General features: G+C 42.8%; 1 protein-coding gene, 1 long non-coding RNA gene and 1 pseudogene across 3 annotated transcripts; all 3 read right to left on the bottom strand.

The window, feature by feature from the left end:
• Positions 1 to 27,375: 27,375 nt before the first annotated feature.
• HEATR6 (HEAT repeat containing 6) lies at positions 27,376 to 60,431 on the bottom strand. Of its 2 annotated transcripts, XM_058560417.1 has the most exons (20): positions 60,222 to 60,431; positions 57,913 to 58,020; positions 55,613 to 55,753; positions 55,017 to 55,132; positions 54,049 to 54,163; positions 52,495 to 52,596; positions 51,421 to 51,558; positions 49,163 to 49,464; positions 48,186 to 48,363; positions 42,398 to 42,604; positions 41,883 to 41,982; positions 39,440 to 39,795; positions 38,504 to 38,626; positions 38,051 to 38,137; positions 35,162 to 35,296; positions 34,271 to 34,393; positions 33,423 to 33,547; positions 32,479 to 32,575; positions 31,229 to 31,433; positions 27,376 to 29,522 (listed from the first exon to the last, which is right to left on the bottom strand). In XM_058560417.1, exons 1-20 carry the CDS (start codon positions 60,426 to 60,428, stop codon positions 28,954 to 28,956), a joined length of 3,534 nt encoding a protein of 1,177 aa, XP_058416400.1. In that variant the 5' UTR covers positions 60,429 to 60,431; the 3' UTR covers positions 27,376 to 28,953. The 2 variants fall into 2 exon arrangements, with proteins under 2 accessions (XP_058416400.1, XP_058416401.1); XM_058560418.1 differs by lacking the exon at positions 52,495 to 52,596.
• LOC131417256 (polypeptide N-acetylgalactosaminyltransferase 1-like) lies at positions 44,752 to 47,698 on the bottom strand (annotated as a pseudogene).
• Positions 60,432 to 63,816: 3,385 nt separating the features above from the next.
• LOC131416678 (uncharacterized) lies at positions 63,817 to 67,974 on the bottom strand. The gene is made up of 3 exons (XR_009222627.1): positions 67,819 to 67,974; positions 65,068 to 65,168; positions 63,817 to 64,015 (listed from the first exon to the last, which is right to left on the bottom strand). It is a non-coding gene; the product is annotated as an uncharacterized LOC131416678 (long non-coding RNA).
• Positions 67,975 to 72,089: the final 4,115 nt, after the last annotated feature.

Genomic DNA, 72,089 nt, shown 5'->3' with positions numbered 1-72,089 from the left:
GCTCAGCTTCGGCGGCCCGGGGTTTGAGGGTTCAGATCCTGGGCGTGGACAAATGCACCGGTTGTCAAGCCATGCTGTGACAGCATCCCATATGAAAAAAAAGGAGAGCAAGATGGGCACGGATGTTAGCCCAGGGCCAATCTTCCTCAGCAAAAAGAGGAGGATTGGCAATAGATGTTAGCTCAGGGCTAATCTTCCTCACACACACACACACACACACACACAAAAGTCTAGTTAAGAGGGAGCATCGGTCTGTCAACCCGCTGAAGCCTGTTGACTAAACTGTGCGGGAGTGGAGGAGAGGAAGGAATGAGTAAGGAGAGAGGAGGCAATGGGAAGATGTGGAAGGATGGATGGGAGCCCGGGGTGTGGGGAGAGGGGTGAGAAGTGGTTCCGACAGCCTGAAGCACCCAACTTGTGGGTTGCTCCCCAGTGAAGGAGGTCTTTGAGGATCTACCCTCCCATCCCAAATGCATCCCCTCTGTCATTCGCAACCTCAGCACCTCCACTCTGGGCCCCAAAAGGACAGACGTGAATCATGATATGCAGACCCTTTTGGGGCCTGACCCTCAGGCTCCAGACATCGCTTTTATATCAAGTCAAATGACCCTTTCCTGCCACATTGGGTGCACATGGCTGTAGATGTTGGCTGTGGATGCTGCCATTTTGCGAGCTTCAGCAATCTCTTGTTTCTAGACAGGACAGTCTGGAATTCTTAAGTCAAGCTTCTTTTTCAAAGAAGCCCCTGGCAATACTGCCCTGTTGGCACTGGGTTCAGAAGGCTATTCCACAAGGCCACAGTCTCACTGGGGAAAGAAGATAAGAAAAAGCGTGATGGTAAATGGAACAAAAAGTAGGAAGGAGGCCTGCATTAGAAATAGGGGTGCCGAGGAACCCCTCTGTGGGTTGCCGAAATGTGGGCTTTCTACCCAGAAGGGTTCTGGGAGCCCAGGTGAATAGTGGGCGAGTTATGCTTTATTGTCTACCAGGAGCCTGACTCTTGTCATTTTGATGAAATACCACTGCCCTTCCCCGCCAAGTGCACTCCACACAGTATCCTGTCTCCTGTTTTTGTCCATGCTGTTCCTTCGACCCAGAATGCTTTGCTCTCCTTTCTTCACATCACTCACTTTAGTCAAGACCCAGCTGAGGCATCATTTCCACCAGAAAGCCTTCCACGAAACTTCAGGATGGACCTCGGGCTCCTCCTCTTTTGTATCAAAGGTTCTTGATTTCCATTGTGACAACATCTGTGAGTTCTCAGCCCTGCCAGGCAGTTTAGCATCACCAGCGGGCCCTTGTTAAAAAATACAAATCCTAGATGGCTGAATCTCTTGGGTGAGGCTTGGGAAGCTGTGTTTTTATTAGTTTTCATGTGTGTTTCAGATGCCAGGCCAGAGTTGAGTATGCTTTTTCTAGTCTATGTCCCCTGGGCCTGGGCACAGGGCTGAGGTCATGGAGACCACATGTCACTGTACCTGAACAGCCCCCCAGGCCTGGCAGGAAGGGGTGCAGAAGTGCAAGACCCAGGCCCTTTAATTCACACCATTTCCATCCATTCACAGCTCCTGCATCGTGCCCCAGACACTGTGCTGGAGATTCAAGAGCAGAACCCAACACAGTTGCCCTCACCCTGCTTACAGTCTAACAGGGGAGACAGAGGCGAAGCAGACCACCTGCACACGTGTTATTGCCAAGTGCAACATGAGTGTGGTGGAGGAAAAACAGAACTGCTCTGAGAACCTGCGAAGGGCCTCTGGCGTAGGCTGGGAGGTCAGAGAAGGCCGAGCTGAGCCCTAAGTGAAGGGTAGTGAAGGATGGGGAGCAGTCTCTTACTGGGCTTTTCTCAGAACTGTGCTCTTCTGGAAGCCAGCTGGGAGGCATTGGGGGTATAAGCCCCTCCAGACACCAAAATGGTCTCCAAGAGAATCTTCTCCTCACACTCGCCCCACAACCCAGCCTTCACTTCTGCTTTTCTGCTATCTCCTCTTGCCCTGAGCCTATGGGAGGTGATGTATTTGTAAGCAGAAGACAGACCTATTTCTCCACACTGGAGGCTGCCTGCTAGCATATACGATGCCTTTGCTGAACTACAGAAAGATGCACCTCCCTTTGAACTGACATAATCTCGCACTGGGCACAGGCTGGATTTAAGCCACCCCCTCCAACTTTCCTCCTCCCTTATCAGGCGAGCACCCTTGTGCGGTGAACAACTCGGACAAACTTCTGTGGTGGCCCTGCTGCAGTCTTGAGCAGAACATTCTGGCTTCTTAGCTCTCTCTCATAGCTGGAAGATTCTTTTATCCTAGAAAGAGATAATTACATCTTCTATGGGCATAAATCCGTTTGGACATTTAGAGAGGAATTTATATGTATTTTCTGGAGGACTGGGTGTTTTTCTTATCTAAATTGAAAAGAGGATTCTTTTAAATATGATCCAAGAGAGTTCTTTCATATGGTAATTCACACACACTGGCTGATAAGCCCCAGACTTGGCAGAAGGTTCAAAGCAGAAATTGTGTTCAGATGAGGCACAGGGATGCTTTTTGATCTGATTTACTTTTAGCCCCTGACATTGGGATAACTTTGGCCTCTGAGTGGCAGTGGCCTCCAAACCTGGTAAAACAAGATCTTTTTTTGTGTGTGTGAGGAAGATCAGCCCTGAGCTAACATCCATGCTAATCCTCCTCTTTTTTTTTGCTGAGGAAGACCGGCTCTGAGCGAACATCTATTGCCAATCCTCTTCCTTTTTTTTTTTTTCCCCAAAGCCCCAGTAGATAGTTGTATGTTGTAGCTGCACATTCTTCTAGTTGCTGTATGTGGGATGCGGCCTCAGCATGGCCAGAGAAGCGGTGCGTGCATTAGTGCGCGCCCGGGATCCGAATCTGGGTCGCCAGCAGCAGAGCGCGCACACTTAACCACTAAGCCACGGGGCCGGCCCAACAAGATCTTTTTAAAGAAAGTCTGAACTACCTAGAATGGGTGGAGGAGTCCTTGTTACATTTGGGAGCTAGAGAAAGACGCATTTTCTGGTGGAAGATAATTCTCATCATGTGCTAGTCAAGCTGGGGGGGCCCTGGAGAGGCACCTCATGGGGAAACTGAGGAGCAGAGAAAGAAGTGGATTGGCTTAGGTCACACAGTGAGTGGCAGAGCCAGGCTGACACTTGACAGGTGCTTTCTTCTGCACCTGAACCTTGTTGATGGCCAACAGCGTCCAGCATGAGGATGGTGTGAGCTAAATGGGAAACTGCATGCATGGGGAAGCTGAGAAGGGGACGTGTAGGCCCTGAAGACATGGTGTCTCACCAAGTCTAGTGTGGCCCTCCTCTTTCAGATATCGGAAGCTGCTGTTCCTACTAAGAGGGGTTAGGGATAAGTGTCATCTGGAGGAGTAGAGTGAGAACTGGGAGTGGAAGAAAGGGAAGATGGGAGTTCATCTTACAACACTGGAGAATACACAGGTGAACCGCATGCCACGTCACTGCGTCACAGATGAGGCTGTCATCTGAACTCTCACAGATGGTTGTAATAATTGGTTTGGGGTAGGGGATGGTTGGGTGTCAAAGTGACATCCCACCTTGGGTACCATATCCTCCCATGTCTGACATTTGTGAAAACACTGTCAGTTGCGAGGATAAGATGAGCTAATGGGTGCCTGGCACCTAGTGGGTGTGCAGTAAATGGTAGCATCTCTCAACAGAGAACCTGCTAAGGAAAGGGGCGGAGGAAAGGGACCATACACCTGTCTTCTCCTTTAATCCCCTCAACAGTGCTTTCAGGAGTCTGATTCTCCCCCTCTCGCAGATGAGGAAACGGAGAGGATGAGTGTCCTGCCCCAAGTCGTATAGCTTGAAAGCAGTGAAACTCGGCTCTTCTAGTTCTGTGCCATTTCCACCGCGCCATGCTAGCTTCTCTTAAACTCAGTGTAATTTCCATCCGCTTCAGCTGACAGTTCCTTTCCTTGCCTCCAGACCCTGCCCTCGCTCCCCAGAGGACATGTAGCAGACACGTGTAGCATCTTGGAATTCGAGTGTGTTTGAGTAGAGGTGTGGCGCCTTGTGCAAAAGCTCTGAGTTTGGGAGATGAGTGTGTTGGCAGCTGAAGCATTTGGGAATGCTGGAAATGGGAGTCCCTTTCCCAAAGATGCAAGATCAGGGGACGTTGTGCGACATATCCAAGTTTGTTTGCTTTTTACTCCAAGACTGACTTGTTTTCCGTAGGCCCGACCTCCATCATCACACCAGGACCCTGTTCTGAGTCTGACTCAGAGAGTCAGCACAGGCATTTCTGGCTCAGGATGCTTCTACTCGGTTCCTGAGGAGTCTGGGACCCCCTTTCCTTCTCTTGTCTCCTGGTTACTCTGCTTCTGGTGATGAGGCAGAGACAGCTTCAAACCAAGACCTTCATCATTTCTTTTGTGAAACCATCCTACAGATTAGGCAACTGTGGGTTTTCGTCAACATTCCTTTCTTTAGTGAATTTCAACAAGATGTAACTTTAAAAAATAAAATTCAACATTTCCATTCCGTGTGAAGGGTGTAGGTGAATATGGAAAGACAAAATCACAAGGTGAGCTTTTCTAACTCTGAAGGGCACATGCAGGAATCCTGACTAGGCTGGGAGTGAGGAGACCTACATTTTGGTCCTGATTCCCTTCTGCTGCCTCTGTGATCTTGGGCAAGTTGCCTAAACTCTCTGGGCCTACACACTTGCTAAGGACTCTCTTAGTGCAATATTTTGTGGTTATAAACACAGAGAGAATCCTCTCAATAAAATAGTTTCTTGGTCGTGCTGAATTTCACACATGCACCACGGCAAATGATACTTGATGAGTTTAGAAATTTTCTCTTGTTTGGAACAGGGACAAGTGTTTAAAACAAAGACTTGAGTTCTTTCCAGCTGTGACCCCAAGTCTATGGGTTTGGTAGGTCAATCAGGCTTTAGGGCCATAAGCATTTACACTGTAAAAATATTTCCCATTTGCATAAAATAGAATCCTGGAGGTGAAGTGGTGTTTCCAAACTCCACCGAGTTGCAGCCTTGGTGGAGAGGCTGGATCATGTGGTCCAAACTCTTCAGTTTATAGGTGTAGAGGCCCAGAGTCAAGGATGGAAGTACTCCAGGACTCCTGGAGAATTTGGGATGAAACCAGAGCTAGAACCTGGCTGCCGTCATTTCCAGTCTAATGTCTGTGTCCTCTCTATGAATAAAAGCTGATTTGTAGGGCAAAGGATTATAAAGATTATACCATTTTCTTAAGAGCAACTTTAATACATGTAAATACAGGCCCAAAGATTTTTATTTATATTTTCAGTTTAACACACATCAAAACACTGTGTGTCTTCAAATACCACTATGGACATTCGATTTGCATTTCCTGAAGCCACCCTGGTGAGCAACTCTGAAATAAATTAAAAAGATGGTCAAGGCTGAATGCACACCGACGTTTCCATGTGCTCAACTCAGCAGATTCAGGTATGACCCCTACAGAGCGAGGACTCTGAACTGGCACTAACATTCTCTACGCTCACTGACCATTTCACACAATGAATTCATCTGTGTAATTGTGCTTAGCTGTCCCAAGATTAACTCCATGTTTGCATGAAGATCAAAATGCTTACTTTAAAAAGTTTGGTTTTCTTCCATTTCTGTCTTATCTGGGGAGGTATTCACACTTGGAATTTCCTGGGCTTTTCTTTTTTAAACCTCTTGTAGGGATTGAGAATGTGAGGGCAGAGCAGGGGTGGGCTTTTGCCTTACTTTTTATTGTTCTTTTTTTGGAAACAACTGGCAATCGTTCTTCACTGTTTTGATGTCCCTTTGTCAAAGGCAACCCAGCACATTGGGATTTTAACGTGGGCAATAGCATTCTTGCTTGCTCCTGTCCTTAAAGCCTACACTAGTTAGAATGTGATCTAGAATTCTGTTTTATTAAAAATTTTTCTATGTGGTTATAATGTACAAAACGGTAAAGAGAACCCATCCAAAGTGTATGAGTTGATAGAATTTTTATATATGCATATACTTCTCCTTTGCTTACATCTTCAGTTTTTATTTAATACCACTCAGTAGTGAAATATGTGTTCTGGGTTTTTCCCAGGACAGCCGCATTCGGGCGGGGAGGAGGCAGACATTCAGAGCGCTGGAAGGGTGGTGGTGTGATTCAAGTCAAAAGGATTTGCTTTCTACCGTTTCACCTCACTTGCACATTAGCCACAAGTTCTGGGAGATATATTGGAAGGCACAGTGTGCTTTCTCTCACAATTAGGATCCACAGGGAAAACTGAGACATTTGAATGGGATGGGGTGTTTCCACTTAATCATTACCACCACCGACATCAATGAAAACCAAGCAGTGCGTGTCGCTGGCATGGGCATCTACAATGCGCGGAAAGGCCGGACTCTTAGTAAGTGTTGTGATAAGGTAGGGGACGGACAGAAGACAAACTGAGAGGGGGAAGCAGTGTGGCTTCTATTTCAGCTTCAGTATACGATTGTTTTTAGTGGTTGGAGGGTCCAAACTGCCCTGGCTATTTCAAAACAACATCAGGAGAGGAGCGGTTGTGTTTTCCAGCATCCCACTGGGTGCCCAGGACATGAGGCAGCCTTGAGAACAAATATGTCCTTCCTGAAATAGGAAGCTGACTATTTACTTATGCAAGTCATGCTATAAAAGGGCTTTATAAGTGGAGTCGCAGCTCCTGAGCTTTGGACTGACCCCTAGATCTGTCTAAAAAGGCTCCTTCCAGAGGAGCCCGGCCCAAACAACATTTCAATCCAGTAGAACCTCCTCCGTGTACAAGTTGAACCAGCCCAGGCAAGCACCCTCGAGAGAGCTTCCGAATGAAGGTAGCAATATTACCATTTCAACCTCAACGGCATCACAATCTGGTTGCAAAATTCATTTTGTAAAGGTTAAAAAAAATGTTTTTAAAATAAAATTCACTTTTTTGTGTGTGTGAGGAAGATCAGCCCTGAGCTAACATCCATGCTAATCCTCCTCCTTTTTCTTTTCCTTTTCTCCCCCCCAAAGCCCCAGTAGATAGTTGTATGTCGTAGTTGCACATCCTTCTAGTTGCTGTACATGAGACACAGCCTCAACATGGCCAGAGAAGCGGTGTGTCGGTGCGCGCCCGGGATCCGAACCCGGGCTGCCAGCAGCGGAACGCTTGCACTTAACCGCTAAGCCACGGGGCCGGCCCCGTAAAATTCACTTTTAAATCCTGTGATTACTCATCTTAATCACTTTCTTGCATACCCTCAACTCTCTCTCCCCCTCCACTTCATCACTCCTTTGGCAAAACCACAACCCTGGCTAACTCTAACTCTCTGTTCACTTAGCACCTGACCCTGTGTAGCTGAAGGAGGTTTGAGAAAAACGCTCAACCATGCTGGCTGCTCTCACTTTAAATTCATGATCTCAAACCTCAAGTGGCTCCTTATTGCTATCAGGCAATCATATTACACATCCCTAATCAATATATATTGGCATTTCCCACTCAACCAATATTTGTTGAATAAATGGATTAAATAAATGAATTTTATTTAGGGTCCTATTGATGCTATGGTTATGCTTGTCCAAGTTTCAAAGTTTATTTTAAAAACATTTTTTTAAAATGAGCACTGGCTTGGACCCAGAAGACTCACATTCCGGTCCTAGCACTGCCACTGATTAGCTAGGAGATCCGAAGCGAGTCACGCTGCCTCTCTGGGACTCATGCTTTTGTATAAAATGAGGCAGCTGGACCAGGAGCACCGGCAGACAGAGAGTCTCTCTAGATGTTGGTTGAATGACTGATGTGAGGTTCCTTCCTTCTGCTGAAGTTCACGGGTCCATCATTCTTCCTCGAGCCAAGCAGGCCCACAGCTGGGTGTCAACGAGGAGAGAGAAGGCAGGTCACTGACATTTAAAGGACCCAAAGGGGAACACTTGCAAGAGAACCACTTCTCTTTATTGGTCTCTGATTTTAGTTTCCGATCCTGCAGCTAGAAAGAGGTTCCAAAGCGGACAAACCTCTCACACTAAAAGTGAACAGTGACTTTCATTCTGAGCAAACTTCGGATGGAGTGTAGTGGAAAGATGACATTGGACTGGGATCTGGGGACCTGGGTTCTAACCCAACTCTGCCGCTGATCATCAGCCCTCCCTCCTCTCGGGTGTCAGCTTCCTCATCTGGATAAGGAGTGAATTTGAGTTCACTAAACTTTTATCTGGCTTCCACCATTTCCCAGCACTGCTGGCATCTTTTTGCCCTGTTTAACTTGCCTAGCCTGTTTCCCATCAGAACCGGCACAGCATCGGCAAGTTTATGGTCTTACAATCCCTGAAACATGCTTTGCAAATAAATAATGAAGGCATTAGGAATATTGCACGAAACACCAAGGTCTTGAACAAAAGCAGGACTTTGGAATTGAAGGAGGAATGGCAAGGCGTTGACAGTAGAAACGCCTGTCCTTGAGTTTAAACCCAGCTGGGCAAGTGACCACAGACTGCAGACCACAGACCACACCCACGGGTGCTAGGAATACATGTGGCACTCTCCCCCAGTGTGTGGTATGGTCGGCAGTTTGGGTGCCACATGGACAAATCAATAGAAACAAATCAAAATCTCTAGTGAGGAAATCATTTTCAATTATCTTCCAATCTGTCCGATTCCTTTAAGGGATCTGTTGTTAGGTTAGTACGTTTTAATAACTCTCAAATCTTTGCTAATCTGCCCCTTTCTCCTTGACGACACCCTCCTCTCGGCCTCCACTTTTTATTAAACAGAGAGAAAACAGGCCTCCAGCCTAGAAGCCTTGCCAGTCTAGAATTTGATGATATTGTTTTGTTTCATTGCATTTATTTTTGTGGTTACTTTCATTAATGGCAAGTGATATTATTTTTCCATTTAGAGTGGTTAAAAATTTATCTTAAAATATATGTATTTAAGTTAAAAAAACCGAGTTGATTTCTATAAAAATATTAGTAATAGCATATGTTCTACACAGATATGACAAAACAGGGCAGATGGTTCCTGGAGTTTGGGATACACTGGTAGGCGGCATTCCCAACACGAATTGGCACCATTCAGATAGAGGAGTTTTCTCTGGACACCACAATAGTGCTTGTAATGCCATTGCGATCTACTGGGGCCTGATACCTCTGGGTAACTCAGCTTGAGGTCTTTTCTTTTTCTTTTTAAATAAATGTTTACCTTTTCCTGATTGCTATTGTATAAAACTTGGAAATACAGAAAAACATGCAAAATAAAAGGAGAAAATATAGAAAAACATACGGAATAGAATGAAAAATCACTCATTGTCTCACCCCTCAGAATAACCACTCCTAACTCATTGGTAAATTTTTCTTCTGCGTACCAACATAGCTATTATTATAATGTACATATTTTATTTTTGTAGGCTGTTTTATTTCCTTAACATTATAGCATAAGCATTTCCCACATCATTCAGAACTCTTTGTAAACTTTATTTTAAACGGCTGTGAGTTATTTAACGTAGAGAAGCCCTATAATGGATTTAACCATTCCCCAATTGTTGGATATCTCGGTTGTTTCCAGTTCTGTCCACTAAAACGTTGTGATGAATGTCTTTATGCATGTGGCTTTGTCTGCACTTTGGATGGTTTCCTTAAAGTATTTCCAGAAGTGGCATTCGTAGGTGGGAAGATTTTTAAGGCTTTTGGGCTATATATTGCCAGACTTTTTCCAAAGGATGGGACCTGAGAGTACTCAGATCTGAACCCACATGATGGGACATACTCTGGTTGTGTATGAAAGGTAGGGTTGTTTCTGGAAAGAGCTCAGACTCTGCCCCTTTGGGCACGTTACCCAACTTCACCACCTCCTGCGGGTGCAGGGACCAGTCACTCCCCAGGAATCCAAGAGCGAGTGTTGATATCTAGGCTCACGAGCGCTTGTATTTCAGCTTCAAAAGTACAGACGTCCTTGACTTCACTTTATGTGATTCTCCTTTCATGTACAAGGATCAACAAAAGTTTTCTGGAAAATTACTTGTCACAACAGCCTAAAATGCTTTTCTGTAGCTGAGGTAGGAAAGGTTTGAATAAACATCGCTGCCTTTAGTGAAGAAATGCAAAAGGTGCTCATAGTGCTGAGCGTCCACTGTGCCCGTGCTGGGAGCTGTGCCGAGAGCTGTGTGTTTAGCATCTCATTTAATCCTCCAAACAGCTTTTCCCAAAGTGTATTACACTGAACACTGGTTCCGCCGGAAGCTAAAATATGTGTTTCTTGCAAGAAGGAGTTTGTTGATTAGAAAAGGCTGTATTAATCTAAGTTAAACAACTCTTTCACAGGTTTCTCAGAGCTTGCTTAGTCTAATGTTATTTGAGAATCTGCAAGATGGGATGTGATACTTAGCATTTGCCAAACTCTCTTGACAATGAAACACTTTCCCATCTTATGGGATTGATGTTCCAAAGACCACACTTTGAGAATCACTGCAGACAACAACTTTGCAAGGTAATGTTTATAATTTACAAAGGAGAAGACTGGGGCTCAGGGAAGTTGACCAGGGTGGCACAGCTAGTAATTCGTGGACTCAGAGTTTGAACCCAGAGCTGCCTGACCTTGATCCTGTGCTCCATTCCACTATCCCGTGCTGTCCCCTGTGGGGCCTGGGATGGGACTCAGCACAGCACAACTATTACCCATGTGTTGGGTGTGAGAAACTAGAGGGTGAATGTTAAATCAGATCAGAGCGTGGAGAGAGAATCCCATACTGAGTGCCCTGATCTTGGAGACCGGGCCAATGGAAACCCATGCATGGCTAATAAACCAAGGAGGTGAGCAACCTAGAAAGCTGAGAACGAATGGTGGAAGGCAGGCGAGATGAATTCTGGGGGCCGAGTACTAACACCTCATGGATTGCTTTCTTATGGACTCAGCTGGTTTATGAGGGAGCAGGATTTGTCTATTGTGCCCAGGCTAAGGTGGAGAAAGAGAAAGGAACAATATGCGATTGAGGGCCACCCAGAAGATGCCCCCTTATTAACCAGCAGCTCCTGACTCTTATTTGCTCCGTGCATCCCACTATAAGCTATTCCCTGTGTCCTGCCTCTCCACCGCCTCGGCTTGGACTGTGCCTGCAGAGGCTCTGCTCTCTAACAGCCTCATGCCTCCTGCATGTGCACTAGGCTGGCTTCAGAGGCGTGGAAGAAATGGGCCCCGATAAGACAAGAGCATACTCTCCAAAGCACTGCCATTCCATGCATTCAACAAAGATTCCCATGCCAGGCACTGTTCTAGGCACTGGGCATATATCAGTGAACCATCCAGACACAAGTCCCCTGCCACGCAGCATAGCCATTTTCATGAGGGAGAGAGAAAGAGACAATAAACCAGATAAATAAGAAAAATGTTAGACAGTCATAAGCAATAAGGAAAAAAGGGGGACATGGACGAGGTGGGGATGGAACACTGGTGGCTCGCATTTTGGATAGGGATGGCCAGGGGAGCCTCACTGAGAAGGGGCTTTAAATGCCCACAACAGCCCTTTGAGCAGGGAAAGCACCCACATTTGTTTCACAACCAGTAGATGCCAGGAATTGCATATTTATGTATCCCATACGTATTTTTTCCTTTCCAACTTATAGATGAGTAAAGTGAGGCTCAGAGGAGCCAAGTAATTTTTCCTAAGTCACACAGCCAGAGTATGGACGAGCCAGAGTTAGAAACTGGTTCTAACATTGGAAAGCCCATGTTCTCTCTGCAATCCCACACTGCCTTCCTGAAACAGTCAGCCAGGCCAGGCAGCTTTCACCCCTCTTTATAGGAAGGGAAACACAGGCCCAGAGAGCCTCAGAGACCTGCAGAACTGCGACTGCAATTAACGTCACCTAATGCCCATGGCAGGCTCCTTTCCACCTCAATATACTGTCTGGGGGTAAGGTGTGCAGGTGCCGTTCTTTGTACTCTCCTGGGGTACGGAAAGACTCAGGGCTTGTCCAGAACTCCTGTGCACATGAAATTACAGAAGCTGACTTAACGAGCAGAAGGGACGGTGACTACATAACTCAGTACCAAATTTGCCCTGCACTGCTGTCTTAGATAACTGGGAGGAGACTGACAGCATTCTAAGCACTTGCTGGTCAAAGGACGGGCCAGAGATCAGCAACGTGGACATCACCTGGGAGCTTGTCAGATGTGCAGACCCTTGGGCCCCACCCCAGACCTACTGGATCAGAATCTGTGTTGTCACACGAGAGTGGAGGGGTCCTACCGGCATCTCGCAGGTAGAGGTCAGGGATGCTGCTAAACATCCCACATGCATAGGACGGTCTCCATCACAAGGAATTATCCTGCCCTGAATGTCAGTAGTATCAAGGCTGAGCAACTAGAACTAGAGGGAATCTTATAAAGGTAGGTGAGATCATGGCGCTGCTCTGCTCACGACTCTCCCATGGCTCCCTTCCATGGAGTCCGATGGGCAGTCCTCACGCTTTCCCTTTCTGTCTTTTTTAACAGCTTTATTGAGATATAATCCACATACCATAAAATCCATGCTTTTAAGTGTACAGTTCAATGGGTTTTAGCAATCAGTTGTGTATCCATCACCACCATCAATTTTAGAATATTTTCATTACCCCTCCCAAAATACCCATACTCCCAGTCTCCCCATCCCCCAGCCTAGGCAACCACTAATCTACTTTCTGCCTTTATAGATTGCCCATTCTGGACATTCCATGTAAGTGGAACCACATAGTATGTGGTCCTTTGTGACTGGCTTCTTTCACTTAGCATAATGTTTTCAAGGTTCATTCATGTTGTAGCACGTGTCAGTACCTCATTTCTTTTTTTATCGAATAATACTCCATTGTATGGATTGCCCATATCTTATTTATCCCGTCATCAATTGATGGATGTTTGTATTGTTTCTACTTTTTTGGTTATCATGAATAATGCTGTATGAACGTTTATGTACAAATTTTTGTGTGAACACGTTTTCATTTCTCTTGAGTGTACATCTCAGTTGCTGGGTCATGTGGTAACTCTGTGTTTAACCTTTTGAGGAACTGCCAGACTGTCTTTCCCCTTTTTCTCTAAGGTTCCACGTCCGACCAACCGCCATGGGCTGTGGTTCTTCCTCCTGAAGGGGTGCCCTCCTCCTTCTCTGGAAACTGCCTCCCCACTTCTCCCCTGGACGGCCACAGAGCCTCTCCGGTGGGTCACCCTCAGCTGCACATCAGAGTCACAGCGAGAAGGAGTTTCAACACCCCAAAGCCCAGGCCACACCACAAACTACTTACCGCAGCCTCTCTGGAGGGGGGACCCAGGCAGTGGCCTTGCTACAGGTGATCAACAGACAGCCAGGCGTGAGAACCACGGTGCCTCCTTCCTCTAATCCACGCTTCACTCAGGCACCTGGGTGCTTTTTCTAAAGCAAATCTAATCCTATTCAGATCTCTTTTTGAAACCCCTCTATGCTCCCTGTGGCCTTCACAATAAAATCTGAACTCCCCAGGATGTGTCCAGGTTTCTGGGACCTCTGTCTACCTACCGCCGGTCTTGCCTCCTCTCCCTCCCTGACTCATGGCGCACGCCCGGATGCTGAGCCACATGCACTTTCCTCAGTGTGCCGCTCACCACACCTCCGTGCCTCTTCCCACGTGCCTCTCCCATCTTTTCATCCTCCTCTGGGAGGTCTTCCCTGACTGCTCTCCCTGGGGGCTGGCTGGGACCGTCCCCCACAGCGCTGAGCAAGCCTCTCTTGGACCCTCACCACACTGACTGTAACGTTGCGTTTCCTGGCCTCTCCTCTGTGCGATCCTCAAGGCCAGGGCCAGTATATTATTCATCTTTGTATCCTCGACCTGCAGCTGCCTGACACATAGTAGGTGGCGTTTATTTGTTTGTTTTGGTGGGTGGGGGTGGGTGATGAATGAAGAAGTGAAGGAGTGAATGAATGAATGCCTACTGGTCTACATAAGGACAGGGACCAGGTTGGCAACCCTACGAAGTGCCCAACTATACTCCCGAGCCCCAGCAGTAACCCCCGGGCAGGCAGCAGGCGGCGCTCACCGCCCCTGCCAGGACTAGTGCGTTTCGCACACTTCCCTCCGTGGCCACATCCGGCTGCATTGCCCCAGTCTCAGGCCTCACGTGTTCCACTTCTCTAGCCGTGGCCCTGGTGCCAGCAGGTGTTGGCAGGAAAGCAGGGACTGCGTGGGACAGTCCTTCTGCAGAAAAAGGCAAAGTGCCCCAACCCGGAGATATATCACATAAATATCCACTTTCAAGGGGCCCGAGTGGGGTGGAACGTCCCTGGTCCCTTCTTCAGCCATAAACCTCCAGGCTCGGGCAGCTAATTGCCCTCCTCTTGAAGAAGCTATGAAGAGCAGGGCACATCAACAGTTGGCAAAGAGCGCAGACTATAAACGTTCCTCTGGGCGGGGCGGGGCGACCCTCCTCCGCCCGCTGAGCATTCCTCTCCCTCCGTCCCGGCACGGGCTGCGCTGTCTCTGGGGAACCTGCTGGAGGCAGCTGGGCTTGACTGCTTGTGCTGCAGGCGCCTCTGGCGCATCTGCCCCATAGACGAGTGGGCTCCTTTCTGCTGCTCAGCCGATGCTGACGCTGCTGTACTTCCCGTGAATACGAGGAGCACTGTAAAGGGAGTCCAGCTCTGCTGTCAGTCGTGTGACTGCGGGTGACTCACCCTCTCTCAGGTTTTGGTTTCCTTTGAGATAACGGGGTGGGGTGGGGTGGACTGGATGACCATGAAGGGTGCTTTTAGCGCTAATATCACAACTCGCCCCATCTGAGAGCAACGCTGTGTGAAGGTCTTCCCCTGGTCTGAATTACCAGGAAAACCGCAATTGGGAAGACCAAACACAGCAAAAAATAACAAACTTGAAAATAACTCCTTTTTGTATTTTGTTTTTTTGTGTATCTGGCCTCAATAAACTCATGGTGGCAGCAGCATAGAGGGAACAGCCCTGGACAAAGGAGTCTCCAAGGCCTGAATTCAATTCCTGCTCGGCCTCTGACCAGCAGCGTCATCCGGGGCAAGTCATTCTTTCCTTGCAGGCCTCAGTTTGCTTGTCTGTAAAATGGGGATATTTAATACCTTCACAATTCATTCAGCGAACACTTGCTGAGAGCCTGCTTTCCGCCTGGCCTAGTGCTAGGGGAGATAGGAAGGAGGATGAGACACGACACTAGTTCTCAGGAGCTCACAGTCCGGAGGAAGACAGCCACGCCAACAGGCAATTGTGACACAGAGGTAAGTGCTAGGAAAAGGACCATGATGAAAATAATGATAACAGCCAGCATTCACTCACGCCTTATTAGAGCTCGGCTCTCTGTGAAGGACTTGATCGTGTCATCCAATCCTGTAACAACCCTGTGAGCTGAGCACGGCAAATGTCCCCACCTCACAGGTGCTCAGGGAAGGCGGCCCAGAGGAAGGTGTGCGTGTGTGTCCACTGAGAGCTGAAGTGTGTGCAGGAGCTCGTCAGGCAAAGCCTGGAGGACTGGGAGGGAGCAGACAGCCTGAATGCATGGAGCCCACATGGCGGGAGCCCACGTCGGGGCTGGGCTGGGGAGGGGGCTGGCTGGTGACTGAGAGGTGTGGGAGCAGCCACGCAGGGTCTTGTAAGCCATGTGAAGGGTTGATGAGGCGCTGCGGCAGCAGACTGGAGAATGAGTTGAGCCAGGTGAGGAAGGAGCTAGGAGACCTACAGACCTGCTAGTGACGCAGTGGCCTCCTGGAGACTGTTGTAGTTTCAGGAAGAGGTGAGGGCCTGTGCTTAGGGACTGGAGGTTAGAGGGGACTGTTGGCCAGAGCTGGTGACTATGGGCCATGGAGGTTGAAGGCGATCAAAGCCAATGAGATCGTGTGTCCAGGTGGCCTCCTGAAAAGGTAGAGCCCTGCCGGATGGCCCACGTTCTAGCGTCGGCCCACGTGCCTCGGTCTCATTCCCAGAGTGACCACCCACCCACCCACCATCATAGCTGTCCACACGCTGTGAGTGACCAGAGGTGGAGACAGAGGCCTTCCTGGCCCGGCAAGGACTCCTCAGAAAGAAGATGGCCAGAGGCCAGGCCTGAGGGGAAGTTCCGTGGCTTTACAGAAAAAAATACTTTATGGACACTTGTTAGATGGAAAAAACCTCTTTTCTTTCTCTTACAGCTTATATTCGTTCCTGAAATATCTTCAACATATTAAGTCCCATGGAGAATTTACTAACCCCTGCCACTTTATCATATTTTGAGAGAGTAACAATAATCTAGGTATAAAAATCTATGTGCATTAAATGGACAGTTCACACATATATAACAATTAGATGAATAAATTAATCTGCGTTTGTTAATTCAATTTGGCAGATTGTTTTTAACAACCACAAAAGGTCCTGGCACTGTGCTGGACTCTGTTTGGACATTAGAGAGCTTTCAATAAGCAGATATTGGGCAACTAATACACAAGAAGTGAAGGTAGGACCGAGGGGAAGGAGGCAGAGCTTCTGCCCTCAAGAGAGGAAATGAGCCATACAAATCACCTTGGTCTTCCCAAGCCTTAGTTTTTTCAGTTGTATAATGGGATAATAATATCTACTTCATAAAATTGTTGGGAAGAGTAGAGATAATCTATGTAAAGTGGTTAAGAGGGTGCCTTCAATTGTGGCTACTTTAGTCTAATGTGGTCCTTAACCATGATGAGTGAGTAGGTATTGGTATCTATAGACCAGGAAATGGCTCAGAGAGGGAGGTGGGCAGTGCACTGGAAAGAGCATGGGTTTTGTAGGTAAAACTACCTGGGCTCAAATCCTGGCTCTGCAACTTACTAGCTGTATGATCTTGGGCAAGTTACTTAATGCCTCTGAGCCTCACTTTCTTCATCTGTAAAGTGGAAATAACACAACACATTGCAGAGGGCTGCTGAGAAGATGAAATTAGACAATACAGGTAAGGTGCCCAGTACATTGCTTCAGCACATAATAGGTGCCTAACAGTAAAGGGTAGCTGGAGAGCGTAATTCCTGGCTCAAAACCTCATGGCTATAGATTCAAAGCCAGGTCTGCCTCGCCTCCAAGTCCGGGCTCTCCCACCATTCCACCCTGTTGACAGGATGGAGGACTCGTTGAGGGGTAGATAGTAGCAGAACGGCTTCCAGGAGAGCTGCAGTCATTTACAAGTAGCTCACTTCAGTTCTCCCTGGCCCACTTCCAAGTTTTGTTTTAATTAAACACTCTTGATACCAGATATTTAATGGACAAAGGAGATGGCACTTATTTCTCAACTGCCTGCTGTCCTTTCCCTAGTCCAGCATAGGATACTGTCATGGGCCAGCGTGGCCCCTGGTGGGATGGGCTTTGCAGGGGTTGCCATGTCAATGGCCTCCTGGACCCCTCAGCTGGGAGGGGCCTGATTTTTCCTGCTCTGGGAGAGCCGGAGACACAGCATCAGGTGTCAGGATATCATCTTAACTGGGTGGATACTACACCAACTGTAGCAGCCTCTGTTGATGAGCAGGGCTAGGTCATCCATAGTCCTCCCTCCTCCTTGCCCTTCACCCACTGTCAAAGCAGGACCAACTCTTCCCAGCTCCAAGTCTGGGCCTTATCACTTATTAGCTTATTTTTCTCTTGTCATATTTAGAGGAGTTAAGACGTAGTTACTACTAGCTCAACTGTTTTATCTTACCCAGGAAAACAAGTTCAATATGTGAAAACATTGTTTTCTTGCTAGGTCTTGCTAACTAGTTACCGTTGATCCAGGATATATTTTAACCTAAGACATACTCTCTGAACCTTGAACGTTGCTTCTTTCCAGGAAAATTCAACACAATTTCTGCAGAAAAGTTCCTAATATCAAGGCGAATATTGTTTTCCTTTGTTCTCTTTCCAGCCCCCAACTTAGATAATCACGAACACAACTTGAAGATCCCACACAGAGAGCTCCAAGTGGAACTGTCCACCAGGTAGTTGAAAATATAGGACTTGCGAGTTCAGGGCTAGAAATGTAGACTTGGGAAAGGGTGGAGGAAGCTGTCTTGGCTGGCCTTCCTCCAGAAGCTGATTCTGAGAAAAGGATTTGAATGCAAATAGCTTATTTGGGAAGAGATCCCAGGAAACATTGGCAAAGGAGAGGGGAAGGAGTGAGACAGGGAAGGGAAAGCCGCCAGTAAAGGGCGCATTTTCCAGCCAGCTGCTGCTGTGGGCAATTGAGCTTAATCCCAATGAGGAACTCTTGCCTCTGAATTCAACATCCCTACCCAGCGACTTCCCTCTTCTCTCCCCAGAATATCTGTGACCAGACCCTTTGCTTAAATCCCACATTTCTCTGCCTGTTTTCCCAGCTTCTCCTCCTCCTATCCTGACTCAAAGGAACGGGTGCCCCCTTCTCTGAACAAACGCCTCCACTTCACCTCTTGATCTACTCCTTTCCACCCCCTCCAGAATCTGGCTCCACCAGTGGTCTCCTTCCACCCTCCAGCTCCCTGTCCATCAGGTCTTCCCTCTGTGCCCCCGCTCTTCACAGAACTCCTTGGGTTTCCTTTCTCCCCTTCTCCCTCCCATGCACTGAGCTCAGACGCTTTTCTCAGAGGAGACTCCTTCACGCTTCTGATACACGTCTATCCATCCTTGTTTTAGACGCAATTCTATCATAATTCACTGCTAAAAAATTCTCATCTCTAAAAAACGAGCACAATAATAGGTACGTGACAGAGTAGTGGTAAGGATTAGAGGGTAAGTAATAAACTGTCTAGCAGAGTCTGGCACCCAGTACATGGTAGCAACTAATACTGTCACCAAGCTTAATTACTAGGGTTTGCAACCCACAGATAATGAAAAACAGAAAATTACAAGAAAGAGGTCTGCTAGAGACCAGAAGTGACAGCTGACAACATGACATTGAGGAAGGAGACAGAACAATTCCCCAAAGCAGACACAAGAACACAGAGAGTAGCTGTGTGGGGTCACTGTGCAGAATTACAAGAAGTCTGTGTGCCTTAGGAGACCTGAGGCCTCCCAGTCTTTTGGCTTGTTCTTAAGGATGACAACAGTTAGCAATAAGAGTTAGTTCTTCACTCTTCAAAACGTTTTTTTTCCTCTTGAACAGAGAGTGTTTGTTTTAAATGTCAATACTGGGCTGGCCCTGTGGCTTAGCAGTTAAGTGTGCACGCTCCGCTACTGGCGGCCCGGGTTCGGATCCTGGGCGCGCACGGACGCACCGCTTCTCTGGCCATGCTGAGCCCGTGTCCCACATACAGCAACTAGAAGGATGTGCAACTATGACATACAACTATCTGCTGGGGCTTTGGGGCGGGGGGAAAGGAGGAGGATTGGCAATAGATGTTAGCTCAGAGCCGGTCTTCCTCAGCAAAAAGAGGAGGATTAGCATGAATGTTAGCTCAGGGCTGATCTTCCTCAAAAAAAAAAAAAAAGTAAATAAATAAATAAAAGAGAAAGCTGGCAACATTTAAAAAAAAATAAATGTCAATACTAAATGTTCGGTAATAATTAGCTGCATCTGAGATTCTCAAGTGAAAGGTAGTGTCAAGCCCTGTCAGGTCAAGGAATCAAGGGCAGAAGTCTTGTCTGCTGGGTCATCTGGCTACTGAACCTTCTGTTATAAAGCCCAATGGTTGAAGAAGTCTGAGACTATCATGAAGACAGAGAGCAGTGGGGTGAACAGACCAGGAAGCCCTCACACAGTCCTGCGAGAACGTAAGAATGTATTATCTGAGCAAGGAGGCATGTCAACCCAGGGAAAGGATGATTCAATGATTAAATCAGAGGTGCAGAGACAATTGGCCAACTGCTTGGAAAGGCTAAGGTTACGTCTCTGCCTCACATCACACATCCGAATAAAACTCTAACATCTACTAAAGAGTTGCACGGAAATCAACAAAAAATTGGAAAACAACGTCCAACAATAGAGAATTGGTTACATCATGGTATAGTGATACTATGGACTATTATCTAGTCATTAAAGTCAGGTTTTAGAAGAATATTTAGTGCTCATGATATATTATTCAGTAAAATAGTAGGCTACATAAAGGGATATAGGGTAAGATCACAATTTTGTAGTCTAATTCCCCACAGTATATATGGAAGAGTGCTCACATGTGCACACACACGAGCACACACACATATTTGGAGTGTGTGTGAGTCCACATGTATAGTGTATACTCATACTCACATATACACATATCATGAAAACAAGTCTGAAACGAAACGTATCAAAAGGATAATAGCGATTATTGCAAGTCATTTTTACCTACATGTAATTATTGTTTTGTTTTTTGACAAAAACTATCAACTATGACTATCAACTTCTGGAAGCTGACACCAAGCGTAGGCTGTGCTTCTCTGGAGAGCAAACCGGCTGGCCCAGAGTGGGAACCTGCTCCTGTTTTCCACAAGACAGTCCAGGGGTGGCCCAGCTTATCTTCTTTCCATTTCCAGGGGAAAAATTGAGTTCATGGTTAGTATTTTCTCAATTAAAATTTTTCCCCTATAAAATTTTCTTAAACATTTGCTACCTGCAGTTACTCTGATACATTAGAATCCAATATGAGACTGTATCAGATTTAGTCCTGATTATATATTTAACTATCTTAGGTTTAATGCATCACCATTTCAGTATGCACTGGTTCTCAAAAGAATGAAGACCACAACAGCCCGGGTCTCTGTTTTTCACAAGTTCTCCAGGTGATTCTGAAACAAGCCAGCTTGAGACCCGCTGTTGCTGTGTGTTCTACAGTAGTGGGCCTTAAGCTTTGCTGTAATTAGAATCACTTGTGCAGATTTTAAACCTCCCAATGGCAAGACTGCACCTAGGACCACTAAACTCAGAAGCTATTTTTTTTTTTGCTGAGGAAGATTCACCCTGAGCTAACATCTGTTGCCAATCTTCCTCTTTTTTTTTGCTTTAGGAAGATTAGCCCTGAGCTAACATCTGTGCTGATCTTCCTCTATTTTGTATGCGGGTTGCCGCCACAGCATGCCCAACGATGAGTGGTGTAGGTCCACGCCTGGGATCCAAACCCAGGCTGCCGAAGTGGAGCATGCCGAACTTAACTGCTAGGCCATGGGGCTGGCCCCAGAAGCTGTATTTTTAAAAGTTCCCCAGGTGATTCCAGTGTGCAGCCAGGTTTGAGAACCAGAGTTCTAATGAGAGCAACCTGACATCCAAGCGCTGCGGCTCCTAAGACAAAGACAGCTTTGGTAAAAGACCTGAGTCTTATGGATTCTGTGTTCTCTGTCTCCATCTGCTGGCCGTTCCACTACATTGCTGTAATGTACCTATACACTTGGGGAATGTGTTCAAGACGTGCTGCTTCAGGCACTTGTAAGAACGTTTGCCAAAAGAATCAACGAGAATCAAAAAGAGTTGAAATTTGTAGGTAATAAAAATAGCTACAAAATATATTCTTGTATATAGTAGAATGGTTTAAGAGTTATAAATGCTTTAGGATAATGCATCTAGGAGTTTTTCTGTGTTTAGTGAATAAAAAGCAGCCAATAAATGTTAGTTATTACCATTATATTTATATTACCATTATAGTTAGGCATAAGATAGACGCCATCTTTTGAGTACCAGTGAGTCATTCTGAATGAATGGGTTTATCCATTTAAAAAATATATTTAGTGCACACTGTCGGCTATGGGCACCCAATGGTAAACAGAGAGAGAGAGAGATTGTGTGTGTGTGAGAGACAGAGATTTTAAAAAATTATGATTATTATTTAATACAGTATTATTTTAACACAGTAAAATAGACTTTTGGGAGAGTATGTTGTTCTATGAGTTTTGTCACATGTATAGATTATGTCACCACGACCATAATCAGGGTTCCAAACAGCTTCATCAACCCCAGAAAACTCCCTCCTGCTTCCCTGTAGTTGAGTGCTTCCCCCACCCCAAATCCCTAGCAACCACTGACGTGTTTTTCTTTCCTATAGTTTGGCCTCTTCCGTAACGTCACGTAAATGGAATCATATGGTACTTAACATTTGAGAGTGGCTTCTTTCACTCAGCGTAATTTTGTTCCTTCTGCCTCCTTTAGCTTTGTTTTTCTCTTATTCTTCTAGTTTTTTAAGTTTGAAATTTAGAGTATCGATTTAAGACCTTTCTTCTTTTCTAAAATAAGCACCAAATGCTATAAATTTCCATTGAAACCCTGCTTTAGCTGCACCTACACATTTTGATATGTCGTATTTTTTCATTTTTATTCAGTAAAAAGTATTTTCTAATTTCTAATTTTCTAGTATACTTTGAGACTTCCCCTTTGACCCAGGGATTATTGAGAAGTATGTTATTAAATTTCCAAGTATTTAGAGATTTTTCAGTTATTGATTTCTGGTTTAATTCCATCATGGTCAGAGATCATACATTGTATGATTTCAATTCTTTTACATTTGTTGAGGTTTGTTTTGTGATCCAGAATATGGTCTATTTGTTCTATTGGTTACTGAGAAAGGAGTGAGTATTGAAGTCTCCAACTATAATTGCTGATTCACCATTTCTTCCTTCAGTTCTATCAGTTTTTGCTTCATGTATTTTGAAGCTCTGTGGTTAGGTACACAGCCGTTTAGAATTGTTATGTTTTCTTTGTGAATTGACTCTGCCATCATTATGCAATTTCCCTCTTTATCCCTGGTAAATTTCCTTGCTCTGAAATCTATTTTGTCTATCAATATAGGTACTCTAGCTTTCCTTTGATTAGTATTTGCATAGTATATTTTTCTTTTTTGTCCTTTTATTTATTTATATTTTATTTATTTACTTATTTTTTTGTGAGGGAGATCAGCCCTGAGCTAACATCTATGCTAATCCTCCTCTTTTTGCTGAGGAAGACTGGCTCTGAGCTAACATCTGTTGCCAATCTGCCTCCTTTTTTTCTTCCCCAAAGCCCCAGTAGATAGTCGTATGTCATAGTTGCACATCCTTCTAGTTGCTGTATGTGGGACGTGGCCTCAGCATGGCTGGAGAAGCGGTGGGTCGGTGCACGCCCGGGATCCGAACCCGGGCCGCCAGTAGCAGAGTGCGCGCACTTAACCACTAAGCCACCGGGCCAGCCCTTGTCCTTTTATTTTTTACCTATACTATTTATTTAAGATGGGTTTCTAATAAATAGTATATAGTTGGATCTTGTGTGGTTTGTTTATTACATTCTGACAATCTCTGTCTTTTAATTGGTATATTTAGACCTTTTAAATTTAATGTAATTGCCGATATGTTTGGATTTAGGTCTACTATTTTATTATTTATTTTCTATTTGTTCCCTAAGTTTTTCATTCTTGTTGTCCCTTTCCTGTCTCCTTTGGATTATTTGAATATTTTTTGGTATTCTATTTTAATTTATCTTTTGAGTTTTTTATTAAGTCTTTCTGTGCAATTTTTTACGTAGTTGCTCTAGGGATTACAAAAAACTTCCTAACTTTTCATAGTCCTTTTAGGGTTAATATTGTATCACTTCACATGAAATACAGAAATCTTTCTACCATGTAGATCCCTTTACCCTTCCTCTTCATGTTGTAATTTTCATATGTATTACATCTACAGCCACTGAAAACTCCATCAGACAATGTTATAAGTTTTGCTTTCACTGACTATACATTATAAAGAGCTTCAAATGAGAAAAATAGTCTATTTATTTACCCCAATATTTCCCATTTCTGTTGCTTTTCCTTCATTCCCAAAGTTTCACATTTCCCTCTGGTGTCAGAGTGCTGTTAACAAAACGTCATCACATGAAGAGGTCAAATAAGAAAACTCAGAGAGAGAGAGAAAGCAATGGGCATCATTTCCTTGCTGTTGGGACCACACTTTCTTGGTCAGAGAGAAGAGTTCTCTTCTCTCAAGTTTCAGGCACCTGCCTGGCTGCCACAGCCACTGCTGCAGTGGGATTGCTGGGGGGCTGGTGTGGAAGCAAGAGGAGCAACAAACAGGGATTTCCCCCACTCTCTGACCTATATGGGCTCCCTTTCCCTTTCCTAGGACAAGAACTAGAGAGCTTCTCCGCAAGCTGTTTCTGTTTGCATCTGGTATGCAGGTCCAGGTTTCCGTCTGCTTGTAGTCTGGGGTAGGAGAAACCAGAGGGGAAAATGGTGAGCTTACTGCTGGTTTGGTGGTGCTCTGAGCTCGGCTTTCCTTCCCTGGTCATCCTGTTACTCTTTTCCTTTCTGAGGTAGCTGCTCCACGCATTTAGTCCAGGCTCTCCAGCTGCGTTCAGCGGGAGGGACAGGACGGGGTAAGACTGGAATGAGAATGAGAGATGCATTTTTAACAAACAGGGGTGTGAGTTTACAAAGGCTGAAAAATGCTTCCGTAGAGCACACTCACTTAGGGAGAAATTCTCTTTTCCCCCACAGTGTGGTGGCTAAAGGCCTGATTGCTTAGTATGAATTTTTGAATTCACTTTTCCAGATGAAATTTAGAATCATTATATCATTTTAAAAAATCTTATTTTGGGCCGGCCCCGTGGCTTAGCGGTTAAGTGCGCCCGCACTCTGCTACTGGCGGATCCCGGGCGCGCACCAACGCACTGCTTCTCTGGCCATGCTGAGGCCGCCCCCACATACAGCAACTAGAAGGATGTGCAACTATGACATACAACTATCTGCTGGGGCTTTGGGGAGAAAAAAGAGGAGGATTGGCAATAGATGTTAGCTCAGAGCCGGTCTTCCTCAGCAAAAAGAGGAGGATTAGCATGGATGTTAGCTCAGGGCTGATCTTCCTCACACACACAAAAAAATCTTATTTTAATTTTGATAGGAATTTAGTTAAATTTATAGATTTGGAAAGTAGTGGTCTTTTTTATAATATTGAGTCCTTCTATCTAGAACATGGTATATCTTCTCTTTTTTTATGTCTTCTTTTATGACCTTTGAAAAATTTTTTATTTTTTCACAAAATCCTTGCATAGGCTTTGGTATATTCCTAGGTATTTTGTTTGTTTGTTACGATTGTGAATATGATCTTTTTTTGACATAAAAATTCAGATTGATTATTGCTGATATACGGAAGAGCTACTGATTTTGGCATAAATTTACTTTGTAACCAGCTACCTTATGGAATTTTCTTAGTTCTATTATTTTCTGAGTTGATTTTCTGCAAATAGTGATTTGTGAATTCAATCTCTTAGACTGATGTTCTGCAAATGATGATAATTTGGAAACATTCCTTGAAAAAATTTTTTGAAAAATTTTATTTTTGGGTTATTTAATCCCATTGGCCATCAAATCCTGTATAACGTTAGATAACAGTGGTGGTAACAGGCTTGCGTGTCTTGGTTCTGACGTTTTCAGGAAAGTCACTGTTAAGACAGATATATTGTATGATGTTAATGAAGTATTTTTTTTATTCTTTATTTTTTAAAAAGAATTTTGATCAGAAAAGGACATTGAATTTTATCAAATGCTCTTTCAACATCCATAAAAATGACCTTTTGGGTTTTCTTATTTGACCTATTAATGTGACAACATTTTGTTAATAGAACTTCTCATTTAAAAAGTGCCCGCATTCCTACAGTAAATCCTAGTTGGTCGTGGACTAGATTGCAGAGCAGTAATTCTCAAGGAAGGGCTTGTGCAAACGACGCAAGCTGTTCCTGTTTTGAATTATGTCCCCAGAGAGGTGGCACCACCACCACCTCCCTCCTGCCCCTATTCGTCCAGTGAGCGACTGTTAGCAGTGGCAGTGCTGCTGTCCTCAGGTGTGTTGGACAGAAAAGGCAAATGAATGCTCGGTATCTGAGACTTGGGCCCAACCCTGATGTAATGTCCTTGCTCACTGGAGCTGAGGATCCCTTTAGCTTAGTTTAATTTAGACCTGAGGACTCAAGGTCTGTACTAGAAGCAGACAGACGCTCCTTCCCCAAGACCCCTCTCCCGTGATCTTACGCTAGTGAGGAGACAGAGACATTCCAGCCCAGGGAGGACGCCAAAGAAAAGCGTAACAAGGGCCCCACCTATTACTCAGCACCTGCTCCGGGCCAGATGCCTTACACGTATTATGTGACCCACTCCTGAAACTCTGTGTGGTACTGTTATCCCCGTTTTACAGAAAAGAGGTCAACAAACTTGCTGCTAAGTAGTAGAGTTGTCCTTTAAAAGCCGGGTGTAATTCCAATGGTTGTGTAAACTGGATCTGTAATTTCTGAAGACTGGCCCTCAGAGATGGGTCATGAGGCAGGGGTTACTACTCCCCTGTTAAGTGTGTGCCCTCACATTTCTAGTCCTTTCTTTTGCCTGTGAGGGATCTATGGAGGTAAGATGCAGGGCTGTTTCTGGCAGGCTACAGAGGTCCTGGGGTAGTGCCTCTCCCACACTGCTGGATCCAGGTTCCAGAGGCTTCCAGGGTAACACCTCATCTAAAAGTACAGTCAGGGGAATCCAGGTGTTTGTCATCAGGAAAGCTCATGGTATGTTGACAGTATTTCTGCCTAGCGTTTTGAAAATTTAAGGACAATTTCTGACATTTATTGAGTACCAGAAGGTGTTCTAAGAACTTTCCATGTATTAATGAATTTAATTGTTGTAACATCCTTATGAGGTAGGCACTATTATCCCCATTTTACAGATGAGAAAACTAAGGCACAGGAGAGGTTAAGTAACATTCACAGACAGAGCAGCAGAGCCAGGATTTAAGCCGAGGCTCTTAACCACTGCACTGTATAATGAAGTGAAGGCTGAATGAACCAGAGTCACTAGAACTCAGCTCTTACGTTGGGAAGATGGTGAGGCTCTGCTCCTGGTCTGGACTCACGTACAGAATATCAAAATCAAGGAAACCTTTGCCCCATCTTCTATGGGAGGTTTCTGTCTGCTCTGTAATATCCTTAGGACACCCGCTTTACCATCAACTAATACTACAAAACGGGTTACAAATGCATGCCTTTCCTGAGTTCTAGAAGTGGATGGGAATTAGAGGGTTTCTTTTAGTGGTCACAGGAAAGGTTCAAAGAGGAAGATAAGTGATGTTGCATAAGGCTGTCAGTTTCATGAACAAAGCCTCAGCCATGTGTGCCTGGAAGAACCCTCCTCCAAATTTTTTTCTTTTAAATATCAAATGAAAGTTCAGAATTTGGCATTCTGAATCGGAGCCGGACTTTCTACTGTTTCTGCAGGAAAGTTCTAACTCTTTATTATTGTCTGTGTGGCTTCCTTTCACGATGGCAGCTTTACTGAGACACCAGCCCAGGTGTCCGAGAGGAGACCCTGCCCCTGCTGTACACCCAGAAGGCCACAGTGAGAAGAGACTCAGCACCCCATGAGGACAGAAGCCAGCCATACCCCAGACTCATGGAATTTCTACTGGAATTTCTAGCAGTGCTTACCCTTGGTCCTTCCCTGCATACAAACATTAGCATCTGCTTTCAGGGACCTGGAAACCTTTACAGAAGTGAAAGGTTTAAAAAGAAAAATTTTATTCACGATAAGCAATGGATAAGAATACATCATCAAATGAAACCATTTGAAGTCATTTCACAAATACTTTATCAAGGAACCCACCAGTAAAAGCCCAAAGAGCCAGTAATAAGCTATATATGTCACATTTTCAATTTTATGCAAATAACTAGTAAAGAAGCTGCTACTAAGACTGTCTTCCTTCAACAGAAGCAATGCCAAGATTCTTCATACGGTTAGTACAGGTTCAACTCAGTCCCCAGGCCTCTATAACAATTCGTGTCCCAAATCATCTCCAGAGAAAAGCAAGTTTAGAGAATGTTCTATGCGGGTGTTTTTATGACGCCTGTGGTCTAATTCTTTAGAAACTGGTACTCTACCAACGGAAAACAGAGCCTTCAGTTACCTGAGCACTATTCCCAGTCTCTGCCTAGACAGTATTTTCTGAGCAACCAACAACATATTACAGGGAAAAGAGGAACTTAAGGGCAGAGGAGAAAAACTGAGGACATATGCCTTTAAATATGTATTTTAAGCTAAATAACAATAAATAATATATCACCAAAGCCCTTTCTATATATCTTGACTCTTATTTATCCCACATCAAATATAAGTGTGGAATAATTTTAATAGATGCTTTTACTATCTCTAAATTCCTCACTGAAATCAATTCCAATAAGTTGGTGGTGGTGAAGAGAGGAATGCAAAATTTCAATGTAAATAATTCTTCAGTGAGAAATTCCTTTTATAACTGCTTGGGCATTATCAAAATATAATTTAAAAACCTCTCTTTGTAACCATCTAAATCAAATAATCCTTTTTTAAGGTACAAATTCAAAGGCAACCACCAACCATAAATTTGGCATTTGGGACTGCAATCTCCTAAAGGGCATTAGGAAACTTAGATAGAAGTTGCTGTTATGGCCAGGGGGAGATGGACACGGGCATAGGCTACAGGCCCCTGCGCGCCAGGACTCAACTCTGGGTGCTGGGCTGTGGGGAGGCGTGGGGGGCCGAGGGGGCTGCCAGGGCTGGCACTTGGGGAGCTCAGCACAGCAGCTATTTACCAACCGTTTTACTATGGTAGCAACCAATGCCGCTGTCCCAGTGCAAACTGCCTGAACATCAGCTCTGCTTACAGCTTCCTATAAATGCAACTCGATGAAAACAGCAGATTACGGGCACACTATTTTTCATTAGTTTATTATAAAAGAAAAACAATTCCCACAGACATAATACACAACATTCTAATTCCTCAATCCTTTTGCCTTTTTTTTTTAATCTACTGAGACTAAACACCCTTCACAACCCCTCCCCAGTCTGCTCAGCTCACACTACAACCCAACTCCGTGGCTCCTGGTTGCACAGAGGTTCCAACAACCCGGACCATGGTCACTGCAGTGGAACTACTCTCTAAAGTGGTTGAGCCCTTTGATAAAACTTAAATAGCTGTTAACTCATTCTAAATAAACAGTGGATGGATTGTTTCTGCTCCTAAGATTAAATCCCACATATCTGATGCTCAGACTCAGGTCTTTCTATTACCACTTGACACCTGGAAAGTATGGTGGAATATTCACCGATTTGTTAGTCCTAGGAGTGCTACTTGTGATCCAGAGTCAAAATAAATGGTCAGGATTTCTTCTAAAAAGTCCATGATGGCCCTTTTGGCTGTATCGCCAGCCAGTGCCTGGACACTGCTTATGTGCTCCAGGGCCGTTCTGACCATCTGGTCTCTTTCCTGTGGGCTGTGGGGTGCTCCAGTGTCGTCTCCCGCTGCTCCTGATTTTAGAAACTGTAGGATATAGGACTGGATCATGTCCCCATTCAGTTCAAGGGTGTCTTTGAGGGATGGCAGGTCTGAGGCACTGGCCAAGCTCAAGAGGTGAATCAGAGCCTGGCAGATTTGGGTCCGCAGGCTGGCACAGTACTTGAATTCCAAAAAGTCTGTGGTGTCTTCGCTCTTCTGTAGGGCAGTGACTAATGCGTTCCAGATCTCAGCATACTGGTCAACAGACCCATAATGCTCTCTCTTGCCTGGAATGGAAAGGGCAGTGGCAGATCTGATGCGCACTTTGAAGTTCTTGCACGATGTCACAACCGATGTCAGGGCGTTGTAGGCCTGGGAGGTCCAGGGGGCTGTTCCTAGAAAAAATCCACAGTCATTCAAACAAATGAAGGCTTAGACACAAGCAAAGGGAGACAGAGAGGGGCAGAAGGAAACACACACATTAGTGCTCAAGAGGGAAAAATCTTATGTTTTCATTTAATTCTCACAATAATCCTATCAAATCAGGGTGGTGAGGGACTCACTGCGGGATCCTAAGGAAACAGCTGAGTACTGATTCCCAAACCTCCCTTTCCCTAGACAAGCCTGCTGCATGCTCAGGGCCTCTGCTACCCTAAATAGGACTCTGGGGAATCTGAAAGAAGATTCTTCTCTGGGAGGAGGCTGTCCTGAGAGGGTAATCCTTGGTGGGAGGAGCACGGACTGAATTGCAGCCCCACCTTCCTCTCTGTTGGCTGCTTCTGAGCAATGCGTAAACTGCACAACTGTATGCCCAGCGCTGTTCATGCTGGCAAACAAATATTTCCTCACCCAGATTAGCATCTAGACCCTACTCTGGCCATAGCATGTCATGCATTTTATTGCAAAGAAAAGGAAAATACTGTCTAGGCAGTGACTGGGGAACAGAGTACTCAGATTAACTGAAAGCTCAATTTCCTGATTCTGAGATGGTGCCCAGATTTCTGTCTTCTCTCCCTTCCTATTGGCCCCAGGAAATCAGTCTGCTTTCCTTCTCGTCAGAGCTACCACTACCCACTACCCACTCCATTTTGAGGGTTCTTATACCTCAAGATGGGCAGCAGAATAGAATGCACCTTCCCTAACTCTCCCAGCCCCTACCAACTCTTTGTTGATTCCGAAGACAGGCAGGAAGACACCCACCTCAATGAGTGTCAACCCCAAAGGTCACCTTAGGCTACTTCCTCAGTGGAAAAAGCCCTGAGGCTACTTCTCCGCCAGCTCCCGGCTGACTGGTCTGTGTGGATGCTCTTGACAATAAAGGAGAGCAGAGCCAGATTCCTGCATGCTCTGCTGGTCCAGAATGATTTTTTTTTCTCCAGGAGCACATCCTTATGTTTCAAATCTTGTCACAGAGACAAATGTATAAGGCAAATGCTGGCAATTAAAGTGAATGGGATTTGGGGGCTATGATCCATATACACTTAGGCAGCTATCAGCCACTGATGACATATCAAGGTGCATGGCATGGCACACTACTCAGAGGCAGATGCCCTCCTTACACGCAGCATTCCACTTCAGTACCAAGGGCTTGTATGGGATTTCCAATTGGTACCCTCCTTCTCTCATGCCAGTTTTTTCCTTTATTTTTTTCCTGATTGTTAAAACAATATATACTCATTGTAGAAAATTTAGAAAATGAAAGCATAAAAAAAATCCTCCTATTCATCCCATCCAGAGGCAACCAGTGTTGATAATTAGGCCAATTTCCTTGCAGTCTTTTTTCTACCTATTTATTGAGATCATACTGTAGAAACATATGTCATATCCTGTTTTAGTTTGCTTAACATCAGAAGTATTTTGTCACATTATCAAAAACTTTTTGTAAACATAATTTTAAATGGCAACAAAATATCCCATTGAATATATATATATACACCATGATGTCTCTCACCATTCCCCTACACTTGGGTGTTCACTATGTTTCCATTTTGTCTAATAGTGTGATAAATAATACTGTGACAAACATCTTTAATAACAATGTAGACTGGTGTGTGCTGTCCAAAGAGGCCCTCCACCTGAGAGAAGAGGGAAACTTTCTTACCTAACGGAAGAGCAGGATTTTTAAACACATTTCCCAGCGCATAACAAGCATTCCATCGGACTTTCATGGCAGCCTCAATGAGAACAGTAGAAATTAGGGCCTGGATAGACTCCTCAATGATTTCAGCAAATCTGGGCTTCTGTATATGAGATGGCTGCAGAAAATGAAGCAAATTTCCAAGGGCCCGGACTGCATTGCTTTTCACCTAGAAGAAAATGTAAAAACATTAGAAATCTGTTTTGCCAAAGAGATGTTTCAGAAAGTATAATTTCAGCTTTAAAAAACCTGGGAAGTCCTAGACATCCTAAAGCAAGAGAGCTAATAAAAAAACGCAGCCTGTAAAGGTGCAAGTCCTCGGAGCTCTGCAAGGTCTTGTGTGGCTAAGATTCTGAGCCATCAGAGAGGTGAGGTGCTACAGAGCTCCTCGCGATGGTTTCTGTAGCGTTAGACTGGACTTCAGAGAGGTCCCTCTTCACTGTTTTAGAGAGAAGGCCCGGGGCAATAGGACACTGCTGGTTTGCAGCAAGGTGAAGAGAAGCAGGTTTCATAATTCCAGTCCAGTACTTTTCTGCTAGAGTCTCAACCTTTGCAGCATTAATAGAATCATCTGGGGAGCTTTCTTTTTTAAAAACAAATTCCTAGCCCCTATCCCCAGAAATTCTGATTGAATTAGTCTGAGGTAGGGTTTCCTAGGTTTTCAGAACCACTGTACTAAGTTAAGCACTTGGTACAGGTCAGGTACTGTGCTAAGTGCTTTAACATAAGGCCTCTCAGAATCCAATGAGGTATACGTAATGACTTCCATGTTATAGAGGAGGAAGCTGACCTTCAGAGAAGTTAAACAATGCACCAAAGGTCACCCAGCTACTAAAGGGCAAGCCAGGATTTGAACCATGTCTGCTTGACCCTAAAGCCCAGGTCCATGCTTTTTAAACTTACGAGTGTAACAGGGAATAATCAAAGCCAAGCTGCTCCTCTTTCTGACTTGTCAATTCTACCGAAGATTTTTTGAAAAAAATAACTTAATATTAGAACAAATATGGACACATCATGGAGTATTACAAATGACGCTGATATTTTTCATGAGACAGGAGATGGGAAAGGAACTGTACAAGTGTGGAGAGGGCCACTCTACACCCCCGCCCTGAGTACACTCTCCATCTCCTTTGAACAGGGACAAATTTGGTGGGATAAAACTATAATACGCTAAGTATCTAACTGACAAATACTGGGTTTTGCTGTCGGTCTACCTTGTCTTTATCCTTGGATGCTTCTATGGCTGATCGCAACATCTTCAAGAGCAGCAGACCAGAGAACTCTTCCTGGAAACTTGGGTCTGGTGTTTCCCTATTCCACCCAAAGCAGGCAAAACATGTTAAAAGGTAAAACCCATTTAAACATATATATATACAAATATATTCACTTAGTTAACTATAAAAAGTTCAGGAAAACAGCTCCACAAATCTGTTCAGATAATATCAAGAACTTACAGTCTATACCTTTTGACCTAGTAGGTCCACATCTAGGAATGTAACCAAAAGGAATATCTCAAAATGGAGATTTCATGGACAAAAATGTTCACTGCATATAAAAATCTAAAACAATATAAATGTCCAAAATAGGGGAATGGTTAAGTGATTATCATATAGTGATGACTGTGTAATAATAACTAACAATTTATAAAAGTCAGTAGAAGTCAGGAGAATGCTTATACAAGTTATATGTTAGAGTTAAGCAACAAAAAAGCAAGACACTTGTGTATGAATAACAACAGTTGCCTCTGGGGAGGGGAACTAGGGGATTAAGGTAGGAGAAAGGCTTTACATTGAATACCCCTTTGTACTGTTTGGATTTTTTTTTTTTACCTTGAATAGATTACTTAAAAAATACAAATACTATATTTAAAAGGTATTAAATGACTATACTTAAATGACTAAGGTTCTGGATTCTACTTTTATATTTCCCACATTTTTTATAATGTGGATATAATACTTACATCAGCATACAGTATTTTTTATACATATATATTAAGAACAGCTTACTGATCTTCTTATTTGAAGTAATATAGAACAAAACAAAGCATGAAGATTGACTAGACAATATAGGAGAATTACTGCTAGTTCTTGGGATCAAAGATATCCTCTTGGGACCTCAGCCTCAGAAGTGACCAGGGGAAACGAGCTGAGACACCTACATGTTGACAATCAGAGTGTCTGTCAGGTTGCCCAGGGACCAGGCTGCTTTGGCCCGGACATTCAGAGACTTGTCTTGAAGTGACATCAATATTGCATTTGCTGTGTCTGCAACAAATATGACATCCTGTAAGATAAACAAAACAGCACACAGTTACTTTAGTTCACACTGCTACCTTGGAAATCCTGAAATTTATTTTCAGATAAAAGCTATAAGCCTTTACCACAAATTTCTATCTGGAAATCAAAATTCATTCACTCAGTCAATTTACTATTCTTCTTATATGTTACAATTTGGATACTCGTTAAGATCCCAGGGGAAGGTCCCCCATGATTTTGGTATGTACCATGCACACCTGAGGAGCCTATAGAGCCTGCTCTTACAAACACCTTAGAACCCGGCCTGTGACAGTTATCTGTGAATTCTGGGCTTGGACTGATTTCCCCCTCAGGAGACGATGCTGACAATGAAGTGCATTTATAAAACACCTCCTATTCACTTACACACTCCTCAGTGAGATAAATGTGACAAGTAAGAGTGAAGGAGAAATTTATTTCCTTCTTAGTAAAAACTCTCTCAGCTTTCTAAATTCTTACTATTACATGGTAATGTCTTGTTTCATTTTTTTTCAATTATCCATTAATTTAAACATTTACTGGGCATCTAGGGTCCTAGGCAGTGTGCTAAGTAACTAAAAATAAATGAACTACAGGCATGACTATATTTTAGTAGCAATTAAGGAAACCAGATTACAGAGCAATTTAATTTCCTTTACTGTCCAATCCTACAGCTTGACAGCCACCAGGGACTCTCAGAGAGGCACACAAGAGCTCTGAGTGCCACCCTGACCTGTCTGAGACAGGGAAAAAGCACGTAGACTCCCAGGGCCCGTGAGGTCGCAGCTTTCACTAAACGATTCTTGCTGTCGTTCAGCCCAAGCAGCAGCGTGATGCACAGGATCTGCCTGTCACTCTGCAACGAGAAAGGTTGGCAAGGAAAAGGGAGAATGAAATAACTCTGAGCCACCGTCTTCGCCAAGCAACTGTGACATGTCATGTGTTTGAGTCCATACTCAGGAGGTGAACACATCCGGGACCTTGAGGCCCCGTGTAGAGGGCAGAGGTTCTCTGCTCAGATCCAGTTATTGTCTGAGGAGCACCTGGTTCAGGGCACACACAGCATCTGGGATCACATTTAACCTTCACCACTGTGTGAAGCAGGTTTATTCTCCTACTTTATTAAAGCTGCCTTCTTGATAAAAGCTAATGAGAACAGATGCAAATGCCATTGAGGACTGAAAGAGACGAGCAGTTTGAAGACCATATGTGCTGGGCACCTGCTAAGTATTCTCACAGACCTCATGTTATTACTCACAGCGTTCCCATTTTATAGATGATAAAACTCAGTTTTAGAGAAGATAATCAAAGAGCTAGAAAGTGGAAGAGCCAGGATTTAAACCTAGGTTCTTCTAACTTTTGGGTTTGAAATCTCTCTGACTTTAAAGCCTCTGCTACGCCCCCTTCTACCACCTGCCTTCTAAGCACAGGGAGGAAAAGCTCTCTGAAGACACGGAGATTGTAAGTTTTCCCACTGCTCTCACCCAACACTCAGGTAGAATAAGCACCTTTTCCTCAGAGATGATGGTGAATACTGGTTCAAAATGAAAAAGAATCAAAATCAAACTCAAGCTCTGATGCTCAGGGGCATCATTTAAGGATGAGAAAATGCCCCTAAGGTTACCGGCAGATTGCTGAAAGCTTCCGGCAAGATGGAAGACAGGGCATCACAGGCGCTCGCCTGGAGAGTTGGGTGCTCTGAATTCTGCAGGGCTCTGGGTAAAGGTCCGTTCAGCATCATAGTCCAGAACATCACCACCTGGAACAGGGGCACAGTTAAAACCACAGCCCAAGAGACAACAGTGGAACCAACTGATGCTAAGCCTACCAGAAGTGACCATGGTAATGAAACCTTTTTCCTTAAAGTAGTGGCTTTTTGTAAATGCGTTCACTGGTTCTACTTCCATAGAGGTGAAAAGAAATTTAGAAAACCACTAATTGAATCCTTCCATTTTATCGATTAGGAAACTACAGTCTGCTCCAGTTAAGCAGCAATAGCTATAATAAGGAGGAGGGGGATGAAGATGATGATAGTAACAGCAGTAGTAGCAGCAGCTAAGGTTTTTCAGAGAGCTTATCACATGCCAGGCACTGTTCTAAGTGCTTTACACATATCAACTCATTTTAGTCCTCAGCACAACTAAATGGAATATATATCATTACCACCATTTTCACACAAGGAAACTGAGGCACGAAGAGATAATGTAACTTGCTAGTGGGCAGCAGAGCTGGACTAGAATCCAGATCGACCAACACTCAGTTAGGGCTCTTTCAACCTGATTCCTCATGGACACAGGGATCAGGGTCCCAGAGCAGCCCAGAGGCTGTGTGCCAGAGTCCAAAGAGCACGGGATCCAGAGGCAGAGCTGGGGCTGAGTCCTTCAGCTGTCTCTCTGACCTCGGGTGAGTCACTGAACCTGTCTAAGCTTTGGTTCCTCTTCAGTAAAACAGGACAAAGACATCTACTTGGCAGAGTTTCTGTGATAATAAATTGTAATACTGTGCGTAAAGTTCCTAGCACAGTGACTGGTACACAATGCAGACTCTTAAATTGGGCAGTAGGCTCTGTTTTAAGCACTTTGAAGAAGCCCCTTAAGGTAGGCATCTGAAGAGTACGTTTAACACGTTCCTTGCCATGCTTTATAAAAACCCTTGGATTTCAAGTCCATTTGCAAATCTGTCTGGGGTTTTGGTGTCTTCACTTTCTGCTTCCTGGATTTAGTCCTGAGTTGTGCCATGTATCCCATGCACCAGTTCTGTCCTCCCTACAATTCCAGCTCCTGGAAACCCAGTCTGGGTCCTCCCTGCCCCAATCCAGAAGAAGGTGGACAGGTGTGGTTGCCAGCCTCCAAGATGGCCCACAATGATTCTCGCCTCCTGATGTTTAGGAGGCAGTGCCCCCCCACACTGACTAGGGCTGACCTGTGTAACTAACAGGATGTTGTGGAAACGACAGTGTGAAACTTCCGAAGCTGGGTCATAAACACCCCGCAGCTCTGTCTTGCTCTCTCTCTCGATTCACTTGCTGTGGGGCAAGCCAGCTGCCATGTCACGAGAACACTCCAGCAGCCCTCTGGAGAGGTCCTCATAGGGAGGAACTGAGTGCAACCTGCTGCCAATGGCCAGCACTAACTTGCTGGGTATGAGAGTGAGCCAGCGTGGAAGAAGAGCCTCCAATCCCCGTCAAGTGTGGTTGACTGCAACCTCATGAGCAACTTGAGCCAGAACCACCCAGCTAAGCTGCTCTCAATTCCTGACCCACAGAAAATATATGAGAATAAATGTGTAGTGTTTTAAGCTGCTAAGTGGTTAGGATAATTTATTACTCAACAACAGGTAAGTAATACAGAAAGCATATCCCTTTTTTGATGAAACAACACCCGAGTGTGAATAGCTACCAGTCTTGCCTAAAGTCACTTGATGAACAACAGCAGAAGTTTGGATTCAAACCCAGGTCTGTGATAGCAAAGCTCAACTCATCTCCCTGCGAATGGTGACATTTCAGCTTTAGTGGCAGTCTACGGAAGGGACTAGGGCTAGACATTCTTAATTCACTGCAAGGATGATGGAAATTGTGAAGGGAAAAGAATAGGGAGGATGAAGAGGGCAAAGGGAGAAAAAACATCACTAATGTTGAGTTGATTTTGCTTTTGGCACTAAGTAGAGCCTTCTTTAGTGAGGTCACATGTTCTTCTTCCAAAGAACTGGCACAGTGTGAGGGCAACAGAAACAACCTAAGATCACAGGAATTTAATAGGAATCATGTGGCAGTGAGGGAGGGAAGGGAATTAACATTCATTGAGCTACTACTATTTCTCAGTATCTTTACATTTCATTCAGTCTTACAATAGCCCTATGAGTTATGAATTTTTATTTCTCCTTACAACAAGGAAACTATGCTTATAATCACATCCATTAAGTGGTGATCCCTAGATTTTTTTTTTTTTTTGTGAGGAAGATCAGCCCTGAGCTAACATCCATGCCAACCCTCCTCTTTTGGCTGAGGAAGACTGGCCCTGCGCTAACATCCATGCCGATCCTCCTCCGCCGCCACAGCATGGCCTGACCAGCAGTGCGTGGGTGCTCGCCCCGGATCTGAACCCGGGCCGCCAGCAGCAGAGCGCGCGCACTTAACCGCTATGCCACGGGGCTGGCCCCAACGATCCCTAGATTTGATCTCATGCCTTCTGATTCCAAATCCTTGGCTGTTCCCACCATTCTAGTATGCCTCTTGGGCAGGCTGAGTAACCAAACTAGGTTTTATGCAAAAGAAATATTGGTCTTTCCATTGTTGACTGTCTGTTACACATATTCCTACCACGTACTGAACTGCAAATAAACTGAAATGCAAATAATACTTATTTACGCAAGTATCCTGTCATTCTAGATTATAAACCATAATTTTTGACACTGGAAGAAACCATATTGTCTACTCCACTTTATCACTGAGCCTCAAAATAAAAGTGACTGAAGCACTAAGAAAAGAGAAAACTATGAATTAACATTTACTTACCAAGGTGACTGGCACTCTCTGATCAGGTGCTATGTTGGAATCACGTCTATACTGTTGTATTAAGCCTGTACCCACTTCTTCCAGAAGCTGCCAAGATAAAAGAAATAGATTATCAAAGCAGAGTATCAGAACTATGGAGGAGGTAAAAAAACCACTTCCGTCTGGAGATTATCTCAAATCAAGAGGAAAAATAATTTCCAGCTAGTTTTTGTTCTTTTCTCAGTAACACCTATGTCAGAGGCATTCTTTCCAGGAGCAAAATCACCAGCTATATATTGTTAATTTATTACCAAATCAGTTCTTTGGGTTTATATGTAGATCTAAAAATAGAGAAATGTATGACTTCCCTACCTAAAACCTCTCAAAGAAACCTCAGAATTGATGGGCATGCAGCAGAGGGAAGAATATAAAGGGAAGAGAAGAAAAAAGCATGCGGCTTTTAATGAAAACTACCTTTGCTCCATGAAGCTGAATGGACGGATCTGCTTCCCCCATGCACCTGCAAATCACCTCCCCAAGCTCCATCAAGTAGAGCCGAGCCATTGAGAAGTAGCCTCTTGCCAGATGAGCCAACACCTGCAACGAGAACAGAGGATTAACCCCAAGACCTGAACGCGGGGCTGCAATATCCAGAAAGTGTTTCGGTGTTTCAGAAATCACGCACACTTAACAAGCGGCTGAAATCTGACGCTGAATGAAATGAAAAACAACCATAATCTTTCTTTCATGACTGAAATCAATTAACTATATCATATCATTTTATGGTGCTTTCTAATTTATGAAATGTGTTTCGTTAAGATTATCAATACTATCTCCTTTAAGCTTAGGAAGAATTTTTTGAGTAGATATTAATTGAATATTTCAGCTGAAGAAAATAAGGCTGAAAAAGTGAAAGGTTAAAGAGGTTAAAGGACATGTGTAATATTAACCAGACAATCAGCAGCAAACCCCAGGACCAAACCCATGTCTTAGATCGTATTTGAGTACAGAAAAAGCAAATATGTTCATCTAGGGTTGTTTGCGTCCTTTGAAGGAGCAATTATTTTGTCTGTAACCAAAGAGAAGTTTACAGAGAATTAAACTTTATTTAACTTTAAGTTGCAGAAATCAAAGATTAACTGTACAATTCTTTCAGAATTATTATGTAATCTAGTATACACACCTGTCATCTAATAAAGGAATGAACCTGACATTTTACAACCAAGCTCCCCCCTCACTGAAACAAAACAGCAGCAAACAAAGCACTCAAACCTTAAAATACAGCTCCCACTAACACCGCTGACACGTGGCTCGGTTTTACATTATTGTCATAGCCTCACTCCTCACAATCACCCTATGAAGGAAGAATGATTACTGCCATTTCAGAAATGAGGAAATGAAATCTCCTACCTGTAAGGCCTCCAGTCGCATGGGGGATGGTTCATAGGTGCTTCCTGCCGCAGAGGCAGCATCGCTACCTGAACAGGAATCCTCCTTGGGCAGTACAACAATGGAAATGCAAAGTCGAATGAGCCAGCAGGGCTCTGAAGACCCCTTAGGGGAGCTAACTGATGCTTCTTCCAGAAAGGGTCCTGAGGTGCCTTTCTTCCACCAATCAGGAGGGCTGAGATGAGGAGTCGCTGAATTGCTATTGCTGAGTCCAGAAGAACAGGGCTGTTGTAAAAGTAGCTGGACTTCAGGTAAAGGTGCATGAGTGGACACTATGGCTCCCAAGAGAGTGAGACTTGACACTCGAACATTAACGTCTGTCAAAGGAAACAATAAGAATCTATCACCATGGGAACAGCTATCGTAAGGAACATCATTATTCCTGCAGGCAATTAAGAATTATGGCATCCTTATTTAACCTGAATCTAATTAAACCTCCAGACCTAACTTCCAGTTTATAGGAAATACATGGGACACAAATACAAGTTAAACAACACGATAAAGAAACAATCTGACATATTGAGAATGTGAGACATTCTATAAGACTACCGGGTTAGACTCTTTCAAAAATCAGTATGGTGAAAGGAAAAAAAAGGGGTGGGGAGACTACTCTAGATTAAAAAAGACTAAAGAGACATAATAACTAAATGCAATGCATGAACCTTGAATGAACCCAGGTTTTTTTATTTTATTATTTATTTATTTATTTATTTTATTTTATTTATTTTTTGTGAGGAGATCAGCCCTGAGCTAACATCCGTGCCCATCTTCCTCCACTTTATATGGGACACTGCCACAGCACGGTTTGACAAGCGGTGTGTCGGTGCGTGTCCGGGATCTGAACCTGTGAAACTTGGGGCAATGAAGTGGAGCGCGCGCACTTAACTGCTGCGCTACTGGGCCAGCCCCACAGGATTTTTTAAAAAACCTATAAAAGACTTTTCGGGACATATGGGGAAATTTGAAGATGGACTAGATATTAGACAATATTATGGAATCAATGTAATTTTTTTAGGTGCAAGAATAGTATTGTGTTTTTTAGGAGATTGTCTATTCTTAGGAGATGCATGCTGAGGTATTTAGGGTGAAATATCATGTCTGTAATTTACTTTCAAATGGTTCAAGGGAAAAAGTCTATATAAATATGTATACATACACAAAAATATACACATATACACACACACATATATGCATACATACATACACAGATACATATATGTAGAAAGAGAGACAGAAAGCAAACATGACAAATGTTTACAACTGTTAAGTCTAGGCAGAGATATACAGTTGTTCACTGTACTATTCTTTCAAATTTTCTGTGGATTTGAACATTTTAATAATAAAAAGTTGCTGAAGGACAAAGCCAGACACTTGAAAGGGACCTCTGAGACATGTCCACTCCCCTCAGTTTGCAGATGGAGAAAAGCTGGTGCAGTGGAATGAGCAGGGGACTGAGCCAGATTTGGGTTGTTTTAATCTTACTTCTGCCACTAACATGACGAGAGACCTTAAGGCAAGATTTATCTTTCTGGGTCCCATTTCACACATTGGTGAAAGGAATGAACTGGACTTAGTTTACACATCATTATCTCATTTAAGCCTCATTAAAATCTTATGAGGTAGGTATAATTCTTCCAGTTAGGACGAAATTAGGGTTCAGAGAGGGCATGACTATGAGATGGCAGAAATAAGAGTGGGCTGCAGACCCTTGGACTGGCTCTGGGTTCAGTACCCTTCCCATGATGTTACAAAAACATCCAGACCTCCAACTTCTAGAATTCTGACTGAAAAACTCAACTTGTCAGAATGCGGTCTGATCCTAAAGCTTGCAAACAAAAGAAAAACAAATGTTCTAAAAGCAAGTGTTTATAGCACATATACATTATGTGTGGGAATAAGTCAGGAAATAACAAAAAATAAGACTCTGTAGTCAGTGGGGATTTGAGGTTCTGGAATTTTATCCGAACTTCAGAGGACATAATGTTAAAGAAGTTAGGTTTTATATTCCAGTTTTTCTTTCCAAAAAAGAGGACGATGTCTGTCTATCTGACTGTCCATCCATCCTCTACTTATGCCTAACGGATATGACCTATTATAAACCAGAGGGGGACTCCTTGGTCTCGGCTCAATCCCAATTCTAAAGGAATACTCTGGGTACTGCACTGAAACACTGAGGCATTAAACTTTACAATTAACTCTCCAGCTCACTTTCTTCCGATGGTGCCCAGTAGGGCTTCAGGAGTCAAAAGTGGGGTTCTAGCAGTAGTTGATGCCCCCCAAAACTTGAGAATAAGCAGAGATATCTTAGAGCTAATCTTAGAGCTATAAAAATGCTCTGAATTTTTTTTTAATGAATAATCTAGATTTGATATAAAGAAGCAATCAGTTTTAAACAACCACCAACCTTTGTGGCGGAGATAAGGCTTTATCTGGTTCCAGACTTTGGTCAGCAGGCTGAGTTTCAGACGGTTATAAGGTGAATTTGATACTAAATTCGCAAGGCACTGTGAAACACAAGAACAGCTCATCAATACGCCTGATTAAGCCATAGCACAGAGACAAAATTTTATAGCATTTAATTAAAAAAGTCTTTACACTTATTTGAAAATCAGTCCCTTACTTTCTTGTCCTTTTTTGGGCGGGGGGTGGGGGTGGGGCGGGGCGGGAATAGCACTTATATTCTCATTGGTACAACTTAATACTCAAGATAAAGGAGTATTTTTAATAAATCATTTATTTGGACATACAGAGATTGTAGGTAAGATCACACAAGTAGGTACAGACTTCCAAATACGACATCTTTAAGCAAAATTACTACTTAGTTATATTCTTAAGTTACTTTTGGGCAATGTAAAACATTATACAAAATTGAAACAGAAAAACCCCCTCTGGAACCTACAGATAACTTGGCATATTTACCTTAATTATCTGAGTAAGGGTCTGTGAGGATGACTCAGCCACCAAAGCTAACAAGAGACATCTGTGCAGCTCTCTAATGCTGGAAGCAATCATCACAGAGAAGGGAGTAAAAGCCCTTCTGTGGTCACTGGTATCTTCAGCAACAGAAAGAAATTGTTTTGAGCCTTCCAAGATGGCCGATAAAACTTGCAGAGCACAGGCACGCGTCTGAAATTTCAGGATGATTCGCATCAGTTAGTTAAAAATCAGGAGTTGGATCCCCTTCTTCCCACATATATATATATATATTTTTTGGTGAATAAGATTGGCTCTGAGCTAACATCTGTGCCAATCGTCCTCTATTTTGTATGTGGGATGCCACCACAGCATGGCTTGATGAGCAATCGTAGGTCCGCGCCCAGGATCAGAACCCATGAACCCTGGGCCACCAAAGTGGAGTGCACAAATTTAACCACTACGCCACTGGGCCAGCCCCTTTCTACATATATTTTTAATTTTCAAAGTACTTAGGATCATTTTAATTAGAAGAATAAAGGCAATGGGATTATTTATCAGGTCCTAAAAGTAACCATGAACTAGGCTACTTGCACCCCACACTTTAAAAAAAAAAATTTTAAATCACATTGCAGAGTTATGTTTTCCTACAGTAAGGAATAAGTCTAAGCTACACCATAGTACAAAAACCTGAAATTGTGAGCATGAGAATGACAAAGATTCGAGGCCTAGTTTATTCAAGCATAAGGCCAACTGAAAGAGACAACTAAACAGTCCATATACACGCATCCAGTCTGTTCCATACCAAAGTTCCTGAGGACATTCTGCTCTGTATTCCACCCTGAAGCATCTACAAGTGCTCAATGTTAATTAAATAGGATATTAGGAACTCTACGTAAATTCAACTTGGCAGGCACCATTAGTGATCCAACGTTTTACAAACATTCTTAGGTGGCGGAAATAACACTGCCTGCAGGGAGATTCTTTAATAATCAAAGAAAGAAATACCATTAAAAATAACTTCATGGATGGAAAGGAAAATACGTGCACCTTTGTCTCAAAGGACTGCTGTACTTGACAGGAAAAGTGTCACTGCATCAAGATTTTCTTTATAAGGTTAAAAGATTACTTTCAATTGATACTGTGATGATTTTGCGGTATTAAAAATCAGAAAACAAAAAAAAAAGAAAAGAAAAGAAAGCCAATTTAACCAAAATGGAATGTGGGTGACAAATGCAGGACTAGTAATATGAAATAATACTGCACCCTCTTTGGCCAGCACACTCAAAAATGCCAATTAAACACTTTCAGTCAGACTTTGAAAAAGCAGGGAATCAACATTATAATTCTAGGATCTAATCTAAACATTTACTCAATATAAGGTACATCTGAGTTTGGTGTGAAAAAGGCTTTCCAGAAAATCTTCAACTGTATTATCTCCAGGTAACCAAGGAATAAATCATTTCTGCATGCCTTTTGTAAAGTGGAATCGTAAACAGAAAACTAAAGAGTTATTGCTTTGAGAATAAATTTGTAGTATAGCAGTACGAGTCTTTGGAATTAAGCATAACCACTTAAATTAGAAAGTTGATAATATATTAGGAAATTGTGTGTCTGTGTGTATGCGTGAGAGACAGAGAGGGGGGGAGAGAGAGAGAGAGAGTATGCATGCTCGTGCACAAGTCACCTGATCCAAGAAGAACTTAGATCAGGGGCTGGCAAACTTTTACAGTAAATGGCCAGTAGTACATATTTTATATTTTAGACTTTGTAGGCAAAAGAGTCTCTGGCGCAACCACTCAGCTCTGCTGTGTAGCACAGACACTGTATAAAGGAATAAATGTCACTGTGTTCCAACAAAATTTTACTTACAGACAATGAAATCTGAATTTCATATAATTTTCACATGTATTGAAATCTTCTTCTTCTTTTGATTTTTAAAAACACCATTTAAAAGCATAAAAACTATTCTTAGCTTATGGGTCATACAAAAACAAGTAGTGGGCCAGATTTGGCCCACAGGCCATAGTTTGCCAACCCCTGATTAGATGGCTGGCTGGTCTGAACTGAAAAAGGTAGATGTTATGCTAAACCTCCATTTCTTTAGAAGGCATCAAAAATCACAATTTCAAAAGCTCACAAATGAAACAGGTAAAAATGCAAGTTGTGGAAAGAAATGAACTGATACTCAAAAATTTTCAGCTCAGTTAACTTTGGTACCCTAAGAGGGGAAAAGCACCCATGACTACCACAGATGAAAACAACAAGAATGTCATTGAAATTGGTTATTTTTCACCATTGATGTATAAAATCAATATAGAAATATGATACTATCTCAAATTATACTTTTCATACTTTTGATTTGATTTCCTTTAAACCCTGTTTAATACATCTTTATTATTATAAAAATGCTACTTATGACACTGAATCTGGTTCAAGTTCTGCTTTGCTTATTCTTATATCAATATTTAATATACTGTTTACCAGTTCTAATCAGCACTTTGAGCAGAAATTACTGATGTGCAAGCAAACCATAAGAGGTACAGCTCTCCAGAGAGCTCATTTTGTTGATTAAGTTTCTATGGTCTGAATATTTACAACGATAGATGAAAGACTTTTCAATCTTAAAAACATCAGTGTGCTCAGTTTCACCGGTGGGTAGTTTCACCTCCTTGGATGGGAAGGCCCGTTCAAAGATGAAACAGGAAAGCACTTTTCCTTTTTTGCTACTTAAGAATGTAGTAGAAATGTTTGCTGAGGTAGCTCAGTCAATCCTTATTTTTTCCTTTTTAATGCATGTTTGGTCTCAGAATATTTCTGGGAGGGTGCTGAAGAAGTCACTGCTGGGAGTGGGTATCACTGAGGTTTCGATGCAGGGCATCTGGCTGTTCTCTTCTTTGGCCAAATTTGTCCAGGTACTGATTATTCCTCACACATGTTCAGGGTTAATTTCATTTGATCACACTCCCCAAGTTGGTTGCCTTTTGGGTGGAGGCATTTGAACACTGTGTCAGGGTCTCTAGATTTGGAGACATCCAAGCAAAGGTCATCTGTTCTCGGGTGGCCATATAAGAGAAAACCTGATTACCTACCATTCCACGACAGTTAAAAATTCCAACTCTTTATTTTCTTTCCTAGTTATGCTACCTATTATATCTAGATTTTGATTTGTTTCCACATTTCACAGCTCGCCAAAAGAGAAATAAATAATCATCATGGAATTTGAAAACAAGGATAATTCTCAAGGTACCCAGAGGAAAATTTGTCCTATAGTTTGTTCCTTAGGTCAAGCCTTGTTGATTTATATACATAATCTACCTTTGGAACACCTGAGGAAATCATATAGAAGAAATTCTTAAATTAGTCATGTTATTCATAATTTGCTCCATGTCCCCTGGAAACACATAGGATATGCTTTCTGAAGCACATTTCCAACGTAACATGTCACAATTTCCCAAGTACTGCCACATCTGCCGAAACCTAAAGGAAACTTCTACGTTTTCTCCTTCACAATTAACCATTCTCACATTTCATATTTCAATTTCCTGAAAGTAATCTCTGTCTATTGTTGGTGTTCTGAATGGAAAAGTCCAATCATCTTTCCTTCTGTCCATTTGTCTGTGGAAAATTTCTCAGTATATCAGTGAATATTGTGCTTCCAGGTGAATCTACCATAGGTCATATCAGAGCTGCCATGAACTCAAAACTATGGTCATTGTGCACTTCAATGACAAGACGCACTATTGTTGTCATGTTTCATCCTAAGAGAAACTTCAGTCATCTAACTCTACACGCACAAGGAGCACCTGAGGAGATGACTGCTCAGCCTTTACACATGGCTGTGCCTTTTAATATAGCTCTGATCATTCCAGAATCCTGTTCCATTCCATTTATATAAACTTGTACTTTTAATTTTTTCACATAACTTTCTAGAAGTCTTTATAAAAAGCCTCTCTCACTGACATCATCTACCCAAACACTTTCTTCTAGTATGTGTCTTGGTGAACAATTAATTTCACTTCGGACAGTCTGCAGAGGTGTGCTCCAGGCCTCGTTGTCGACAATAATCACCACACTTATCTATACCCTTCTAAATCTACTATCTCCTAAAAATCTATTGAGTATAATCATTTTAGTTGCCATTAAATTGAACTGACAAATTTTAATAATTATTTTGATCTTTTTTAAATCCTCTTTAAGAATGACGATTGGTTTTCCATTTCTCCAGGACCTCCATGTGGCTTTTGTACTGGACCACAGGAAGTTTTGTATTTTTTTTACTCATCACATTTCTTGCATTCACTTAAGTTAAATAGCAAGAACATATCTAAAAGGTTACTCAAATCAAGGACGACCACTTTGCAATATGTAAAATTTCTCATGACACTCTAAGGCAAATGTAAACATTTAAAAAATATAAAGATATTGACATCATAAAATTATTTCAATCTACTTTCATCAGATATGACCTCATAACCTCTCTGTATTCATATCCCAAACTCACATGTCCCACATCCCCTTAGCTGGGCGGCTGCTGTCTGGGTGGTTTACCTGGCCAGCTACTTGCTCCATAGCACCATCTCCTTAGCTACTTATGGCAGCTCCTCTCAGCTGGAGGGTGTGTGTGTGTGTCTGTCTATATTTTTTTAACCTTTATAACTAGAATGGTTTCATTACAGATTTATTTGCCACCATTCATTTTCCATTTTTCTCCCAGATTCTCATTTGTTATTGATTCAGTCAATCTGAAAAATTTCTACTGGTTTAACTTCTCAGGATACTGGATATTTAAAATACCCTGCAAGGCATTTTTTTTTGTGTATAACTGTTTATTTTTCTTCACCCTGTAAAGCTTCTGAAGGGTCATTTAGAAGTTTTCTCATATAGTAATTAGCTATTCAAGAAGATGATCATAGGGAGTTCCAGTGTATTGTGGATTGCTAGCCCTCCTCCTTACTTTTAAGGGAAAATCTTAAAAATAGAAAAGGAACAATACTGTTGGCCTAATTAACACTATTCACTTTGAGAGGGTAGTTAGTTACCTGAGGATGCCCAGATACCACTCAACATGACTTTTTAATGTTCATTAATGTGAGGAGAATCTACATAGCAGATATTTTCCTTACCTGGGTAAGAGGCTAACTTCTGGAGAGGAGTTAACATATGCAACAAGAGACAAATCTTTGATCAGCCATAGCTACCTTGCTGTAGCTATCCATGACCGCCAAATTATTTTTTCTTCTTTTTAAAAAATAAGTTATTCTCATTAAACTGTGTAAATGTTTATTACACGTGATTTGAAAAATATGGAAAAGTTGAAAGAAAAAAATTGTTGGGATCATATAATTCTATATCCTATACTTTCATAAATCATATGCATTTTTCCAAGCCTTCCACATTCTGCATAACCATTATGTACCATGATATCCCACTGAGTATTCAAGCCATTTTTAAATTTTTTCCTACTATAAATACCATGGCAATCAACATTTTCATAAAAGAGAGAGAAACACAGCTGTTTCGGTGCAGCTCAAAGGGGACACCGAGGCAATAACTCAGTGTGCTCAGGCTTCAAGCAAGCCCCAGGGCAAGAAGTGACCTCAATGGGATCTTGCAACCTGTTATTCACATAAGCCCATTTCCTACCCTCCCGCCCATCTAGTGGTTGTCAAGTCAGGACTCCAGTCGGTATTAATAAGAGCTGTGTTCAGATAAGATCCAATAGGGCAGAGAAAACAACATAGGCTTGTCAAGTTTTTCTTCTTAGTATAACACAGAATTTAAATGCTCTTACCTTTGGAGAAGGATCTTTTAACGTAAGAGTCATTAAGGACACAGACTGTGGGCTTCCGAGCTCAGGTGTATCAGGAACAAAGGCTGACCAGTAGCCGTAAAGCACTTTTTTTTCTATTGATTTTATAGTAGAAAGAAAACAAGCTAATGCTCCCTGGCGAACTTTAGCTTGGTAAGACCTTTAATAGCCAAGAGAAGGAAGAAAAAAGTCTTTTAATAGTTTTTAAAAATATAAGCATGAAATACTATTTATTCCAGCCAACTCAAAGGATACATTGAGAAAGTCAACATTCTCAATAAGTCCTAAAGATGCCAACATGATATTAAAAAAATTATTTTTCAAAATACAATAAAAACATGTGAAAGCAACTTGTTTATAGAATGAGTAAAGTGACAATTAAAAAAACACAACTAGATAGAGAATAAGAGGGCAACATTTTCATGTTAGGAAAGTAGTGTTAAATATTAGACACTGCAGAGTATCCATTCATCCAACAAATAGGTACTGAGTATCCTCACGCATGTGGCAGGCATTGTGCTGAGGTCAGCAGACATAAACTAATGCCCTGCCCTTGACAAGCCTCTTAATGGCAGAGATGGCCAGTTAAAGAGATAACTATAGCACATTATGATCAACACTAAGGCAGACATAGGTCAAAGGGTCACATAGGAGGGGTACCTAAGCCAGAATGGGGCAGTCAGACAAGGCTTCTCAGAGGATATGACTGCTGAGCTCATACTGAAGATGAGTATGGTTAACAAGGCAAAAAAAGTAAAAGAAAGAATGTTCCAGGCACAAGAACCACATCCACAAAGATAGATTAAGAGAACAAGGCAAAATGCAGAGTATTGCAAAGTTCCACATAAATGAGAATCTTCAAAGTTAAATCAGATGCAGCAGAAGGGTTTTTAAGCAAAGTTACAAACTTACATGCAACTTAGAATATAAGGCATAAAAATATAACAAAATACTACTACCTCATTTTACTCTGCATGCCTCCTTCAGCATCAGAATAGTCTGACTCACTACTGCTGACCCTTTTCCAACCGAAAGAACTGAAGGGTGAGGAGACTCGGTCCTTTCCTGCAGCTCCACTTCCGTCTAACGGCAAACTCTGGACACCCGGGGAGTGGGGACGCCGAGTGTTCCCTTCACGCAGGTTCACTCTGCCCGGGCCAGTGACTGGGGCTGCTTCTCTTTCCCCACTGGATTCTTCCTCTTCCTCCTCTTCTCCTTGCTGGGTTTTCTTTGGTTTTACTTTTGATTTTTTCTTTTTATTCTGATGTTAGGAGCAAATGAAAACATATGTATGATAGCTATTTCAAAATATTTTTTAACTGAATCATTGGTACTTTCTCATTTGACAACTACTAAATATGTCCCCAACATGTAGTCTGAAGAGAGAAGAAAAGAGAAGAGAAAAAAGTGGCACTCACTACCCTATGCGTCAGGTACTGTGCTAAGTGCTTACGCATAACCTATAGGACTATATGAAGTGAGGTATGAAATATATGAGACAGAACAAAGCTTGTGGACTGGTTTAAATTCTACCTCTGTCACTTGGGAAAATCATTTAGCCTCTCTGAGCCTGACCTTCCTCATCTGTAAGTATAAGGTTAATCCCACCTACCTTGCGGTTGTTGTGGAAGCATTCAGCCTTCTCAACTGGAGCTCCGCAAGAGAATTAAGGTCTACAGAAAATGACTTGAGTGACTATTTTCTCAGTTCTCTCAAATAAGGTACATAGTACCACTCTACATGCCCAGGAGAAACTTTAATCCATTACATACATGCATGTTTTAGGGCACTGGGGCTTTGTAGATGTACATATAAAGTAAAAGCCAGTTTCTTTCTTTTCTCCTGCTTCCTTCTTTCTGACATCCAAATATCTTTGGAATCTGTGCCCTTCTCTGCACTCTCAAAGTCTCTGACTTTGGGGAAGGAAGGTCCTCATCACTTCTACTTTAGATAATTAATGTGGCTCCAGACTCATACCTTTTTACTTGCTACCACAGTGATTTTTCTAAAATGCAAAGCTGATCACACCACTCTCCTATATAAAATTCTTCAACGAATCTCCACCACCTGTATGACAAAAACCCAAACTCCTTTGCATTCTCTATAAGACCCTTATGATTTGGCCTCTGCTACATATTTGCCCCACCCTTCCCCTCAGCACACCTGACACTCTAGCCCTGCTGGGTAACAATGGGCTACACGCACTCTCATTCTGTGTTGATGCACCTGCTGCTCCCTCGGAATACAACACAGTCATTCCTTCTCTGTACTACTACTCATTCTCGAGTCTCAGTTTAGCCACCACGCCTTTTAAAAAGCCTCCTTACTCCTCTATTTGGATTGGATGCCCTGAATGTGTCCCCAGAGTGCCCTGTAAATATTTTGATGAAAGAACCCATAATATTGCATTGTAGTTTATTTATCCATCTTCACCTTCTCCCCCAAACTGCTAAAAACAGTTAAGTCTATATCCTTAGGCTCAGCACAATGTCTGAGATACAGCGGATGTTTGGTAAACGCTGAATAAGTAAACGAGAGAAAGAATTCCTAATCAGGAGCATTTTATCAGGTATTATATTTCTAGATGTAATATCTTTGGCCATATATCTGTATATTCTAGGTTCTCCAACAGAAACATGAAGGAGATGGTAGCTATCTGGAACGGCTGGGAAATGTGGGAATGTAAGGCGTGCGAAGACAGTGGGCTGACTGGTAGGTGGGTTCCTAAGGATCTAGAGAGGGGTTGGCAAATTGCAGTCTGAAGGCCAAATTCAGTCCAGCGTCCAGCCTGTATCTGTAAATAAAGTTTTCCTGGAACACAGCCCACATCCATTCATTAACATAGGGTCTATGGCTGCTTTTTGACAGAGTTGGCAGTTACAACAGAGACCTAAAATATTTATCAGCTAGCCTTTCAAAAAAAAGTTTGTTGACCTGTGGTCTTGAGCATATGAGAGATGAGGATGCTTGGCTTTGGGTGTAAAGTGAATGCCTACTTTTATAGCTGTTACACTGCCTAGACCTTTTAGAAGTATAAGATGCTCTAACTGGCATTTTCAGCAATGTGGTGATTTTAAATTTACTATGCTAAAACCTCTAAAGTGAATCAAATCCAAGGTGAGTCTTTGGCACAGTAGTGACGCAAATCATAGAAAACACAAATAGCAAGCAATTAAAAACAGTCTACAACTTAAAATCTAAAGAAATATAAATGTACCAGAGTTGGTCGAGAAGCGCTGGATTCTGATTGCGGTGGTTTGACAGGTGGTCGCCCATCATACTGAGGAAGTGGAGTGGGGTATAACACCGTGGGCATCTCTATGTTTAGTCCAGGCAGTCCATGAAACATGGATTTCTATTGATGGTGATTAAGGAGACGCAGACACACAAAATATAAACCAAAAAACAATTATTCATCATGTTCTGGATCACACAAATAGATTAATGTTTAGAAGATTATTAAGAAAATAAAAACGGGACAGAAAACAGATAGCTTGAAGATTTAGGGCTTAAAGAAGAGTTTAATCTCACCCAGCCTCCAGCTGGATCTGGTTTGGCCAGATCAGGTTAGGTTTGATTTTAGTTTGTTTACTTATTATTTTTACTTATTAATTTTTAAAATTTATCCAATCATTTTTATCCAATTATTTTATCTACCGTTTTTTATAAACCTATCATTTTTATTTAGCTTATCTATATCCACATCTAGCTATCTGTCTATCTATTTGGGAGCAGGAGCGATGGCATAGGGAAAGCATTAAAATTTTAGTCATGATAAAGCTAGGTTATTATACACAGCTTTGACCAGCACAAGCTTCTTACCATTTCCTGGCTGAACTGAAGACAGCTGGGTTCCCAGAGAGGCTGACCTAACCTTCCCACTGACTGGCAGGCTCAGAAACCTAAGGATGGCAGCTTACTGACACACGTCTTGATTGGCCAGCCTACTACACGGGGGAGAGAGCCAAGGAGAAGCCCTGGTTCTTCCTTCAAGTACAAACAGGTTCAAGATAATGTAAAATCAGATAATCTACAGATCATACCTCATCACTTAGTCACTTCCTAGATAAAATTTCAGAATTTTGATACATTTACTAAATCAAGATTTATTGTTTTCAGTTCTTAATTTTAAGAATGCTTGAATATGAACCTTTTATTCTTCTCTCTTAAAATATAATACCTTAAAGCTAGCCTTGGAGTGATGACATAAAGCGGTCCTTATGCCTGGCGTTTCAAACAGGGAAGACACTAGCTATACTGAGGTCTTCGGGCGAAACATGCAGCGCCTGACCTTGAGCACAGCTAGGAGAGCTCCAAGTTCATCGGTCTGTGTCAGTTTCATCTTCCCACCATTCAGAAGAGACTGTGTACCTTTTAACGCATTTTGTAATAACTAGGGGAAAAGAGGAGACCAAGTTAAAAGGTAAATGAAATTTGGTTGTCCAGGGATCAACTTTCTAGCACCACTTAGGACAGGGGAGAAAGTCTTTAGATGATGAAAAAACCTTTAGACAGGGAAAAACAAAAAGCAGAGATGAAGATCCAGAGAAGAGATCTGATGAACAACTAATTATTTTATAGAAGAAAAGAGTGCTCTCATTGAATAAGAGTGGTCTTATTGTACGCGTTTATAAACCAGCACGTAGAAATGGTGAGCAAGAAAAAAAGGAGAGACACCTAGTGGGAAAAATGTGATACAAATGAAAAAGCGGCAGCAGAGATCTGAAGCGGGGAATCTCTGCAATGTGGCAACCTCGGCAGCTCTTAAGGCAAAGGAATGTATGTGGGAGCAGGTTTCTGAAAGGCAATTCTGATCAAGATTGATTTTTTGACTCAGTCATCTCATTTCTAGGATTCTTTCCTTAAGAAACACTCCCCATATAGAGAGGATGTGAACTGTAGCCTTGTTTGAAATTGTGGAAACATTGAAAAAACTTCAATTTCCATCAATTATGACAATGATTATATAAGAAGCTAATCTCTGCTACATGTGAGACTCAACAATAATAATAGCAAGCACTTTGCCAAGCACTTTAAATGCTTTATTTGAGATACTCCTCTTGAGCCCCCTACAAGGTAGTTATACCATTTGTCCCATTTCAGAGATGAGGAACTTGGAGGCTCAAGAAGTTAAGTAACTTGCCCAAGGTCTTCCAGCTCCAGCAGTTAGAAAGCATGAGGTACTGGTACAGTATCAATAGGTACTAAAAATATTAATTTTAAAAGATATTAATTGTAAAAAGGATAGAAAATTGCAAAACAGCATATTTAATATGATCCTATTTAAAAATTATAAATATGTTCATTTATATATAGAAAAAAAAATCTGGGGGCACGTAGAACAAATTGTTCCCAGTGGTCATATCTGAAAGTTCCTATAACCGTTACCATCTTAGAGATGTAATTTTTGAAATGTGTCACTCTGAATTTAAAACATGTTAACAAATTGTCATATTTGCATCAGATTTTTTAAAAAAGAAATAAAATATTGCAGATATTGTTGAAATCCACTCCTTTCTCTTCCACCTAAAAGAAAGTCACTAGTCTGTAATTGTATTGTTTTTATAGTCAGGAGGGAAAAAATATACACTTTTCTTTAACAACCTCAAATTGCAAAACAAAAACAACAGCAAAACAAAACAAACAAAGAAAAACAGTTTCTTGTAATTTAAATTTGAAAGATATGATTTCAGTCTTTTTACGTTATAAACATTCCACTTATACCTCTATCTCTGGACAAAACTAGTACAGCAACCAAATTACAGTCTTTAGTAACAGCCTCTGTTCTACTGCTGCTTCTAGACACATCTGTAACATTCACAAGGTTAGTGGTAGTCCCACCTACCATGCAAAATGTGATATCATCCATATCAGATGATTTTGGAGACTGTAAGGTGGTCAAGAAAGCTTGGAAGCAGATATTTTGGTAGGACTCCTCCAAGTATGGCTGTCCTGGCACACTAAAACACATACAGAAAAAGCAACTCAAACTCAATCTCCTTTGAAATGGGGCCTGCAAAAAAATATGAATTAAAAATAGCAGTAATACAGACTAATGGAGTTGGAATATACCCTTGAATGAAACTGTACAATGGGAGATTATGTACTTTGGTTAATTAATTGCTGCTGTGGGACAGGCACAAGACTAGAAGAGGAAGAAGGAAGAAGGGTTTCCATAAGGAAAAGTTATGGAAGTTTGGAGTGGAAGAAATACGGGGAAAGAGAAATTCTGCTTTTTAGTTCTTAGAGGGAAATAATGCAGACAGGTCCAGCCAGTCAAGCTAGAATCACACAGCTGAACCCACCCTCCTAGCCACTGGACAATAGTACAATGTCGAGACAAGACGTCATACATCAGTTCAAGTCTGTGCTGCTCATTTGCTACTGCATGAATCTAGAACTGGGCAGCTGGGATTGGCTCTATTTTCTTAGAAAAGATTGGCCTTGACAGATAAATCTCACCAAAGCTTAAATTCATATGAATATATCCTTCTAAAAGACTTACTATGGTTAGAATTTACATCAATAGAAAACAAAACTTTGACACATTGAAAAATTTATCACTTTTACCATATTTTAGGGATAAGGTCCTAGTCTATTCTTCCTTCGCCTCTTTTATAAGCTTTCTTTACAAGCAATATTAAAATTTAAAATAAACAATATAAGATGATCTTATTAGCAAAGAACACAGGAAATGCAAAGTAGGTTATTTTTCTAAGTTGGCTCTGGCATCAGACAGATTGAACCACCTACAAAGAGCCCATGAGAGGCCCTATTTTATTACAACTGGGAAAGCTGATGGGATCCACATACCTGAGACATAAATTTGCCATACAATGCACTGCAGCTCTCCTAACCTCAGGGTCGGGCTGAGTCGAGTTACTGAACTTCATCAAGACTCCGCTCTTGCCTAGCAAGTCTGGGAGGTACTAAAAAAAAAATAATAGCCAATGTTGGTTGAAGAAAAGCTTCTAGGAAAACAATACTCTTTAGACAGATTTCGTTTTTTTTTAACTAAAGGGCAGTTAAGTACCAATAGACTAGCTGCTAGGTAAATCTTTCAGATGGGCATGGAAAGATATGCCAAAAAAACATCAGTAGGGATCATCACTCCCAGCCTAAGTAGTTGCTGAAGCTCTAAAGAGCTTGGCTGCATAGCTGAAGGCTAATGATAATAATAATAATGGTTAGTATTTACTGAGTGCTGAGCACTTTACAAGTATTGTCTCACTTTGTCCTCGGAGGAACTATTTTACACAGGAGGAAATGAGGCTCAGAGTGGTTCAGTAAGGGTTGCTCAAGGTTACATATCTAATTAATGGCAAGATAAAAACCTGAACACAGGCCTGTTGGTTCAGAGCCTGTGCTCCTAACTGTTCAAACGAAACACAGAACACCTTTTAAACTACCTTTTGACATTTTGAGCCATTGCAGTAAACCAGAGCCGCCAGGGCTTGAAGAATTTCCACGTGTGTCCAGGAACTGCACTGCTGAAGAGCAGAAATAGTATATGCCAACAGGAAATCCAGGTTCTGTTCATCAACAATGACCTATCGATAAAGGAAAAAATAAATATATCTAACTTCTAAAAAAATATTTTTATCCTTTTCACACATGCATGCTTACCTGAATCAAGCTGTGTAAAAGAGAGAGAGTGTCTGTGTCCCTCATTTTTGTGTCAAAAAGATCAGCTCTAAAGGCCCTGAAAGTTTGATCAAGACAGGGCCTTCTCCTTGCCTTCCCCTTTACTCCCTCCAGTAGAGGAGAACCTGGCAAAGTCCTTCTAACTTTTCCTTGAAACAATCAGACATTGGCAGCTGTAAATACACAGATATGTAAGACTCAATCCACTGAAATTTCTTAATTCAACTAAACTGCCTTATACTTAGTAAACGCTCAACAAATACACTGTGACTAAATATATCTGCTAAATAGTTACCATGTCTCTACCATGATGTGGGCAATACAACAGGAAGAGATGGCTATCCCTGTCCTCAAGGAGTTTATAATCTTGTTGGGACAAAGTAGGCTAATCCAAGTATCAATTCATGGACAACTGAGATAAACTGCCATCAAATGCTAGAAAGTTGTTTAAGGGCTGTAGGTGCCATAGGTGATCAGGAACTCTTCCAATTGCCAGTGTTACAAAGGTGATATGCCTGAGAATAGTAAACATTCAAAAGCTACCACATCAGTTTGAAAAATTCTAAACTTGAAAATAGCCTTATTTCATTTAGGAAGTCACATGTAGCACACACTGTTGATTACCTACCAGCATTCATCTTCTCTTTCTTTGCTGGCAGAGTACTGATTTTATTTGGGTGCCTACCCCTCCCACATGAGACCTGAAGGTAAATCCTAATTAGTCTAAGACAGCGGTTCTCTACCAGCGGCAATCTTGTCTCCCAGGGAACATCTGGCAATGTCTGTAGACATTTTTGATTGTCACAACTGGAGGGATGCTACTGGCATCCAGTGGGTAGAGGCCAAGAATGCTGCTAAACATCCTACAATGCACAGCACAGCCCCCCACAACAAAGAATTATCCAATCCAAAATACCAATAGCGCCGAGGTTGAGAAACGATGATGTAAGGGTTGAGTTGCACTTTGTTATCATTTAGGGAGCTTAAGTCCTTCAGGAGATTCTAATGTACAGTCAAAGCTGAAACCCCTGGTTTAAGTCACTCATGGTAAGACTATTCTCCTGATCAGACTGGTCTAAGGGGTTCTCATGAGACCTAGGTCTCCCCAGCCAGATATCAGGGGAGGTCTGCTGGAGAGTTTGTGGGACTAGTTTCCTCATTCTTAAAGAAAAAAGACACAAAACAAACAGTTCTTTTGCTTTTGCTAGGTGTTATTTATTTTGCATGGGCTGCCTGGACTTTAGGCAGCCATCTATGACTGTGAGAGATGCTAGCTGAGGAGAACCCACATGCTGAGGATGGCAGAACGGAAAGATGCCAGTAAGACTCTTATTTTTAAGTGCCCTTGGAGCTGCCTCCCTTGGGGCTTGTGATGTGAGATAATTTTTTTAAAAAACTGTTTAGCTATTCTGGGTTGGCTTTTCTGTTTCTTGTAGCCAAAAGGATCCTAGATTACATAATGCTAACTGACAAGTTTTGTGCTAACTACATTCACATACTCATGTGGTTATCTTATGGTAACAGCCTCAATTTTTGAACTGTTCCTAAAAACAAACTAGATTCATTTAGCAAGTTGGAAAAGGTTCTGGAGAAAGGGAAGCTACAGTACAGACCTTGATATAAGTAACAGGGGTCATTTTACCTAGTGTCCCCTTGCCCCCAAGCTACTTCTTATCTTTTATGAAGACCAAAAGTAGACCTCAAAAATGGTAGCTTTGGGAAAGGGGAAAAAATTTTGGTAGGAAAAGAGTAGGAGATTATTTCAATTTATTCTTGGATATATTTTGGTCAAATACACCTTCCATAAAAAAATTCCAAGACCTGGGGGTCTGAATGATATTGGTGTCTTGAACTAAACAGAAAGAACAAACTTCTAGAATTGTGCAGAATATTTTTTTTGGTCAGAGTTCAATTTATTTTAATATCATTCTGAGTAAAGCATTTTCTTTTTCTATAGCTTCTCAAAAGACTGAGCTATCATACCTACCACAGATGTAGTATTTCAAAGGCACTTACTTATTCTCAAAGTTCACGATCTGAATTCTAAAGTTTCATACATGATTACCTGTAATCTGTTAAGTAAATGGTGGATAAGCTGAGATACTTTGCTGACAAGATGATTTTGATTAAGAGGCACCAGTCGGCAAGCTTGGACAAGAAGAGTACTGACATCCTACCAAAAAAAAAAAAAAAAAAAGACAATGAAAACATTATATACCTATTGGTCAAGTGAAGAGTCCCGTCCCCACCCCCCGCCCCACCCAACAAGCCAAATGGAAAAATAAAAGTGAATGTTCACACTCAAAATGAGGAAAGATGAAATCTGAGGCAGAAAAGAAAAAATGAAATGACAGTACAAAAACAGAGTGTGCTTAAAAAGAAGGAAAAGAATCAATATGGTTTTTGTCAGGCTAAAGACTCCAGCATCTCTACATATGTAGAGACAGTACAATTAAATAACCAAAGAAAGGCTTCCAGAATATAAAAGCACACACTGAAGTTAAAAATACCCAAAAGTAAGTGAACCAGATTTTCAATGCCACTGGGAAAATCAGAAATGACACTGGAATGAATTTAATGTAAAATTAGAGAATTTTTTAAAAAAAACAAGAACCTATTTGCAAATCACATTTTTCATTCATCCACTGATGTTTACTGAATTAAAAGGCTCCAAGCACCTACTATGTGACAGGTAATGTGCTAGGTCTTTGGCTTAGAGTCTAGCGAGGGAGGCAGAAATACAGAAAACTAAGTGAATTAAGTGCTGAAAGAATTAAGTACAAACTATGGGGAAATGGTAATTAGGGAGGACTTGTGGAGGTGATTTTTAAGCAGAATCTGGAATGACTGGAAGGATGAGTAAAAATCTGCCAGACAGACAAGGTACTGAAAGACACTGCAGGTAAAGGGAATGGAGTGTGCAAAGACTTGGAATACCAGCAGGTGTCTAACATCAGTAGGTGCTTGAGGAACAGCAAGTTTCAAATGACTGCACACAGGGACCAAAGGAGGAGTGACAGGACAGGAGACTGGAAAGGCACAAAGTTTTGGTGCAAAAATATGAAATTCTACAAATAAAGCAAAAGTCCCCTACTACTCCCTTAATGCCACTCTGCTCCCTAGTGACACTACTATTTTGTTGTAAACTCTTCCATACATTGTTGTAAACTCTTTCCATCTATAAACATACATAGATTTTTAAACCCTCCCTACCCTATACTGTTGTCATACTGTATGAACTGTTATGTAACTTGCTTTGACCATTTACCAATATGTACTGAAGATCCTCCCAAATCAGAGTTTTACTTTTCTAATCAGATTTTTTCCCCCACTAAATAAAAGATCACTCTAGCAGCAGAGCAAAGAATGATCTGGAGAAGGGCTGGACTGGAGGCAGGAGATTAGTTAGAGAGGAGTGGAACAGTCCAGGAAAGTCATCTTGCCTGAGGGCCTAAGGCACTGGCAGTGGGAATAGAAAGGAGGGCATGGACTGAGAAATATTTATGAGATAGATTCTGAAGAATCCAGACTGGATAGGGTCTGGGAGGAAGGAAATGGAAACCAGTGTTTGTGCCTGTGTGACTTGGCAGGCTGCGCTTGTGTGTGTGTTGGGGGGATGGGAGGGTTGGGGATGGAGTGTGTGTAGATAATGTACTCATTTTTAGGAACTGCCAAGTTTGAGGTGCCTGTGACCATCATAAGGCAGTAGTATGACTGGGTCAAGAGTTCAGGGAATTTAGTAAGTAGTATCCAAGGCCTGATGTGTGTGAATAATGTTACTCAAAGTACTTCTAAAGAGCAGGCAGAGAGGGCAGAGCTAGCACGGAGGCACAGAAAATGGCAGGGACTTTGTGACAGACTTAGGTTCCAATTCTAGCTCTGCCTTTTGCCAGCAATGTGACATTGGATCTTTAGGAGCCTCAGTATTTTCATCAGTAAAATAGGCCTAATAATCCCCACTTTCTAAGATTCCTGGAACTGTGCCCGGTGAAGTACAGTACGTGGTCCGTGTACCGTGTACTCAATAAACGGTAGTAGTGAATTTTATATACAAATTGTTTTGGATGCAGGGAATGGACGGCGGGGTCAGAAAGGTGGGACCAGAAATGACACCTGCGGCGTTATCAGAACAGAACTCTCAAGTAGCGTTTTGAAAGATGCGAGTCCTCCAAGACTACTGGAGGGTCTTCGGGATAGAGAAGCGCCGAGGACGTGCCACGGGCGGAGGGAGCAAACGAGCCTGGAAATCAGTAATGCGAAGAAGGGGCGGGAAATGCCGGAAAGGCAGGCGGAAGCTACCAGCTTGGATCCTTGAAAAGTGGGCCCGGGCCAGTAGGCGCGGCCCGCGTCCTCCCCACCAGGCGCGCCGCCTACCTCTGGGGCCACGCCGCCGCCCTCGCTGTAGTTCTCGGAGATGAGCTGGTCGAAGAGCAGGTGGATCTCGGTGCGGGCGGAGCTGCTGTCATCCGGACGCAAGGCGCGGAGCCTGGCTGACAAGCAGCTGAACCCATTGCCCTGCTCGGGGGGTGCCTCCCGCGGCGGCCCGCCCGGCAAGGAGCCGGCCACTTGCACTGCCGCCATCTTTCCTACGTAGGACAACAGGGAAACACTTCCGGGGCATCCCCACTCTCGGCGCGCCAGTTCCGGAAATGCCTTATTTGGACTAGAACCCCCGCGCAGGTGGTGGTCCAACCGTGAGGGACCCTTTCTTAGACTGGTGGCCTGCAAATACTTGTCAGAAATCAGCTTGGAGACTCTGTCGCCGCCCACCTCTCCTTGAGCCCTGACTGAAAAGTGGGGTCTCTATTTGTCCTCCCAGAAAGTTTGTTCCTGGGCAGGGCTGACATCACTGTTTAGTACTAGTGGTTCAAATTCGGGCTGGGGTTGGAGAGGGGCCATCGTGGATGGCAGTGGCAGAAACTGCTAGTTCTACGACATCCTTCTACTCCTCTTACATCGTATTAGAGCCCCCGATTTTTTCCTAGGCACAAAACTACCCTGAATAAAGGTCACACTCCCCAGTATTACTTGAAGCTGGCTGTGGCCAAGTGATTAAAATCTGGCCAATGGAATATAGGGGAGAAATGTAGGGTAGTGTTCAGGCACTTCAGTGACAGCTCATCATTTCTCTCCGTTTTCCCAGTGTGAATCCTCCTGTGGATCTTGAAGCACCTCACCCCACAAAAAGAGTAATTTGGGAGTTCAAATTGAGCCACTGAACTGAACTTTGAGTTTTGCAAATATAAAGCAAATTCTCGCTCACAGTTCTTAGGGAAAACCTTGAGTCACCTGAATGTACATGTTTTATCCTGAGAATAAGACACTTCTGTTCAGCAATGAAAACTGGGGGCATGCTTTAGCAGAGCTAGTTCTCTGAAGACTTTGGGCTTCTTTGGGGAGAAATGTTTATTTTTTATTTGAATTTAGATTTCATTATGCTTGTATATTATTGCTTATTCTTGGGTTGTGTGTATATGTAGGTTATGAATGTGTGTGTATTTGTGATATTCAAGCATTTTCTCAGAGAAGATCAGGAGCTGAGACCTAGTCAAACGACTGATGTTTTAGTCTGAGTTCTCCTAAAGCAGAGCCTCAGATGAGGTTGATATGTGAGTGATATATTCAGGAATGAACAGGGAAAGAAGGAGAATCAATACAAATATGTGCTATTGAGTTATTCATTGCAAGGGATGAGTGACTGCTCAACCCTCAGGACTTTTTGAGAAGCTTTGTGGAATGCTCTCAGAATCCCTTTCCTGAATGGAATGGAAGGGGGAAGCATATATCTGTCAGCCTTTGACCTCTATTGTCAAGTATTACCCTATCAAGCACTAATACTTCAGTGTTTCTGAGTTAAGCATGCGTTAGCAGTGTGCATGTTTCCTACAGGAGTCTCTTGTTGTATAGTCAAAGAAGCCCTGAGACAAAAATGAGAGGTGTGGAGTATTAGGGTACAAGTTCAAGACAAGGCTCTGACAAGTTACCTTGGGCTGAGCTAGTAGATGCCTGCAGTAAACTAGTTGCTGTAGCAATGATTAGAATAAGAGTGTAAGGCCAAGAGTATTTGAAGCAATGCATAAGAGAAGTCCAACACACTGGGCTAGAAGGTTGTGATGAGGGCTGGTCATCACCCCAGTGGTGGAGGTGTGAAAGAGATGATGGAAAGAATCTGAGTTTGGTGTGGCTCATCTCAGGTTGCAACGTGGATGACCCACACATGGTGTTATTCAAGACTGAATGACCCAGGTATTGTAAAATATACTGATACAGTTGAGTATCTGTATATTGTTGAGTTCTGATGGAATATACCCTGGTGTATGGCAGTGTGGTTTTTCCAAGGAAATGAACATTCCTACTCCGTGGTGATCACCAACTGAAGGAAACATATATCAAGCTCTTAGGGAGGCCTTTGAAGGTCCCCCTGCACTGGCTCGTATTTAGATGGTAACCCCCAAACTGTGCAAACTCACAGTTTGGCAAAAGCTCTTCCAAGAAAATCTCACACATCCTCACTCCTCACTCTCAATATTCTTACAGTCTTAAAATGACTGAGGGAGTTTAAGGGTTGCTAAGCAAGTTCACAGCCATGTCCTTCTATAAATTCTGCATAAGGTGATCTGAAGCCTTACTCTGGTATTTCATTTCTTTCATGTTTTGGAACCCTGTCAAGACTTCATTTTTATCACTTCCTTAGAGTCTGGATCATCCTAACCAAAGTAGACTTGAGTTTATCTCCCCCTCCCCTTCCAATTCACATCCTTGTTTTATTTCCTTCAGAGCATTTACCATAATCTGTAGTTATCTTCTTTATTTGTTTACTTCTTTTATTATTTGTTTCTTCCTCTAGAATGTGAGCCTCATGAAGGCACAGATCCCATCTGTCTGGTTTGCTGTTGTATCTCCAGTGCTAGTGCAGCAACTGGGACATGGTAGGCACCCCACAATACTTGTTGACAGAATGAATGAATTCACTATTGTTTATTCAGAGCCCCCTATTTGCCATCTGTTGATTGATGTGAAAATAAAATGAGATGTTTGTGAAAATGCTTTGTAAGCTGTAAAGTTCTATAAATCTTAGCATCCAAATGAGATAGATATTATCATTCCCCCCTTTTTACAGCTAAGAAAAGTTTAAATGGTTTAAAGAGAGAAAGTTTAAAGAGTTTAAATGGTTTGTCAAGGGCCACACAGGCAGTAAATGGTCAAAGTTAGACTACAACCCAGGCCAGTTGAATCTTGATTCTGTGATTGTGAACATAGGCAAGAAATTGTAAGTCTATTTTTACCTCTGATATTTTGTAATGAGGAAAGCCAGAAAAGAGGGGCTAACTTTCAGTATCTGGATGACCTAGGAGAGGCTGGGAAGGAGGATTGGCCTTGGCTTCTGTTCTAGAGTCTTAGAAGATTAGGACTAGCAGCCATTAGCCCATCTATTTGGTGATAATAATAATCATTGTGGTTAACATTTATTGAACATTTTCTATGTGTCAAGCACTACACCAAGCGCTTTACATGAACTAACCTGTTTTGTCCTTGCAGCTCTATGAAGTATATACAATTATACAGATGAGGAAACTGAATGAAGCACAGAAAGATTGGGACACTTGCTGAAGTGTATGGTGGGCCTGGGTTTGAAATTCAGAGTTGGAACTCCTAACCACTATGCTATAATGCATAGGCCTTAGAGTTTGACAGGAGATTGTAGTTAAGGCCCTGAGACTTATCTGCTGTATGACGTTAAGCAAATTACTTAATTACTCCAGACTTCAGTGTCTATGTAAAATGGTGGTGATAATAAGCATAGTCACAAGGTTATCATAAGGAGAAACTGGATGATGCTTGTGGAGAATATAATGCGGTTTTATATTATATTGTTGCATAGCAAGTACTGAACAAATGTCATGTATTCCCCACCTTCTCCTCCTCTTCCCCCTTATCACCTCTAACCAAATAACTCAAGTAGTGTGGATACTTTTGATGGTGATTTATTAAAAGAAACAACTCTTTTTCCTTCCCTGCCACATCCCTTGTAATCTCCATCCACAGGCCTCCATTTTCATCTGTCTTGCTGAGCAAGGAGCTTGAAATAATCACATCTTTGATGATAGGAACTCCAGGAAGGGATGAGCAATTATTAGAGAAGGATGACCCTTAAGATGAGTCTTCATCTGAGAAATGAACGAAAAAATTGTGTGTGAGACCTGCTGTTTTGGGGACTTGGATCCACAGAATACAATTGAGTGGCAGTGGTTCCCAGTTCTGGGAATCAATAAGGACCTGCAAAGAGCCAGCAAAGCCAAAAGCATCCCAAGGATTGTGGGTGAGTTGGACAAATAATACGTTCTGAACACAAATGGGTTATTTTTAAAGTATATGTTGATTCTGTTGTGTTTAATGCAGCTTGATTTATAATCAGAACTTAATCATGGTAGCTTTTAATTATGCTTTTTTTTTCATTTAATGGCTACTGAAAATAAAGAAACTACTATGTGAGGACCCTGAAATATTTTTACAGGAAAGGGGTTCTCATAGGTCAATATGGCAACGTGCATCAAAGGCTTAAAATGAGCATACTCTTTGGTCATCAATTATACATATCAGAATTTATCCCAAGGAAATTAATAAGGGCATGTACAACAATTTAGTATTTATTACAGCCATACTAATGATATAAAGAATAATAAATATATTAAATGTGTATTAATGGAGGTTACTAAGTATATGAGCATATATGATGGACTTCTATAGGTTATTAAAGATGATGGCATAGAAGCATCTGAACTGATATTGAAAGTTGTTCACTAGCTATTTCTAAGTGAACTAATCAAGAAATCAAAACAAGTACAAGATAATCTCACTTTTATATAAATATATATTGATATAAAATATATATTTGTATTTTTAAAATATTCACCAAAGTGTTAAGCAGAAATCATTTTGGAGTGGGGATTATGGGTGATTTTTATCTTCTTTTTGCTCATATAAGTAGTCTGATTTCTCTCCAAGATATACTGGGTAATGAAATTATTTTAAAGGTTTGGAAACCACCATCCTGTGATAAATGCTTCCTTTTCTTGGGAAGGGCAGGTGAAGAGGGAAAGGCCACAGAGAGACAGACTTCTGTCTCATCCATTTCTGGAAAGCCCCATCCAGGCCAAGTGTACAGCTTGCCTTGTTTGGACAATGTTTGAGGAAGCAGGGAAGGGCCTGATGTTTTTACCTGTCCTTAGCCTGAAGCACAGACATGGCCACACCCGTTGCTGATGCAGTGCTCTCCTGGATCACAGTCCCAGTCACCATTGCAGAGCTCGACACAGGTGCCTACATTAGAACAGACCAGCTAAAAACCGCCAAGCTTTAGGCACAGGTGCTAGAGAAGACAGCCTTTGATTAAGGAGCCAGTTCCACTTTCTTTCTTTTATTTCAATACCTAACGTAATTTATAAATGGTAACTCACAGAATAATACTCATTAACATCTTACATATTTCAGGTAACAACAATGCAGTCACTAATCCCAATAAAGTAAGGCCTACTTTAAAGATGAGGTTAATTGTGGTTGTGCAGGGGAAGTGGAAAGAAACCCACTTAAGTGTCCTCACTTCCTCACTCTGTGGGAAAAGGAGTAGAGAAGGGGAGACTCACATTTACCAAATACCATCAGCAGTGCCTGGAAGTCACCCTGTGCAGTGAGTCGTACTAGCCCCATTTTATAGGTGTGGCAGGTGTGGCAGCTGTGGCTCACAGAGGTGACTTGCCCACTAATAAGTACAGAAGTGGGATTCAACCCAGATCAGGCTGGCTTCTAGGCCCAGCCTCCCTCTGCAGTTCCGCATGGTGAAACCGACCCTGACATGGAGAGCACATCTCTAAATTTCAAGTAGTCACTCCTGACCGGAGTGGAGGCTCCCCAGGTTCCCAGAGCCTCAAAGTTAGTCTTTGAGGATCAATGAAGTAGATCCAAAAAGCTGGTTAAGACCCCACAGGGGTCTCTGGAGAAATGTATGCAGATCTCCAGACAAATGTGTGATGTGCTTGGTCAGCTACTCGGGTGTTATCAGGAGTTTCTCTGCCTGATTCTGTCTCTGGACCTCTCTAGGCCTTTGTTTCCTCATATGTAAAATGGAGACTTTGGATCCAGATGGGAAATGAAGTTCATTCTCCAGTGTCAGCTCCAATCAATAGAGATCGCTGTCTCATGCTGTGTAGAGAAGGCTGAGGAGCCTTGTCCAGGCTCCAAGAGAAAGAGTGCTGTGATTGATTAGGAATGTCTGAGGGTGTAAGAAGGGGGCCTGGTGGAATGTCTACAATGTCCTTGCAGACCTTGGAGAAAATCATTAAGATCCCTCCTTCTCCCCACCCACAGCAGTTTGGTCACTCATTATATCTGTTGATTTCTTACTATGAATAAAGCACAGAGGTAAGTTATTCAGGAAATACAAAGATGTAACAGATGGTCATTACCTTCAAACAGCTTAGAGTCTAACAGTGGAGATAAGATTTATGTTTAAAGTACTAGAAACAAAGCCGTTTGTAACAAGTGTCCTGAGAGAGGTACATCCAAAGAAGTAAACGAACTCAGAGGAGAGAAGATATTACTTCCAGTTAGATTAATCAGAAAAGGTGTCTTGAAGCACAAGATTTTTTAAGGCAGAATTGAGGAGGGTAGTAGAGTGTTGTGGGAAGAGAAAAACATTACTAGCAAAAGCTCACAAGGGGAAAATGCAACAGGGCAGGACCAGGGAGAGGCGCATGAGAAACATAGGGCACAAAATTTAAGGAGGCGCTTGCACAAGCCTGAGAGAGAACACCTCCTTCATTTTGCACCTGAGGTGCCTTATCTTGTCACTCCACACCCTGATGTACAAAGAATCTAGGAGGAATGGCAAATGGAAGGGTGATAAGTACTAAGGAAGAGTTGGAAGTTGAGCAAGAAAAGTAGGCAGGAGGTAAAGTTACAGCGGGTGGATCTTGAGGACCTGAGGAGTGTGGATTTCATTTGGGAGGCCAAGAGAGGGCTGTGACTGCAGTTTACCTATGAAGATTATTCTGGTAGGAGAGCAGAGAATAGACCAGGATTCAACAAGCAAGCAAACTTCAGAAGGAAGAGAGGGGCAGGGAGAGCTGCTGGGAAGTGATTGTGCTGGCCCAAGCATGGGGCAATCAGGGCTGGAAATACAGTGTGGCCATGGGGGTGAAGAGGAAGGAACACATGCAAGAGAAAATTTCAAAGAATGACTGGATTTGGCAACCAGTTTAATGTAGGGTAAGGAGAGCAAATAAGAGAGAGGAGTAAGAGTTGAATGCAGTAATCTTTAGGGAGAAGAAAAAGATACAGTGAAGAGAATCCCAGTGAGAAGAAAGTTTTAGGATTGATGAATTGGGAGACAATGTCAGATGCTACAGAGGATAAAGACTTTGGCTCCTGAGGAGAGTCAAGTGATTTGTCAACAGGACCTGGGAGAGAAGTTTTAGGAGAGTTCTGGGGGCAGGAAAGACTACAGTCAGTCTTCAAGGGGTTAAGGAATGAGTTATGGGGAAGTAAGGGCAGAGAATTCAGATTAGTCCTTTGAGAACTCTGGTGGCAAAAGGAAGAGATGAGATTGAGATGATTCCTGTTTACATGATTAAGAAAATATTTTCTCTAGGCGATCCAATCTGTTTGTAGCAAGAGACAAAGAAGCTGGTGGAGAGGGAGACGCAGGGGAGATGGAGGGTGGCTGATGAGGGGGCAAATGGGAAGAGTGGAGAGTCCAGATGGAGGGGTGACCCAGGGAAATGAGGGGAGAAAGTGGAGGCAGAAGAAGAGAGATTCTGCAGTCAAGGTGGGTCTCTGCAATGGCTCCTTGACTAGAATGTCTTTCCTTCCCTCCTTTCTTCCCCTCCTCCTCCTGCAAACACTGATCCCTGATGTCCTAACTCCTGGATCCCTCATTAAAAGAAGAAGGGGGCTGCCTTCTCCCTGGACTTACCCAAAAGACGAAATGGTCTCACTGCAGCCTGAAACTCTTGTACCTCTAAGCTGAGGATGATGAGAGTCACAAGGAGGAGGAGGCTTCCTAACTTCATGTTGCTGTTAGAGGTCTTGGGTAAAAATGCAGCGGTGCTGAGAACAGTGAAAATTTATGTGCTTCTGCCCACGGAGCTGTAATGCAAATTCAGGGGTGGGAGGGACTAGGGACTGGAGAGCCTCAGCCCTGCCCAGAAACCGACATTTCTGGATAAAGCACACGGTGTGTACCAATAGTAATGCCAGGTTACCTAAGCAAGTCTCTGAGTCAAGGGAACACCCTCCTCTGACAGACAATAAGACTCCTAAACCAGGAAAGCCTTGAATGACTGAGAAAGAGGGTGTTGGTGGGCACTAACTCTTATTATGTGCTTTCATTCACTCATTTATTTTTCAACACAAGTAACAAATGTCTTCTCTGGGCCAGGTACCTGCTAGGCATGAGGAATATGTCCTTATAGAAATTACAGTCTAGGCACTGGGTGCTGGCTGGTGAGGGACGAGTCCACTCTTTCACTTCCCCTCTCCCTGCTCTGGGCCCCAGCTCCTCTGGTACTGAGGGCAGGGAGAGGAGGAGGAGAGCCAGCAGGGGTGCTCCTAGGTCACCTGCTGGTGGTGAGGAGGCAACCTTGGTCTCCTTCTGGCTGGTCTGATTCTCTCCACCGCTGGGCCCCTAGGCAGGTGCGGTGGTCTTTGCCTATAGGACACATGTAAGTTTCTGGGGATGGGGCTGTACTTCCTCTTGTCCACTTGCATTTCTGAGAACCCAAACTCGCAATATCCATGTTAAGCTCTTCCGGGATGTTGATCTTCACGTAGCACTGGGACGGGGGTGGGGCGGGGCTGTAGTAACCAATCAGCAGGGGAGTGAGATTTCATTTCCCCCTTCTTGAGGGCACTCCTCATCTAGATGAGTGATTTTCTGAATCACACACTCCCCTTGGTTTTTTGGAGGAATATGCCCCCTTCCCTCCCCAATGGCAGCAGGGATGGAGGAGGAATGTATAACTTTTGGCCATGAACACTCTGTCCCATAAGATGTCTTACTTCATGTGAGATAAGGATGACTGGCTGGTTGGGAATGGCAGGACCAATTTGCAGCCTCTTCATGAGGCCCTGGGGAGATGGTTCACTTCTCTTTAGAAAGTGGAGGACTTGATGTTTCACCAGGGGCCCTGGTTCCTAATTCTGGGGCTACAGGAAAAATACTCTCCAGTTATACTTCATTTGTCACAGTCCCTGTAATGCCACCATTTAGAGGTCCTTTGGGAAAACAACTGACCCCATACGTTGCTAATACCCCTAGATAGGTTAAGGGGTACTATTACAAGTTATTCAGGAAGCAATTTTGCAAACTGCCTTAAATCAATCCTGCCTATCCCAAAGCTGAGATTGGTTGATGTCTAATTGCTGTAACAGAGTCAGAGGCAGAAAGAAACTTTTAGAGATCTTAAACACTGAAAAGAGTAATATAGTGATATTCTTCATATGTAATTCCCAATTTTCAAAATTGATAAATATTTTTTGAAATTGCACAAAACGCAAAGGTATGTTGAAATTCAATTTGTTTCTTTTTCGATGTTCTCTTTTCTCATCTTATTTTGTGCGCCCTAACCACCTGCTTAGTTTATCCTTTGGGTTACTCTGAGCTGAGTGGGGCCTTCAGAGCCCCAGCCTGCTCCCTGCCTTCGCCCCTGCTCCTCACCCCCAGTCCCCGACAACCCAGGCGCTCTGGGCTGCTCTGGCTGCTGCCCCTTGTCAGGGACTTCACGCTTCTCTACTACACTTCAGGCTGTTCCTTGAACTCAGAATTCCTTTTCCGTTTCTTTCTCTGCCATGTGTAACAAGGCTCAGCACAAATGTCACCTCTGAAACTTTCCTCAGCCCTCACCCCTGGGGCAGTTAACTTTCTTTTTATACTCATCTGGTCATAGCACTTAGCACACTTTATTGTAATTAATTTATTTATTTTCTGAGGTCACTTTGGTTTATAAGATTCCCGCTCCCACTGAGAGCCTTTGCAGGGTGAGGGGCTCATTATCAGCAATGACCAATGGATATTCAGCAGCTCCAAACACCAGCTCTGCTGCTCCCTGTGCTCTGAGACTAGAGCGTGAGACCAAGGTTGAGGTGACTGGCAGGGACCGCAGGGTAAGATCTGGGCACCAAGAAGATGTTAAGAATGTGTCCTCCCTCCTAGACCTCTCTGTACTGAACCAGACCAGGCAAATGTAGCAGGTAAGAGTCTGAGCTGGGGCCAGCCCCGTGGCTTAGTGGTTAAGTGGGCGCGCTCCGCTGCTGGCAAGCTGGGTTCGGATCCCAGGCGCGCACCGATGCACTGCTTGTCAGGCCATGCTGTGGCGGCATGTCATATAAAGTAGAGGAAGATGGGCACGGATTTTAGCCCAGGGCCAGTCTTCCTCAGCAAAAAGAGGAGGATTGGCATGGATGTTAGCTCAGAGCTGACCTTCCTCACAAAAAAAAAAAAAAAACAAGAAAAGAAAAAGAGTCTGAGCTTAGGAGCCTGGGTCAGATCCCGCCTCCAAGTTAGTAGCTGTGTGACCCTGGACAAAGTCACTGAGCTTCGTGAGGTTCTGTTTCCTCACGAAGATAAATGTAAGAATAGCACCGGCCCCACAGTGTTGGGGCCAGAATTCAATGAGATAATTATATTCAAAACTCAGCACAACTCCTGGGAGAGAGCAAGCACCCAATAAACGTTGGTGTTTTCAGCGTTAATGATAGTATTATTTTAAAAAGGGAATCTTATTTATAACTAAATGCACCAGGTTTCAGCCTCAGAGTCACCGCTGCGTGACCTTGGACACGTCATGCCCTCTCTATGCATGAGACTCAAGTTTCCCCATCTCTAAGAAGAGTTCTTAGTTTAAAACTGCACTGATGTGAGAGCTTTCCCTTCACATGGACGCGAGTGAGGATGCTTCTTCTTTAAAGGAAATGAACTCTGTATTATTGAGTATTTCTATGCGCCCAGAAGGCACCATGGTGAATACAGCGAGTGCAGGAGCAGAGGAGGACCAGGGAAGGGTGGGGAGTGCAGCTGGAGGGACGAGCTTTGGAAAAGAAGAGAGCCTGGGAGCAGATGCAGAGGTGGCACCTGAGATGTTCCCCTGTGCTTCTTCATGTAGAATGTCTTGTGCCCCCTGCCCTCCCCACTCCGTTCCCCTTCTTCCCACCTTTGTACACACTGGGGCCTGACTTCCTTCTCCCTGGTTCCTCCTCCTGACACTAACAGGCCTTTGCTGCCTGGACTCACCAATCACCTTGTGGGTTTTGAGGGCAGTCCCTGCAGCTCTGTGGTGAGAGTTGGGAGGGCTGCAAGGAGGAGGAAGCCCCCCATGTCATGTTGCTGAGAGGAGACTCCTCTGATGACAATGCAGATGCAAGAGATGGCCTGTGATTATATCTTCCTCCCCCTGAGCTGGGCAGCATGTGGACCTGGGTCAAGACAACAGGCATTTGGAAGCTTGAGCCCTGACAGGCAGCTGACCTTTCTGGATTACATAGGCCTCTGTTTACCATTGAATAATGATGTATTTTCAATTGAGTCTCAGAGCCAAGAGAAATAGCTCCTTCTGCCTAATAATCAAGACTAGTGAAGAATGGAGGGCACTTTGAATGACAGGGGGAAATGGGGTGAGGAGACAGGGACCTGGTATTTATTAGGCACTTTGTGTGCCAGATTTTGCAACACACGCATACACACACCTTTTATATATATATATATATGGTTTTAATTAATTAACAATACATATATTGTCTTTACCCCTTTTAAAGATCAAAAGTCCTCTCAGAGTTCTCTCTACTTCACACAGGAGGAGACAGTAACTCCTAGGGTTACACAGCTTCTTAATCACCCAAGTCTTTCTGACTCCAAATCCCAAGATCTCTCCCTACATGGCACTGCTTATGCCTTTTCCTTCCACACTCTCGTTCACCAGATTTCAGATCCAAATGTCAATATTACAGGGCTCAGGTCTAGGAACAGGGACAGGTATCGTCTCTTTTTTCCCCCCTAATTTTCATAGAACTATCTAGAATTCCTCATTTGGTTATACTACCTGAAATGCAAACAAGTAGAGATTCCCTTGGGTAAATAAGCCTCCTGCCATGTTCCGATGCATGGAAAACCCCGTATCAGAGAATCATAACTTTTATTCCTCCTTCCACTTTGCACAGAATCCTCAAGCTTTCTTTTATTACAGGTTGTCA

This window comes from Diceros bicornis, chromosome 18 (assembly GCF_020826845.1).
Source record: "Diceros bicornis minor isolate mBicDic1 chromosome 18, mDicBic1.mat.cur, whole genome shotgun sequence".
Taxonomy (NCBI): domain Eukaryota; kingdom Metazoa; phylum Chordata; class Mammalia; order Perissodactyla; family Rhinocerotidae; genus Diceros; species Diceros bicornis.
The sequence above is the reverse complement of the archived record's forward strand: the minus strand, read 5'-3'. Positions and strand labels throughout refer to the sequence as shown.

Coding starts and splice junctions, on each gene's coding strand:
- HEATR6 (XM_058560417.1), bottom strand. CDS start 60,428: ATGGCGGCAGTGCAAGTGGCCGGCTCCTTGCCGGGCGGGCCGCCGCGG. Junction 58,021..60,221: donor GCGGCGGCGTGGCCCCAGAG/GTAGGCGGCGCG, acceptor TTTTTTTGGTAG/GATGTCAGTACTCTTCTTGT. Junction 55,133..55,612: donor ATGGCTCAAAATGTCAAAAG/GTAGTTTAAAAG, acceptor TTTTTTTTTTAG/TACCTCCCAGACTTGCTAGG.